General features: G+C 40.6%; 2 pseudogenes; one reads left to right on the forward strand and one right to left on the reverse strand.

The window, feature by feature from the left end:
- Positions 1 to 39,334: 39,334 nt before the first annotated feature.
- Positions 39,335 to 39,511, forward strand: LOC129507414 (U4 spliceosomal RNA; annotated as a pseudogene).
- A 90-nt stretch (positions 39,512 to 39,601) lies between these two features.
- On the reverse strand, positions 39,602 to 40,418 carry LOC129506975 (protein SET-like; annotated as a pseudogene).
- Positions 40,419 to 60,948: the final 20,530 nt, after the last annotated feature.

The raw sequence follows: 60,948 nt of genomic DNA on the forward strand, positions 1-60,948 counted from the left end.
GTTCAGGGCTCTCTGCCAATCTCACAGGTTCCAGCTCTGCAGCACAGATGTATGCCTCAACTTACCGGGTCAACTCAGCTCTGGAGGAACCAATCTTTCTCATAGTAACTGCTGATCTTAAAAGGAATCTGATACGAACGAGTCTGCTGAAGTGAGCTCTGTACTTCTGATGGAAAACCACATCTAACTGAGCGGTCGAGCCTGTCATAAGAGCCTTTGGAGGTTTGAAGTAGATGTTTTTAATCCTGCTGTGATAGAGTGAACTAGCCCATACATCTCTGCTTCTTTGGTGCATGATGGAAGCATAGAGGATATGTTATGATAAAAATCCCAATTATGCCTTCCACCATCTGTTAATAACATGTGCTTGTGGACACGTTGCCAGGAAATATCAAGAACAAAGGAATGAGAGGCTCTCATTCCAGAGAAATGGATCTCGGCTCCCACTGTGGCTCACTGGTTTGGTTACAGATGTGTCCACGTCCTCGACACCCAGCCCCATATAGCACAGAAGGCCATGGCCTTGGGGAAGACTAATCCAGGCCTGTTTGGAGGAGGACTCCGTGGCAAGCAACACTGATGTTTTTCTTAGAGTGTTTCGAAAATACAGTTAAAACAGAGAGAAACACCAACTAGCTTCCACTTTATATATGTATATGAGAGTTGCTCACTAATAAAGTTTTTTTTAAGATTTTATTTTATTTATTCATGATAGACACAGAGAGTGAGAGAGAGGCAGAGACAGAGGCAGAGGGAGAAGCAGGCCCCATGCATGGAGCCCAACGTGGGACTCGATCCCGGGTCCCCAGGATCACACCCCGGGCTGCAGGCAGCACTAAACTGCTACGCCACCAGGGCTGCCCACTAATAAAGATTTTTAAAAACCACAGTTCTTGAGAAGAAGGCATGCACATGCCATGTCTTGAATCTAGCTCTATGAAAAGATAAAAACCTACTAAATATCTTGGCTGGAACCATCTATCTGATCACATCAGGGGACTTTTTTCTTCAAAGATGATTGAGAATAGCTAGAAAAGACCTAAAACAATCTGTAGAAATAAGCAGTAACTTTGCATAAATAATTAGAACCCACATATAAAGCAATATATTGAATTATTGGTTTCTATTTCCATTTAACTGAACTAGTATCAGAGCTAACAACCAGCAAAAATCCTACTGTATTTTTAAAATTTTTCTATTTTACAATATGATCCTAAAAAAGATCTAGACTTTTAAGAGATGTGTCTAAAGTGCTACAAGATGGAAACTATTGCGTTCCAAGAAACTGAGAGTCTATAGTAGAGGACCCCAGACTTTCTTATGACACACAATCAGGGATCTTGTCACAAAGACCATATTCAGAAATGCTTTGTAGAAGTTAGAAATGTACCTGGGAAAGCAAAGGTTTTCCATGTATAAAATAAAATTGGAATCTTATTTCTGTTCCCAACATCCCGCTTTGATAATACCTTTGAGTTTTTAGTTAGGGACAAAGTTTTCTTCTAGCACCACCACTAAATGACGCTTTCCAACAGCCACTTTGCCAAAATTCACGTTCTTCCCCTCCAGCAAACATTCCTCCTCCAGAGTCTACTTGGCACTACTTCTCCTTTGTCAGTTGAGTTGCCTGCTGCCGCACATCTACCTTGAAAGCTGGCTCACACAGAATATTCAGAAATATGTGGATCATTTTGTAATGTAACCTACTTACTTTAGAGATGAAGAAACTGATGACCAAGAAGTTGAATCACCATCATGGGACTTAGCATATGGAAATAGAACTTCTGGTTCGTTCTTATTCTTATTCTAGTGTTCCTTCTGAGACAGTTGCTGCCTTTTTGCTATTCATTTGTCCTTTGCCTCTCTGCCTATTGCCACCTCCACTCCTAACAGAACACTGGCCCCATCACATTGTGATGGTTACTCTTCACCCCCATTCTCACAGGACTGAACAAGGAAGGAAGGGAAAGCCCTCCCCTTCCATTCTCTCTTCCTGTACCTCTTTCCTCAGTTGCCCCAGTACACAAAATAAAAAAGCACTAATACATAGGCATATCATTTCTTAATTTTCATATTATTATTATTTTTTAAAGATTTTATTTATTTATTCATGAAAGAGAGAGAGGCAAAGACACAGGCAGAAGGAGAAGCAGACCCCACACAGGGAGCCCGATGTGGGACTCGATCCTGGGACTCTAGGATCACACCCTGAGCCGAAGGCAGATGCTCAACCGCGGAGCCTTAATTTTCATATTAAATTAAAAAGTTAACCTCCATTTCCAGTAGAATAGTTGTACAATTATAATGAACAAGACAAAAATCACCTGTAAATCCACAACCCAAATATAACCACTGTGAACATATTTGATCTATTTTCTAATTTTTTCAATACATTGTCATATGCTTTAAAACTCTTAAGACTATACAAGAGATAAAGTTTGATTCTAGCTTTTCCCCTCACATCACTAAAAATTATTTAAAGCAAAATTGCAACGATTGCCTGCCAATATTTTGTCATAAACTCCATATGAAGAGGGTTGCTCACTACCAGCTAACCCTTAATATTGACCCTGTCTTAGGGCTGTGCTGGTAAACTTAGTTTCAGGGCAGGGGGCGGGGAAGCCCTCATTTGTAGCATTTGCCAAATTCCATGGTACAAATCTTCCTCCTATGACGGATTTCAAGCTACCAAAGATTAACCAACTGGCTCACAAGTTTCTGAAAATTTAACAATTGATCTTTAAACTGATACAAGCCAGTTTCACGCACCACTGACTGTGTCATATTTCTACCTTGAGGACGCCATACTTAAGTAGGGGAGTAAAGAGGCCCTTGATAAACAAGGAAATGGCTTTTACCCACACGGTGGCCTCAGTCTTAGCATATCTCCTAGCCCTTTAGCGTATCTTTACTTCAATCAGTGATGTATTTCTACTAAAGACCTCAGAGAAAGACTGGCAACTTAGAATGTCCTATAGTACTTCCCTTCACATTCCTTACCCTGGTCCCTCAAAAGCATTTTCACTAGGCTTCTGCTTCCTGCTTTCATTGCTTTACAATCCTAATGGTTTCCAACTAGGTAACTTTTATTCAGGTGTGGTTACATATGTTTTGAACGTGGAAGAAGATGGTTAATCTGAAGTTAAAAAAAAAAGAAGAAGAAGAAGAAACAACCAGTTAACAGTAACTAATCTTGTGGGTAAGTGAAATGAGCTTTTAAGTCATCTAGGGCTGACTGCTGACTTGTTCTTTAAAAAAAAAGTCTTGGGGATCCCTGAGTGGTTCAGCAGTTTAGCACCTGCCTTTGGTCCAAGGCATGATCCTGGAGACACGGGATGGAGTCCCACGTCAGGCTCCCCACAGGGAGCCTGCTTCTCCCTCTGCCTGTGTCTCTGCCTCTCTCTCTCTCTCTCTTTCTCTCTGTGTCTCTCATGAATAAATATAATCTTTAAAAAAATAAAAAAAATAAAAAATAAAAAAAGTCTTAAAACTGACATTAAAATAAAATACAGAGCATTTCTGAAAGCTTGATTACCTAGAATGGGATTCTATTGATCATGAGCTTCAGAATAAGTGTGCTGAATTTGAATTTGAAATATTTCATGTATTATTATTATAACTCTTGGTCTTCTCAGCCGAGTAAAACATTAAGTAAAAATTTCAGATTCTACCTGAATTCATCTGTTTCCCCATAAAGCTTAGGGCAATGCTTACATGTGGTGACAATTCTCAGAAAACATTTCTTGAATGAAAGAAGATTGGCATGGGGAATAAGGAGAGAGAAGATTGAATATTTGAGGGTTAGTGTCATAAATAAAACATAGGAAGCAAAATGACCGGACTTGAAATCCCAGTTCCCTATTTATCAACTGTATGACCTTGAATGAGTTATTTACTCTTTCTGAGCCTGTTTCCTCATCTAAATATTTGGATAATGTCTATTTTAGTAGGGATAGATTGTGAGATGTTTCAGTTATCAACTGCTAAGGAATAAACCCTTCAAGACTTACTGCCTTAAAAGAGCCATTTATTTCAATTTCAGTATTGTAGTTCAGGAATTGGGGGAGGGCTCAGCTGGGTAATTTGTCTCTTCCATGTGGCATCAGCTGAGTTGGCTGGGGCTGGAGGTCTGAGTGCACGGCTCAGAGGTAAACATGCACTCAAATGTATCAGTGCCTTAGTCCTTCCTGGCCTTTCCTTCTCATCCTCTAGGGTGGAAAGTAGGCAGACTTTTCCTATAAAAAGCCAGAGTAAACATCTTAGGCTTTGAGGGTCACACGATCTCTGTCACAACTATTCCACTCTGTTCTTTTAGCATGAAACCAGCTATAGACGACAAGGTAAATAAATGAACATGGCTGTGTTTCAATAAAACTTTATGACATTGAAATTTAAACTTCATGTGTACTTTTACATATCAAAAAATATTCTTTTGATTTTTTTTCCCCTGACCATTAAAAAATGTAAAAACCATTCTTAGCTCTAAGGCCGTACAAAAGAGGAGGTGGGCTAGATTTGGCCAATGGACCCTTTGTTGACCCCTTCTCTGGGGCCTCTACAGATACCTTGGGCTTGTCACAGCATGGTGGCCCCAAGGCAGTCACACATTTTAAATAGTGACTGATTTCCAACTATAAGGATTCTGAGAAGGAACTAGGCTCTTAAGGCCTGGGTCCTGAAACCAGTGTCATTTCTGCCATATTCTTTTGATCAAAGCAGTCATAGGATCCATGGAGATCGAAGGGGGTGGAGAAATCAAGTTCTCTTGATGGGGTAATGGCAAGGTCACAATGCAGAAGAGCATGTGGAAGGAAGGGAGATGTTATTGTGGCTACAGATACAATCTATCACATGAAGATCAGCAATAACAAAGTACCTTCCTCATGGTAGATGCTCCTGTGAATGATGACTCATATTATTATTAATAGTATCGCTGTTAGCTTTTAGAAAGGGACAATCACCATTAAGATTCATCCTGAGTTTCTTAGAGGAGAACAGTAGCAAAAATGGTCAAATATTAAGCTTTTTAAGAAACTCTCACTTGTATTTTCCTCATCTGTGTAAAGGGGCTTATAATTGCACTGTCTTTTTTTTAAGATTTTATTTTTAAGTAATCTCTACACTTAACGTGGGGCTTGAACTCACAACCCAAGACTAAGTCAAATACTCCACTGACTAAACCAGCCAGGCTCCCCCATAGCACTGGTCTTTTAGAGTGGTTTTGGGAAGTTAACGAAATGAAATCTGAGAAGTGCTTAAGTAGAACAGGCTTGGTATGAATACAATAATAGCTATTGCCATTATTACTGTTTTCTGTCATGGTTTGAAAATAATGGATCATTTTCAGTTACCTAGGTTTTTCTAGGACTTCTAAAACCTACACTCTGGGGACGCCTGAGTGGCTCAGCGGTTGTCTGGATCCGGGATCGGGTGTCACATGGGACTCCCTACATGGAGCCTGCTTCTCCCTCTGCCTATGTCTCTGCCTCTCTCTCTCTGTCTCTCATGAATAAATAAATAAAATCTTTAAAAAAAAACGAGCATGTTTTAGATGCATTTGACAGAAATAAAGCACTGGGCTAATATGAAATATTGATCACTATAGTAGCAATGGCACAAGAAGAGAAACAATAAATAAGAAAAGCAACTGATTGGGAATTGCAAATAGGGTGCAAACTAAAGCCTTTTGGGTTTTGTTGATTGGTATTGCTTTCAGTTAGTGAGTTTCTAAAATAAGGCAGCAACTAGATAAAGGGATCAGAACACAAATGAAAGCTCTAAACAACTGCAAATAAACTAGATTCCCAAGTAATAAATCTTGAATCTTGCTGTTTGATCACCCTTATCAGGCAGAGGCCTGAGAAAATAGAAGAGCTCTCCATCCTGCCCAGAAGGTCAAGGACACACTCAGCATCAGGAGCCCCACATTCGGAAGGGGAGGACCCTCTACTGAGAATGCAAAGAATGGCTTCTTGGTCTACATAAAACCTTGGCTTGAGGGGCTCTATTTCCACTGGATCACGGCAAGGCAGCATGTAGCAGTTTAAGAATTACACCCTTTGATGCTGGGCAGTCACGAAATAGAATCTTTGTTGACATGAGAAGACAGCCCCAATATGCTGTTACATGAGAAAAATAAGTGCAAAGCTATAAGTATAATGCATTCAATTTTTGTCAAACAGCATACACTAAATATACATGGAAAAAAACCCACAATGTAAGACCTTGCCAAACATAACAGAGCCTGTCTCAGCGTGGCAGGATTTCTGGTGACTTATATACCTGTTCCCTTTGAGTCTGTATTTGTTTTGTAAGTTTTCTGGCATATGTGTTACTTCTAAGATAGAAAACAGTTGTTTTAAGACTGAACTAGGGGAAGCCTGGGTGGCTCAGTGGTTTAGCATCGCCTTCAGCCCAGGGTGTGATCCTGGAGACCCGGGATCGAGTCCCACGTCAGGCTTCCTGCATTTGGAGCCTGTTTCTCCCTCTACCTGTCTCTCTCTCTCTCTCTCTCTCTCTCTCTCTGTGTGTGTGTGTCTCTCATGAAAAAATAAATAAAATATTTTTTTTAAAAAAAGGCCTGAACTAGAAGAGATAGAACAAAAAAGTGATACTGAAAGTAAATAAGGCATAATCTGACAGTGCTTGCCGAACAAATCGGTGTTCTCTCTCAGTACATAATATCTCAATTCAGCCACAATATTCTATATTAAAAAAAATTCATGTAAGTTTTTACAAGGCTCAATTAGGAGGTGTAATCAATAATGTGTAGCTATTAGGTACTGCTACATGTAATTAAATAATGAAAATTTATCAGGAGAAACACATACAAAATTGTAGTTTCCAACATACAGACTTAGAGCAAACTTGAGCCTTGTGGCTTACATCACGTAAGGTTCTTTTAAAAAATACCATCGTGTTGGAGACCATGACATCATCATCTCTGAATCATGGGTCTATTTGACCCTGTTTGTGGTGAAGTGAGGGTGGGGGCAGGAGGCAGGAAATCAGTTAGACGAAGCAATATACGTGTTATCATTTCAGAGGGGAAAAAAACCCATTGTAGAATTGAATTCCTCCGCTTCCCTTAGGTTGTGTTCCCTTAGGTTTATGTTGTGTACAAAACCCTCTTCCACAGGGCGGTTGCTCTGTCCTTGATCTCTTTATCTCTAATACCTGGTGCACTGTGTATGGTGTGACCCGGAAACACTCGTGCGGTGAAGAAGGCCAAAGTCTTGCTTACAGGTAGTGAATGTACTACAAGTAATCCCAACATCCCTTCATAGAAATACTACTTTCAGTTAGAGTTGTGCCAATACACAGCACACTTAATTACTACTATCAGAGTGACCCGTTTATCTCTTGTTGATAAGAAATAATCATCATTTCCTTACATGTGTTCTGGGCTTGCTTAGTCACTAACCAGTCATCAGTCACAGGTTATACAAGTCAAGAAACAAAACGAGCTGCTGGCTCACACTGTAAGTTCTTTAACGATACCTGTGTGTAGAGTATTTTCATTTTGTCCCCTTCACCTTATAGAAAATCCCCGTTTGGCCAACCATGAAACTGAGAAAATCTTTTGGTTTAGCCTTACATTCGTTGACTTTATGGGAAAAGGAATGGCCGTGTGTCTAATAGATCTGCGTGTCAGTTGGGAGTACAAATTCTCAGAAGGCATGATTTTGATCTCCTCGTATTTTATTTTCGTTTGAACCTCCTATGTTGCCTCGCCTGTATGGTTACTTAATAAGGGCTGTTCTGAATGCCTGATGGGACTGCTGAAAGCCTTTGATGAGTGAAACTCTTTTGTCCTTACAGAGTTTCTCCATGTCAAACTGTTTTGGAGCACTCTGTAAATTGGGAACTTGGCTTGTGACTGCCAATTCCCCATGGATCCTCAAGAATGAGGGACTGGCCCTGTTGTTCCCATATTAAAAGCAAATCCAGGAAGGAAGAACCCTTCACGTGCACGTGTCTGTTTACCTCATTCCAGATGGGGAAGTACACTGATCACTTGGGGTCCCTTCCAGCTCCACTGGGGTTTGGTATTAATTCCTTTGTGCATTGACTGAGCAAATATTTGTTAAGTGCTGACAATGTACAGAGCTCTGTGCTAGGTTCTTTGGGGATATAAGGTTATAAAAGACATACCTCTAACCCCCAATAAATGTGTATTATGTGCCAGTTTGCAATCTAGTTAGGACAAGCAGATTCTCTTCCAAATAAATAATACATAAAGGAGCACTTCCATTCCAAAGCAGTGGCTTACATGTTTCAAGAAATATTTGAGACTGCTTAACTTCCATGTGACTTAAAAAAAAAAAAAAAGTACCATCTGCAAGATGCCATACGGAAAATGATGTGAAAATTGTTCATCCCTGTGTACAAGTTAAAGTTCCTGCTCATCTTCACTAAGATACTAGGTATCTGGGAATCTGGGGCCAGGGTTTTTAAAAGGAAGCTTGACCGATATGGTCAGGACGACGTGGTTTCTACGGTATATTAGTAATTCATCACAGTCATTTGAGAAATAACCCTGCTACCTGGGAACTCACAGACAAAGCCCCAGACTTAGATTTCCTTAACCAGTAGGATATCTCAGTTCCTTCTTTGTTTCTCAATTCCTTACCCTTCTGCTTAGGCTGCCACACTATTAGTTCTCTGATGTTTTTGGCAACACTGTCTCATTTCCTTCAGAAATCATTACAGGCTATTAAATATCTCTTCCAGAAACTCCTCCAATGCATATGTCATCAAGGCAGGAGAAGTACTTTTGCAGAGGATATTCAGGAAGGGGAGCTCCCTGAGCCAACCTCCAGACCCTACAGACAAGAGAGGAGATCTAGTCCTCCCACAAACCCAAATAACGGTGCTAGTAATCCTCACCCAATTGTTCCTATCATCTGTTTTTGGTTTTGTTCTGTTTTCTAACCTCTTAATTGGGTGAGGCCACAATGTATGGCAGACAGTATAAAATGAATGAATGACTTTCCTAACTTCTCTCAAAGCATCCCCCTCCCACATCTCCTAACCACCTGCCCATCTACTAGTAGAGGCAGCAGAGGCAAAATTCTAAGGGTGGTCATTTTTTACCTTGGCATCCCCTTTCTCTGTCACTGCTGCTTATCATTTGGTAAAATCATTCAATGGGCAGTATCTATTTCTCCTCATTTATCTTCTTTTTTATAGACTTCTCTTTTTTTAGAGCAGTTTTCGAGTCACAGCAATATTGAGCATAAAGTACAGAGATTTCCTATACACCCCAAACCTGCCACCATATACGCACAGCCTCCCCACCTTCGACATCTAGAGGTTACGTTTGTTACAATTGATGAACACACACTGACCCATCATTATCACCTAAAGTCCATAATTTACATTAGGGTTCACTCTCGGTGGTGTACATCCTATAGGTTTTGACAAATGTGTAATGACATGCTTCTGTACCCGCCATTGTAGTATTATATGAAATAGTTTCACTGCCCTACAAATCTTCTGTGCTCTATGTATTCATCTTTCTCTCCTCCCTAACTCTTGCCAACAACTGATGCTTATATGGTCTCTAAAATGTTCCCTTTCCCAGCACATCACGTAGTTGGAAATATACAATATATAGCCTTTTTAGATGGATTTCTTTCACTTAATAATATGCATTTGGGGTTTCCCATGTCTCTTCATGGCTTGATAACTCATTTCATTTTTTTAAAGATGTATTTATTTGAGAGAGAGAGAGAGAGAGAATGAGCAGGAAGAGTGGCAGAAGGAGAAGGAGAAGCAAATGGCCCACTGAGCAGGGAGCCTGATGTGGGATTCGATCCCAGGACCCCAGGGTCACGACCTGAGCCGAAGGCAGACACTCAATCACTGACCCACCCAGGTGTCCCAATGCAGAAATATTTTAACACAAAAGCCTTCCCAGTGCCCTAGGAGCCATAATTACTCAGTTTTCATTGATGTTATCCAGTGAGGCATGGTGATCATACATCCTGACTTATCTAGAATATGTTTATACCTATAGTCCCAGGAAAAGCTATTAATTGTGCCCCCTTTCACTCTCCAAGATAGCCCTGTTCAGATGATTAATTATAAATACATCCCATCTGAAATATCCAGGATCTATAATCCCAATGTGAGCCCTTCTTGACTGCCCTCTGGCTGGGGGTGTCTGGAGTACCTGGTAACTATTGGGGTACAGCCAAGGATCCTGGCCATTCATCTGCTTTATATTCATATGCGAGCTCCTGAGGAAGTGGAGACTCAGAAACTTTCCCAGAAAACCTTGGCTATATATTTTCTACAGCACTGAAGTATAGGCAAAAGAGGAAAATGGTCCATCAGAGTATTTTGCTTGTGTTTATTTGACTTAATGAGTCTTCATCAAGGCCTAGTTTCATCAATGCTGGTTTCTTTCCTTCTGCAATAGCAGTAAATTCATCACGGTAACTCAACACAGTGTGAACGGACAATTACTGTGTAATTTTAACAGCTGCCTAAATCAGCACTATTAGAATATATTTTCATCTAGTTTACATCAGGAGAGTATACCATAGGTCATGGTCAGGACAGGCATAAAGCAAGTGGTTCCAAAAACCCTGCCTATTAATTTCAGGTATACTTAGTAGTAGTAATAGCCCTCCTTCCGGAGCTAGTGCACATAATCAGACAAGACCACTCACAAATGCTCTTAAGCATTAGCTTTAGTCTTTTTCAACAAGAGTTATTATTTAGCTATTATTCTTAAACTCAGGACGGTTACCACAACTGAACATAAGCCCCAACTTCCTGGCAGCCAGAGCAAAGAATTAAAAATCAGTGGTTCATCTGCATTTACTTCCTTAAAAGAAGCCTATCTGTTCATGAGGAGAGAGAGATTTGTTTTCCAACTCGAATCATCCCACATGAATTTAACAAAGGAGTATTTTCCACAAGGGACATTGAAAGGCAAAATGAGTGCCAAAAGCATGCAAAAGCCTAGAGGTGACAGCTAAGGAGGACTCAACGGTGACAGCCAGGCACTGTGGTAAAGACCTTTAGCTCATTTAATATTTACAACTTAAGAGTTTAAGGTAGGATTCAAATGCAGGGAGTCTGGCCATAGAGCCCATATCCTCAGATTGCTACAAGGGGCTCACAGTGACCTACAGAATTCAAATGTGTGGCTTCCTGGTGACGTGACTTGCCGGAGTATGAGTTTATTGATGTTACACAAATGAATTGTTTGCGCATACTGAAAAAAGCTGCTGAGAAGACACTTGTCTTCTAGAAGAAGCCTTCTAGATGCTCAAGAAGGCGGGCATCACACAGTTCCCGTTGCACTTAAAAAAGATACTTCCTTAAATCTAATGTGAATGAGATAGATATGTCAGGATTATGTTTCCTTTAAAAAGCAAGGGTTTAGGGGTGCCTGGGTGGCTCAGTCAGTGGAGTGTGTGACTCTTGATTGCAGCTCAGGGTCATGATCTCAGGGTTGTGGATCAAGCTCCCATGTAGGCTCAGGGCTCAGCACTCAATGGGGAGTCTGCTTGAGATTCTCTCTCTCCCTCTCCCCCTGCTTGCATGTGTGTGTTCTCTCTCTCTCTCTCTCTCTCTCTCCCTCTCTCTCACTCTCTCTCAAATAGATAAATACATCTTTAAAAAAACACAAGGGTTTAAACATTAATGGCACAGGAAGGAACAGATACTACCCCACATAGCTGGGTCCTTTCCCACTCTGGAGAGAGAGCTCATTTTAGTTCTCCTTTAGCTATGGTAGAGGGAGGGCGTGCCAGGCAAAGTGAAATTTCAGGACACAAAGCTGATAGAAGAAGTAAAAGAGGTTCCTGAACAATCAGAATGGATCTTAAAGGGCATCTGGGTGGCGCAGTCGGTTAAGTGACGAGATGCCTGGTTTCGACTTGGGTCCTAATCTCAGATTTGGGGGATCAAGCCCTGAGTCAGGCTCCATGCTTAGCATAGAGTCTGCTTGTGACTTTTCTCTCCCTCTGCCCCTCCCCTGTCCCCCTCAAAAATAAATAATTTTTTTAAAAAAAATGAATTTTAAAAAATTGGTGAGAAGCCCTGCCATGATGGTTGGAGACCTGATATGTGTGGGAATTAAGCTACAGGAGTCCGAGGATGGGGAATAACCATCTTCTTTGTGGATGTTTCCATTGCTGTTGAATGCTAAGCCTAAGAGAGGAAAGCTAAGGTAGGAAGGGCAGTTCCCCTCCTTAAATACACCCCCTGGCCCCTTCCTCTGCTTGGAGAGCTTGGAAAAAATGTATTCACATTTTGCAGAACCACTTTTCTGTTTATCCCCCAAATTAGCTGTGAATTTTTTTCCTGCCAACTTTAAGTCTTCCTAGGCTCCTCGGTTCCGCTTGTCTTCTTGGATTAGATTCTCCTCAAGGCCAGGACCCCTGGAATCTCAGCTCCATTTCTGAGGTAATTCTACAGGAAGGCAAGTTTGGCAGGTCGGTTCTTCATACACGCTGTGGCAGTTGGGGGGTGAGGAGGAGAGAGAGAGAGAGAACACAATTCTATGAGCCCTGGAAATCCAACTGGAATTTCTGCTAGTTACATTTTTGAAACTTATTCGTTATCCAGACCTATGATAGACTCCAACGAAGAATAGTTCATACAATATACTTTGGAAAACTACCAAAACACAGAAACTCTCCTAGTCAGCCAGGACTCCATGGTGTTTCCCTAGGACTTTGGTGGATTTTTCAGGAGGTCGGTAATTTAAGAACCAAAGAGGTTAAGTATGGGACGTGTGCACTGAAGTTCTCTCTCACTTCCCTAAGCCTCAGTATAAAGCCTTGGGCTGGCAGAGGAATAGTGGTAGCAAGCCTGGCAGGGTGTTGGCAAGGACACAAAAGACTCCCAAGGAGACCTTTAATTTCTAAACAATGAATGGTCACAGGATTACACCAGGCTTTGCAAGGGAAAGAAATGGGAGTGCGAAATCCAGCCTGTCCTAAGTGAGCCCAGCTCAGGGGAGGCACCCAGGTTGGGTCTCACCTGTCATCAGGGTAGGGGCTGATCAGTGGGCAACGCCAGAGAGGACTTGGCGAGGAGGTTATGGAAGCTTCCCGTGGCCTCTGCATTCAGGCCCAGCATAGTCACCAAGGCAGATGGCGCACATGAGATCTTGGTGACATTTGCTCAGGTGAAAAGTGCAGGGTGTGGCGTTATCAACACTTTGTTTGACTGGGCAGTCATAATTCTTCTGAGGTCACAGAATCTTGAGTGTCAGATAGCTTGGCTGGGAAAGGCAAGGGGATACAGCTGCCCCATGTTTGGGAATGTCTGTCAGGGTCACCTTAGCTGCAGTGTAAATATAGTATCAGGAAAATGTTCACTTGTACTCATTGTGCAATTGGTTGACTATCGAAAGCACAATTATTCTGAGTAAACATTAAATCCTCACCACTAACCTAGGGTAGTTCTCTGACCATTTTTTTTTCACCTTTGTTGCTTGCAGAGTTGTTTTTTAGATAAAAAATCTTTTTACAATAAAACTTGGTATATATACAATTAACTGCCCCTTTTTTGGGGTGTATAATTCTATAAATTTTAACAAATGTATAAAGTCATGTAACCATCACCACAATCAGGATGTCCCTCATTCCAAAAACATCCTTGATTCCTCCTCTTTGGAGTCAAACCCTCCACCCCAGGCTCTGGCAACTCCATACTATAGTTTTGGCTTTTCCAGAGTGTCCTATAAATCGAATTATATATCATGTAAACTTTTAGTTCTGGCTTCTTTCACTTGTCTAATGCATTTATTTTTTTTTATTTTTATTTTTTTATTTATGTATGACAGTCACAGAGAGAGAGAGAGAGAGAGGCAGAGACACAGGCAGAGGGAGAAGCAGGCTCCATGCACCGGGAGCCCGACGTGGGATTCGATCCCGGGTCTCCAGGATCGCGCCCTGGGCCAAAGGCAGGCGCCAAACCGCTGCGCCACCCAGGGATCCCCGTGTAATGCATTTAAAAACCATTGATGTTGGTTTCCAGTTGTTGGTGATTCTAAATGATGCTTCCATAAACATTTGGATTATAGGTTTTTCTGTGAACTTGAGTTTTCTTCTCTCTAGAGTCAATACCTAGGAGCGGGACTCCTAGTCCTGTGGTTTGTATCTGTTTATTTTATGAGAAATTGTCAAACTGGGCACCTGGGTGACTCAGTTAAGCTCTTGATTTAGGCTCAGGTCATGACCTCAGGATTGTGAGATTGAGCCCTGCATTGAGCCCCAAGTCGGGCTCTGTGCTGGGCTTGGAGCCTGCTTAAGATTCTCTCTCCCTCTGTCTCTGGCCCTCCCCCAACCCCTCCATTGTCTCTCTCTTCAAAAAAAAAAAAGGAGAGAGAGAGAGAGAGAGAGGAAGGAAGGAAGGAAGGAAGGAAGGAAGGAAGGAAGGAAGGAAGGAAGAAATTGCCAAACCGTTTTCTAGAGTAGCTACATCATTTCACATTCCTACCTACAATGTGTGAAAGTGCCAGTTGGCCCACCTCCTTGTCAACCCTCGGAAGGATCAATTTTATTTTTACTTTTAGCCATCCTAAAAGTGTATAGTAGTATCTTATTGTGGCTTTAATGTACATTTCCCTAATAACTAATATACTTGAGCATTTTTTTCACGTACTTATTTGCTATCTACGTATTTTCTTCAATTAAATATCTATTCAAATCGTTTGCTTTGTTTTATTGGGTTATTTGTTTTCTTATTGTTTTTTAAGAATTCCTTTTTATGGGCACCTGGGTGGCTCAGTTGAATGTCTGACTTTTGCTTTTAGCGCAGATCATGATTTCAGGTTTGTGGAATCAAGTCCCATGTCAGGCTCTGTGCTCAGAGGAGAGTCTGCTTGAGATTCTCTCTCTCTCTCCCTCTGCCCCTTGCCTGCTCATGCTTTCTCTCTCTCTCTCTCTCTCTCTCTGTCTGTCTAAAAATAATCTTTAAAAAAAGAACTGTTTATATATTCTGAGTACAAATTCTCTGATAGACATGTGATTTCTGAAAATTTTGTCCCAGTCCATAACATGTGCTTTCATTCTCTTTAGTGCATCATCTACAGAGCAAAGTTTTAAATGTTCTTGAAGACCAAGACATCAATGTTTTGTGTGTGTGTGCAGGGTCATTCTTTGGTGTTTCTTTTTAGGAACTCCTTGCCTAACCCAAGGTCATGAAGATTTTCTCACATTTTCTTCTAAAAGTTGTATGGTTTACCTCTTTACATTTCTATCCATAATCCATTTTGAGTTAAAAAAATTTTTTTTAGGGATCCCTGGGTGGCGCAGCGATTTAGCGCCTGCCTTTGGCCCAGGGCGCGATCCTGGAGACCTGGGATCGAATCCCACATCGGGCTCCTGGTGCATGGAGCCTGCTTCTCCCTTTGCCTATGTCTCTGCCTCTCTCTCTCTCTCTCTCTCTCTCTCTCTCTGTGTGTGTGTGTGTGTGACTATCATAAATAAATAAAAATTAAAAAATTTATTTAGAACTTTTCAGAAGGGGTTACTTGTTAACTGAAACCAGCATATCCATTTACATCTGGTCCCCGGTACATATATGAGCTCAGAGCTACAAGATATCTTTATCAGGGGCATTTTCAGTATTCCTGTTCTTTAATCAGTCAACAAATATTTATTAACCATGGCATTTTTCTTTTATTAGTGCCTTCTGAAGCAATTTAGAACGCCCCTGGGTCGACATCCTGTACTCCTAGTTCACATCTCTGAATTTCATTGTCCTCACAATTATTCCCATGGAACCAAAACTATTTTCATTAGCAGCCCACTGACAGATATACATTCAAGAAGTTTGGAGTCCAAAGGCAAAAGCAACTCTCTTACATATCTCCCCAGTAAAATTCCATTTATTGTTCTCCTTAACAAAAAAAGAACTCAGCCACACAAAGTGAAGAACAAATGGAGGTAATTGGTGGGATAATTCAAACTTCCATAGTTCTGTGATCTGCTCCATCTTGACTACGTGGATGTTAGTGTTTTACATCAAGCTGAAAGGAGCTTGGAGGTCCCCTCATCCCAGTACTTCACCCAACCACTTAATCAAGCCAACGCATATCGCTGAGAACCTCCTATGAGCCAGAGGCCCAGCACATGCCAGATGAGAAAATCAAAGCCCAGCCAAGTGCAGGGAGCTGCCCATAGCTAGAGCTTGTCCAGGGGGCACTAAATCATGATTCTCACATCACTGACCACCACAACCCCCTCAATGTTGCTGCACATCCTCCGCAGGTCATAACTCACTGATGCTTCTCTCCTGGATCCCATCCCAGCACTGTCCTCGAATGATAGGACATGTGTGTCTTTTGGTTTCTGGGAGTGGACTGCAGCTCAGGGATGTGGGTTTTGGGAAACAGACTATGTTTGGGAAATGAGTTTAAAGAGAAGTTTTGAGAAGGAGTGCTGCGGCTTGGGAGATGAGGTAACTAGAAAGAAAAGGCCAGGGGCTGTGGTTTGGAAAAGAGAGTTTTAAGAAGGGAAAGTATGATTTAGGGTTTTTGTTTTTTGTTGGTTTTTTTTTTTTTTTTTTTTTGAGAGAGAGAAAGGTCTACAGTTATTGAGAGGGAGATAAGGGAGAGAGGGCTGTGGTTTGGGGCAAGGGGTTAAGAGAAGAGTTAGGAGAAAGAAGAATAGTTTTAAGGAGTCATCTGTGGATTCAGGCCAAGATTTACTTATCTTAGACTCAAGTTCATATATTAGGTACATTTCAAAATTGTACCTAAAACATCAACAGTACAGTTTTAAGGGTTATGCTCTGAGAGGTTTTTTTTTTTTTAAACAATAACTTGGAATATTTCCTTCTTTGAAATAAGTGTTTAGGTAACATTCTCATGCATTAATGATGGCTTAAGGATGCCAAAAGTTTTGAGTTTTTTCTCTTTCAACTGAAGCAGGATGGAAATCCTGCCTCTTTGAAGATAGCCACGAAGGGCAAAGCAGCCTGCATGCTATGAGAATGAGGATTCCCACCTGTAAACGACAGCCTACCCTGGCACAGACAGGTGGCAGCCTGTGCCTTGTTCATACATGGAATGAGGAAGAAATACCTGAGCTTAGGTTAAGAAACTATCTAGTAGGAGCTCAGAAATAGATTCACTCCAGAGCCTGCAAAAAGAACAAGCTAGCCAAGTTGGTCCCTAAAAAGTTTATCTTAAAAAAATAAAAATAAAAATAAATAAAAAATATAAAAAGTTTATCTAGATCCATGAGGTCTGAGCCAGAGGGAAGCCCTAGGAAGACTGCCAGGTTCCTTAATAGAGAAGAAAATACTTGGGAATTCAGTCACTCAAGTTTATATCAACCTAAGATTCCTATGTTGAAATCCTAACCCCCAGTGCGGTGGTGTTAGGAGGCAAGGCCTTTGGGTGTGATTTAGGTCATGAGGGTGGGGCTCTCATGAATGGGGTTAGTGCCCAGCAAGTCCCCACGGAGCTCTCTAGTTCTCTTTCTGCCATATGAGGACACACTGAGAAGACAGACATCTAAAACCTTAAAGACAGCCAGCCTTCACCAGAACCCACCATGCTGGCACCCTGATCTTAGAACCTCCAGTCTCCAGAACTATGAAAAACAAATTTCTGTTGTTTATAAGCCACTCAGTCTAAGGTTTTTTTTTTTTAAAGCATCCCTAATTGACTAAGACAGATGCCTATGGATAAACAAATGTTCATAGCAGCTTTATTCATAATAGCCAGAATGTAGAAAAAACCCAAATGTCTACCAATTAATAAATGAATCAACAAAATGTTATAACTGCATAGTGGGATGCTATTTGACCATAGAAAGAAAGGAAGTTCTGATGTCTGCTACCAACTGAATGAACTTTGAAAATATTATGCTAAGTGAAAGACACCAGACGCAAAAAAGCCACATATTACATGATTCCATTGATATAAAATGTTGAAGATAGACAAATCCAGAGAGACAGAAAGTAAATTAGTAGTTGTCAGCAACTGGGGGAAGAGGAGAGACTGCTAGTGAGTATGGAGTTTCTTTTTGGGGGTGATGAAAATGTCCTGGAATTAGATACTGGTGTTGGTTGTACAGCTTAGAGCATAGACTAAAAACCACTGCATTGCACGCTGTTCAAAAATGAAAGCTCTCCATTGCCGTTGCTCAGGGTGGTCCATCCACTTATTTCCCTGTTGCCTTCTCTGCTTGTCAGAATTCTCAACCCCTGGGGGCACCTGGGTGGCTCAGTCAGTTAGGCATCTGCCTTTGGCTCAGGTCCTGATCCTGGGATCGAGCCCCACATCGGGCTCCCTGCTCAGCAGGGGAGTCTGCTTCTTCTTTTCCCTCTTCCCCTCTTCTCACTCACTCTCTCTCTCAAATAAATAAAATCTTAAAAAGAAAAAAACACTCTTGACCCTTTTGAAGCTACCCACCCCAGAAAACATTTCCTACCTTTAAGAAGGACCGTCTCTATGCTAGCTTTCTGTTGACACTTCTCTCTCACATCCCTCAGCTTACTCTCTGCAGTGTTATAGGTTTGTGTACTTTCGTAAGCTTTGTCTTGCCTTGCCCTCTAAACCACTTCTACCTCCACGCTAGCCCAGTGCCTGGCACATGATAGGAACTGAATAGAAGTGGGCTCAGATGGGCATACCAAGCCACTCTTCTAACTCACCTGTCTACCATACCTGGTTATAGGGGGATCCTTGCTTCTTGCTTTAACCTCTTACAACTTCCATCCTTAAAGAAGCAGGGTGAAGCGTCCCAGCACCCAACATACCCTTCACTCAAGGCCTCCTGCAGCCTCTAGGACCGCACAAAAACCCCTTTGATAGATGCTCATGTCCTACAGGTAACTCTGAAAATGGTGAGGTCTGTTTTAGTCTGTTACTTGAGAACTAACATTAGGCCATGACACCAAGCAGCATAGCAGGACTCCTCTTTCTTCACCTCCCTCCCTCACGGCTACTGGCCTCCACTGTAGCTGATGCACTTAAAGATGAGAGAAAGCTGCGAGGCTTATAGGAATGGGGGAAGGGGTGGGCTTGGGGTAGAAGCTGCCAAGCGCCTGCAGCCAGCTCAGCTTGCCAAGCCTATTAGAGATGTCCGTAGACAGGAAGGCACCTCTGCTACAAGCACAGTATCTGTGTATCTGTACTCCACAGACAAGAACATTTCATCAGCCTAGTTTACTTTTCTCCTTTATTGGTTCTAACTTGGATTAAAAGGCTACGCCAAAAGGCCTGTAAATAATTTTAGCACAATTTATAAAGTTTGAATTTATATTACCCTCATTATTGAAGCAAATTATTGCAAACTGAACCAGATATTGAGTGCTAAAGAACATTCTATTTAAAAGAAGTGTATGGTGAATCCATTTGTAAAATGAGTGGTCACTTCCCAGCTTATTTGTACATATGTTTGGGGTTTTCGAGCATTGGATTTCCTTCCAAGGTGGTAAAACTTTTCTTAATAGATATGAGGCCGTCTTTGAAAAATAGCTTATTTCTTATTACAGAAGAAACAGATGGTCGTATATCACATGTGTTTTTAGAACCTAAAAGAAAATGCTCATGAGAACTTATGATGCCTCACTCATGGTAGCTACTCATAAAAAATAAAATGATAAAAAAAATAAAATGAAAAAGAACTCTCATTTTCCCACTGTCTAGAGGTAACCACCATTAACTTTGTGGTATCTATCTTTCTAGTCTTTTTCTGTGCATATTTTGAGCACACTGCTGTTTTATAAGCTGCTGTTTTCACTTAACAGGGCGTGGTGAACATTTTCCAGATCCCTCTCTAGTTGCAAGGTACTCCCTGGTTCAGCTGGGTCAGATCTACCCGTATCTCGAATGCTGACCTGCAGCCTCCTAGCTAGGGGAGGGCAGGGACCATTCTGAAGGCAGCCCCTCCCGATGGAGCTGGCATTGCGCTGCCTCCACACGTTTCTGTGCCATCCCAAAGTATTTAGGCTGAGAGAGCAAAAGTCCAAAGCCCCTCAGAAGGACCTGCTGGAGCAGGGCTGTAAGAAGAGTACCTGGCAGCCGATGTGTCATCTGTCACCTGTCATGCTCTACTGCTGGGTGACATAGCTTTTTTTTTTTTTTTTTTTTTTTTTTTTGTCTTTTTCTGGCCTCAGAAGTTTCTTTTCGGTCTCTGGCCTTAGGAGGAACTGATGGCAGCTCGATTGGGTTTCTGCCAACCATGAGGAAAGAAAAAACCCTACTCGAATGGTCCCTTATCACTGGGCCTAAGCTCTGCAGATAAAGTGGTTTCCTCCCGCATTACGTGTCATGGATTATTACAGAGTCACAGTGTTTCCACCGAACTCTGTGACTGAGGGAGGACAGTGCTTTCCCAGGAGCATTAAGTCTGCTTCAGGGTCCTGCGAGGGGACTCAGAGCCTGTGGTATGCTGAGCAGCCAGCTGGGCTCAGTCTTTGATGATATTACGGTATTTATGTGCATGCCATGTGCACAGGGGGGTGCAACTCAAAGCTGGCCTTCCAGGCTGGGGTTCAAAAACAGTTTATATTCCTAGCTAAAGGTACCAAAAGGAAACTACAATAGGTAGATGGAGCCAGTCCATTACTTGAGTATATTGAGGTTTAGGATTTCCTTAGGTTTGGGAATGCAATATCTTATGAGAGTGAAAATGTCTCGGTTACTGCCATTTACTAGGTGATTATGGGCAAGTTCCTTAACTCCCCTATTACTCAGGTTCCTCATCTATATGTGGCGAATAAATGCAATACAATAAAGACATCAAAGGGGATGTCATCCAATTCGCATTATGCAATGTGTACAAGCACTTAGCCCCGGGCCCAGTTCAGCATAACCACCCCGTGAACGTTACCTATTTTTATCGAAGTTGAGCTTCCTGTCTTGTGTCAAGGTAAGTGATGAGTATCCTATCACGACCTGCCATTTAACCTCAGGGTTTATATCTTCTAGATAAAAACATGTAGACAACACTCATGTGAACCAGGGAATCATCCCAAAGATACATTGCCCTCATAGTACCTCCGTTTTTTAGGAAATGGGATGGGAGACAAAGACTCGTTTCTGTGACAGAAAGTACTCTTGCTAAAAAGAAAAGGAAAGATTGATGAGGTAATTGAGATCAATGCAATTTTATTTGTAAACCGTCTCAGTATTTATTTTTGACTTATTATTATTTATTTGAGAGAGAGAGAAAGAGAGCGCACAGACGGAGGGAGGGGCAGAGGAGAGGGAGAAGCAGGCTCCTCGCTGAGCACAGCACACAGACCAATGCAGAACTTGAACCCAGGACCCTGGGATCCTGACCTGAGCCAAAGGCAGATGCTTAACCAACTGAGCCACTCAGGCGCCCCTAAACTGACCCAGTTTAGTAGTTTGACAAGAAAGATGCTTGGTTCTGAGGCTTCGGCAAAATATAAGAACAACCTGTGGTTTCACCAGTCCCACCCCTTATTACCCCAGTAACTCAAACTAGTTTGCCCCAAAGCTACTGCCATCACCAGAGAACCTGGCAAATAGTCGTCGCTGCCATGTACCTCCTGTTCCATGTACCCTCTAGCACACATGCCTAATGTTGCCTGCCCACCCGACACCCTGGTCCTATCAGCCCTGTACATGCTCATTTTGCCTGGGATCCTCATGAACTCAACAGCTGGCTTGGACTCAATGTTACTGTGACTTGGCAACTTCCCATTAGTAGATCCAAACTCCCCGAATAGTCAAGGACATGGGTCTTCAGACTCAAAGGTTTTGGAGTTCCCAGAAGCAGCCTGAGAGCTGTGGCTCATATTCATTCAGTTCTCATTTTCCCTCTTCCTGGATCACAAAGACACCCCCCACCCCATCCCTTCCCTTCCTCCTTTCCTTCTTTTCTTCCTAACTTCTTTCCTAACTCCTATTCCTTCCTCCCTGCCTTTCTTATTTCCTATTTTCCTTCTCTCCTTTAGGTTTAACCTAAACCTTTCTTGATGTTATTTAGGTTCATAGGATTAACCCATGCTGCGAGTTTTGTGAGATCCTTACCCAGTCTATATACATCAGTCCTTCATCTCTATGCTCAGGATTTTCTCTTAATCATTCACTATTGATTGCTTTTGCAGACACGCTGTGCATGTTCTACTTTACACAATGTTAACTACAATGTAGATTTCTTCTTACTTTAGAAGACGAGTCACACTTATCAGAGAGCTAACCGTTGGAATCGTTACTTGTGCCTAATGACAGATGAGGGAAATATCTTATTTCATATCCATTGCATAGCAATAATTATATCTGCTTGAAAATACTTCAATTGACACCTGAGGAAAAAAGTTTAGCAGTGGAACCATACTCAACAGCTATGACAATTGTGTGCTAGATATATCTTAGCTCTATTTTTATTTCATCACTTGAAAGTATACAAATCAGGGATCCCTGGGTGGCGCAGCGGTTTGGCGCCTGCCTTTGGCCCAGGGCGCGATCCTGGAGACCCAGGATCGAATCCCACGTCGGGCTCCCGGTGCATGGAGCCTGCTTCTCCCTCTGCCTGTGTCTCTGCCTCTCTCTTTCTCTGTGTGACTATCATAAATAAAATAAAAAAAAAAATTGAAAGTATACAAATCAGAGATAACTTTTATGATTTTCTTCACTTTAAGATTTTATTTATTTATTTACTTACTTATTTAGAGGGCACACATGGGGATGCAGGGCAGAGGAAGACGGAGATAGAGAATCTCAAGCAGACTCTCTGCTGAGCGTGGAGCCAGACACAGGGCTTGATCTCACAACCCTGAGAGCTTGACCTGAGCTGAAATCGAGTCCGACCCTTACCTGACTGAACCACTCAGGCATCCCAGATTTTATAATTTTCTAAAATCTATCAATGATAAGGTAAATTTCAGACTGTCTGTATTTTCTCTTTTTTTTAAGTTTTTATTATAATCTAGTTAGTTAAAATAGAGTCTTATTAGCGTCAATAGAGTGATTCAACAATTGCATACATCACCTGGTGCTCATCACCTGGTGCACACATCACAACAAATGCCCTCCACAATCCCCATCAGTCATTTAATCCATCCTCCCCCACCACCCTCCCCACCACCAGCCCTAATCTCATTGGGCTCTTTAGCTCACCAAAACTTTTTCTCATCAAAGCCAGAGGCTCAACGATGCTTGAACTGTACTTATATTTTAAATCCTAAGGCCAATTGTTAATATAAACTTTTCATCATCCTTTTAATATGATGAGCTCTATCAATAGAGTCAGTTAGACAAAGAGCTGAAGAATCAATTAAATAGAGAAATGTTTAATTATGAATGATCAAGGCAATTGAGACCCCAGAAACCCTCTTTGCTTGAACTTGAAAAAGAGCCATTGCCTCCAGGAGAGCTCTGCTCTCCCCTGCTTACACCCAGGGCACAGGTTCTTTGGTGACTGCAGCACACTACCTGCCCAGGTAACCTGCATGACTATGCCCTGCACAATGATGTATAAAAATGAGCTGCTTACACCCAGGGCACAGGTTCTTTGGTGACTGCAGCACACTACCTGCCCAGGTAACCTGCATGACTATGCCCTGCACAATGATGTATAAAAATGAGCTTAACCTACAAAGCTATGGATCTGTAGTGTCCTCTAGCCAACTAATACATATTTCTAGGCCCAAGCCCAGAAATGAGTATTCTGACCAGATGATAATCACAAGTATTCTCAAAATAAAAAGGGGGGTAGGAAATATGGTAGGATCATGAGTTAGCCAAATTCATGAGGATATCTGAAAGAGTAAAGCCAAAAATAAGCCACCTCAATAAAGATGATGAAGGTGAAGTATAGGTATAGGTCTACTTTTAGGTACATTTGATTATGTCTTATGTTGGTTTCATGGGACCTCTGTTTTTGACTCTTTCTTTAAAAAATGTTCATGGAGCCATAAATTGATAAAGTCTTCTCACAATATGGTTTGGGAAGTCACTATCAGAAATCTTGAGTGACGCCTGGGTGGCTCAGCGGTTGAGGGTCTGCCTTCGGCTCAGGGTGTGATCCCGGGGCCCTGGGATCAAGTCCAGCATCGGGCTCTCTGCAGGTAACCTGCTTCTCCCTCTGCCTATGTCTCTGCCTCTCTCTCTCTCTCCCTCTGTGTCTTTCATGAATAAATAAAATCTTAAAAAAGAAAAAAGAAAGAAATCTGAATGTGCAAATATTTGAGCCAGCAATTTCATTCTAGGAATGGATCCTGAAGAAATATACACACATACCCATGAAGACTATAGGACAGCAGCAATGTCTCCAATAGCAAAAAATTGAAACCATTTTACAGTTCTCATAAATAATGCAGAAAAAAATAAGTTCATAATATTTTATCTCTTTGGATTATATCTTTAAGGAAAATTCTAAATAGCAACATTATCAAGTTAAACAAGAATTTAAACATTTTATGGCTCATATATGCATTGCAATTTTTTTTTCCAAAGAATAGCTAAAAAAAAAAAAAAAAGAATAGTTCTAATGTTGTTGCTCCAAGAGGTGTTGTTGGTTTGACTCTATTCTCAGTAGCACTGGGTATTAATTTTTTAAACTATTTTGGGAAAAGTAGAACAATATACTCCTTGAATGAATTATACTTTTGAAAGTTTCTCTTTTATTAATTATTAATTGCATTTGGTGAATTAACTGTTCAGGTCCTTTGTCCATTTATTTGTCTAACAATATTTTTTACTAGTAATAATAGTTGACTCCTGAGTGTTTGTCAAGAGGCACTGTTCAAAGTACTACGCAGATATATCACATTTTAACTTTACAAAACTCCATATTACTGTTGTCACCATTTTACAGATGAAGAAACTGAGCCCCAGATATGTGTACATCGTAAGAAGTCTAATTTCAGAGCTGAGGCTTTTGCTATTATCATACTCTGTGGCTTCATATGAATGTGTCAAATAGTTAAGATATCATCTTTCATCTGTCATACTTGTTAAAAGTATTTTCTCAGTGCGTCATATTTTTCGTTATATTTTTTACATTCTTGCATTCTTATGTGCAGAACATATTAATGTCCTTATGAATTCAATTCACTTTTATCTCTGTCATTTCTTCTATCATTTCTAAGCTTATAAAGATATCCCTAAAAAAAAAGATATCCCTGCTCCAGAAATGTGAGAAATTTTCAAATTGATATTTCCTTTCAGTGTGTGTGTGTAAAATATATGAATATACATATGCATTTGTATTTGCGTATATAAATGTACATAAACATTAACGATATACAAATTCTTTAATCCACATAGACATTATCATGGCATACGATATGAGGCATTTGGAACCTTTTTCTAATCCTGACACTGTGGCTGAGCAGAGAATCTCTCTGCCAGTGTCCAGATGAGATACTAAGCTACTAGGATTTTAATCTTCAACTTACCTTTGCTCTAATTGATATGATTAAGCCAAGATTATTTAACCCAAGCCCCAATGAGTCATTCCAAACCTTTGAATCATCCTGACAGACTTGACAAATCTTCCGCTGAATTACTGCCTTGGAGAATTCTTTGCATGACTAGTTGAACATTGAATGTCTGCAAGTCTTATGATTTATAGTCCTTCATCATCGAGGCACATGCCTGACCCAATAGTTACACCCATTGTATTTCCAAAGAGAAGAAATATCTTAGGTATTAAATTGGTAGGTCCCAGTTGGTTCTAAAGTATAGGTCAGTAGAGCAGTGCATATAGTATGCTCCCATTTAGGGGGTGATGGGAGTAGGAATATGTATCCTTCACATATAGAAAAAGGTATACATTAAGATATGAATATGGGTGTAGACACATAGTATAGAATCATAGAAGGCTACATAAGAACACTGGTGAGACCCAGGGGGCTAGGAGTGATGAGGAGTGGAGGAGAGTTTTCACTACTTATTATCTTACTGTGACTTTTGAATTTTGTTTTGTGTGCCTGTATTATCTACTCACAATGAATTTTTATATTAAAAATAATTAAAAGTTGGGACGCCTGGGTGGCTCAGCGGTTGAGTGCCTGCCTTTGGCTCAGAGCGTGATTCCGGATTCCCAGGTTCGAGTCCCACATCGGGCTCCTTGCCTGGAGTCTGCTTCTCCTTCTGCCTGTGTCTCTGCCTCTCTCTCTGTCTCTCATGAATAAATAAATAAAATCTTTTAAAAAATAATTAAAAGTTAAGTTCAGGAATTTAAGTGGTGATTCAGTAACATTTTCGAGTCACCTTATGAAAATATAAATGCAGGGTTGATAATAGAAGGGGTTACTAATTCCAAGGTGGTTTGGTAACAGTATGCATTATCCAAAATTTCAGGTTTTGCGATGTGCAGGCCACACTCCCTTTGCTCTCATCTGAATCCAGTACCCCACTTTGGTTATAGGGAACTACATTTCCCAGCGTCCCTCCAGTCTAAAAGTGGGAGCAGCTTCCTATTGTTGCTAATCTCTGGAATCCCTCTCCTTTCTAGCTTCCATGTTTGCCTCCTCGGGTCTTCCATTTCCTAGGTAACCAATTCTTTGTATCAAATTTCCTCTGTTGGAAAAACCTGGAATGGCTCTGCTTTTCTGGTCAGACAGCCTGACTGATACACTTCACAGGCACACATTTTCTGTTTCTTGCTTGGAAATATCCTTGCCCACGAATAAGAAAGACACCTCAGGGGCCTCTCATATATTATATGATCTTAGATTCAGATTGCAGAACTCCAAACACACTGAGCATTTGGTTATTTCTTTGCACATCACCCCTATATTCCATAACTACCATTCTGCATCACTGCCCAATGCTGTAAATGGTTTTTTAAAGGATGCTATTTGGAGATACATACTTAGGAATAATTGCCTTTGCATTCTTCTCAGAGTCAGAACACTTAGGACATGAAAAGTGGAAACCTCTCTGGTGAGACTCTTCAGGACACTGGCCTGGGGCTGTATCAGGCAGTAGCTGAATTGTGAAAAAGTCAGAAACACAGCTTCTCTCTGACAGAGATTTTAGGGGGAAATGGACTGTGTGGTGCTCAAATATGGACTTTCCATTTCTTGGCTTGCTTTGTTTCCAGCAGTTCTACTCTTAGAAATCAAAATCTCATTTCATTTGTTCCTCAAGAAAGATAATTGTTCTTGACCAGACCAGTGGCCTTTATCTAAAGACCATGGGCCTATCTCTTGTCAACCGCAGGGTACTTGCTAAAATTTAGCCTAAGCCTAACTGATACAGATCAATTATAGGTTTGTGAAGGTTTGCTAACACGTTTTAATTTGCTTAGGGTTTAATTCATCTAAAATGATTGGGTTTTCTCAATTCATAAGTTATCCAAATCATTTTCTGGCCTGGTGTGAGCATTATCGTCCTTCATAATCACAGGCAGTGCCTGACTCAAGGCTTCTGACTTATGCATGACCCTTACATCAGCTCTTCTGCACTTGGTGGGACCCCGCCCTTCCTCACCACCCCTGCACCTGTCACTTCTTTCCTCCATCTGCTACAGGTGAGAATGTACCTTCCTTCTTCCCTCACAATCCTCTTCCCTGAAGTTGACCCAATCCTTCTACCCCCTAACCACAGCAATATGAAGTTAACCTGAACCCCTGCACCCCAGCCCACTTCAGCTGTAGAATCTGTCCCCATCCCCATCTCTCCACTTTTGGCCTTTGGGCCAGACCCACCCAACCTTTCACTAACCCTGTTGATGTTCCACACATGGCCCCATCCTGCAACCCCTAAGGCCCTGCCCCAATAACGTGCCTTTAGTCCTGACTCTGCACATGATCCCTGATGCAGGAACAAACAACCTCAACTATTAAACATCTCCTCCCCAGGCATTCACCTTGTAAGGGTCCGGGTATCTGTCCCTCTTGTCCTTTACCTGTTCCCCATTAATCTTCACCCTCTTTGTCAAATCTCCCATCTCTCAATTGTTACTCCTGACCTGACCCTGTCATCGATGTAGACACAGATTTACTAAAGTGGTAATGAAGCTTAAATTTTAGACGTCCTTGCACAGGTCCCTTCCAAGGTCTCATGTCTTGTTTTGCATTCATAATGGCGTGTTCCTCCTAAAGAAGGCCCCACACGTGTTAAAACTTCAGGCCACAAAACCCGGGTCTGCTCCTACTTAGGTGATAATTTCCTTATTATCTTGGAATCAGGGGAATGTTTCCACTCCCATCACAATGCTGCTTCTAGGAAATATGTGCTTCTAGAACCACAAATTGAACTTTGAATGCCCTCAACCTTAGACACATTGTTAAACTTAGTGGTTAGTTTTAATTATAAGACTGGTGTTTTGTTTCAGCTCTTTTTTAGGTTAAATAGGTTTTTGCTGATTGGCTTTGGAAACCAACCACTGAACAAGTGACTTGTAAACAAACTTCTGGAATGTAAGCCATTTCTAAATTGTAGGCTTCAGGGACTTACCATTAACAAAAACCCATAAACCACGACATACACACAGTATTTTACGTGTGGAAACCTATGTATAAATACTGACATTTTTGTCATATGAAAAAAATTACCCGGTGAAGTCGATCAAAAAATGTGGCAAAATTTGTAACATTCAACGAGTCATGATGTGTAATTACAACCAGTCACGTATATTTTCTGAGGCAGGTTCAATTTGAAATGTTTTGTTCTGTGATCACCCTGTATGACTCTCTAGTTCATCATTTTATACCCAGAAACTGGTATAGTACCTAGCACACAGTAGGTACTCAAGCAATACTTGCAAAATGAATGATTGTATAATACTGTTTTGCAGACCATGTGCCCTACTTTTGATTTTAAGATTATGGTCACTGACTATAATGAACATATACGAGCAATTTAACTTTTTTCTTTTTACTATTTTTAGATATACATTGGCAATTTTTAAATATACATTCTGTCAATTTATTGAATTTTCCAAATCTCACTTGCAAAATAAAAAGGCTTGGACCTCAATGAAAGATACAACATATACATTACTGTCTCTCCCATCAGTGAATCAATTCTTTACCAAATAATTACACAACATCTTCCAGAATATTGTGTTTATTTTCTTAGTAATGTGAAAGAATGCTTTTATATCAGTTTTGGCATGCAAATAGCTTTATTTTTAAGGAATCAGTATACTTGGAGCATCCTAACCTCCCACATAGTTCTTCTAAATTCTACAAATATGTTACACACACTCCAATTTTTAGTCTAAGAACTCATTAACTTTCAGTGAGGCTATGGATCCCCTCCAGCAAGTAGATTAACAAGGTGAGTTTGATGAAGAAAAATTTTCATGTAAATTATCTCAATCCTTCAAAGAATCCAAAAGTATTAATTATAATTGAATAATGATCAGGAATGCCTTTTATTTTGGATTCCTGGACTGCGCCATTGTTATAAATTGGTAGCAGCTTCTCCACTGCCTCTTTCCCCTTCCCCTTCTATCCCTTCACCCCAAGAGAAGTTAATAGTCAACTGTTGCTATTGGGGGAACATGTCTGGGGAAAAAAAACAGGAAGATTTTTTTTAAAATTCTTGGTTCTAGGAACATTTATAGCTTTGGAGCAAGTTTTGGTATTGCACTATTCATTTCTCCATCAGAATACCAGTCATTAGAATAAAGACAAGTTCTGATACCATTTGTCCTTTTTTCCTCACCCCACCTCTCACCCACCCAAAAACCCTCCAGAAGAAATATTTTTTCCTGTTCTCTCTCTTTTTGCCATGAGGATTTTTCATCCCAAATCATACAAGAGCACACCAAGAAATCTCTTGATCCTGAATTGCAACATACACATGTGTCCACTTCCCATCCTGATTTTTAAGATAATCCCTTCCACCTTTATTCCTCATCTTTGACCAACAAGTGAGAAATACAGCCTACTCCCTTTACCACACAAAGTATGACTCATGTCTTTCATGGCTGGGAATTTACCCAGAACAGACGTAGAATGTGATAAATCTTATAGATTATTATTTTTATAAGTACATGAGTGGTCTCCACATAAGCTAGGGAAGTTGCTGGAAGTCTGGAGAAGTTTTCAGAATACCTGAAGGCCAGAGTCCACTTGGTAGTTCTTTGAAGAAGAAAATTCCAGACATTTCAAAAGAGCAGATCATTCAGACAACTGGCGTTCCATTTGCAAACCAGCTTCTATCCTCCCTACCCACCCCTTCCAGAACATCCCCGTCAGAGGGTCGTTAGAAAGCTGTTTGAAATAGTGGTGGTTTTTCAAAAAATACCAGGTTCTCCCACTTCAAAGAACAGCCAGCAGAGAGTTATTGCTCCTTCCTGAGGCGTTCTCCTGGACAGAAGTCTAAGAGGGCCTTCCCATATTTCCCTATTATGCCCAGGCAGAGAGGGGAAGATTTTTTTCCTTCCTAGTTCTCTAAACTAGCCTGAAGAGAATTCTTCATGAAGAGCACTTTAAAGCTAGATTTCAGAAGATCTACTTGTCCCTCTGATGAGCCAAGAAGAAAACTTGCCTACAAAGGAAATCCAAGAGCCTGAAGAGGAAGACATTGGCTATGACATTGCATTAGACCCCTGACTGGTCAATAACTTTACCATGTGCTTAATTCCCCTCGAAGCAGTCATCAGACCCTTGGCAATGGGTGGTCACTACCTATAATCAAAGTGTTTTATTTTTAGCTATTGTCTCCAGTGGCTTGCTCACATTGCCCCTCAAAGAGATGAGATTCCAATGTCCTCATTGTAGTGGATATTTGTTCTCTTTCACCTCATACCCAGACTTTCCTGACTTGTCTGCCCAGAGGCAAGGCCAGTGGTGCTTTCATGGGACCAATCCTGTGGTGTGTTATTTTAAAGATTCTTGATCAGTTTTTGCTTTTCTATTAGGTTCTTAAAGTTTTCCATTGGTATTTTGATTGAAATAAGTCCTATAAACTATTGGGAAAATTTGTTAGCTTTAAAATTTTGTTTCCATACAAAAACATGCCTTTCCATTTATTAAAGTATTAAATTCCTGAATAAATCTTTCTAATTTTCTTCATGTAAGTTCTGTACAATTTTGTAATTGTAAATAGTTTTTTCATTGTATTTTTTCTAGTTGATTACTGTTCTTACAGAGGAGTTATTTTTAATTCTATATTTGTGTAACTAACCACCTCATTGAATGTTGTTAATTTTCAGTAATTTCTCAGTTCTGTTACAATTTGTGGTTCAAGATTATACCAACTACGAATAATTTTTTAAAAAATTATGGTTTTAGAGGAGGCAAAGTCTGAATTCTGGGGGAAGTGGCAGCAGTGAATTTAGTGTTTAAGAAAACAGAGCACAGGTAATGAAATAGCTCATTTTCTCTTTCCCCCCAGGGGCCTATGGCAGCCTCTCCAGGACCTTGATACCTAGGTACTGGAGGAAGGAGCAGTTCCATCTAGTTCCATGGAGATGGCCATGAAATGTTGCTCACTTATTTCTAACAATTTGGGGTCTTTAATTAGCAGGCCATTCTCATAGAATAGAACTCAGCAAGAGGCTGGGAACCAGAGCTCTAAATGCTAAATTCTTTCTGCCTAAGGCTTGCTAGGGTACCTGATAAATTCTTGACCCCGTTCATAAACCTTGTTTTCAGCAAAGTCAAATGGAACAGCCTTAACACTATTGAATATTTGACTATATTAACTACCTTGCCTTTGAAAGCAACTCTCCACTTAGGGCAGGAGCCTCCATTCTGCAACCCAGGAGAGGCAACAACAGTCTCTATAACCCAAGTTAGGAAACCAAGAGGAAATGGTCAGTGGACTCAGAACACCCTCTTTCTCATTCTTTTTAGCCTTTCTTGAATAACTGAGCATAAGCTACACCTCTTCTCAGAAACTATTCTGAGATGCAGGAGGCCCATTCTTTCCCCTCCCCCAAAAGCTACATGATCTCCACACTATTTCCTGTAAGAACCACTCAGCTTGCTCTTAAGAGCAAGGTAGAGATAGTCAACATCATTACTCACCAGAGAATGCAAATCAAAACCATGATGAGGTACTATTTCACACCCACTAGGATGGCTGTAATAGAAAAGGCAAATAATAACAAGTATTGGTGGGGATGTGGAGAAATTGAAATTCTCATGTATAGTGGTCCGAATTTAAAAGGGTGCAGTCGCTGTGGAAAACAGTCTGGTAGCTCCTCAGAAGATTAAACACACAGTTGCAAATGACCCAGCAGTTCTTTTCTTAGGTACCCAAGAGAAATATGCCACACAAAAGCTTGTACATGAATGTTCATAGCAAAGTTATTTCCTAATAGCCAAAAGATGGGAAAAGCCCAACTATCCATCAACTGATGAATGGATGAGTAAAATGTATATATATATAGATAGATACAGATATAGATATATATGGATATATATATATATATATATATATATCCATACAAGGGGAAATTATTCAACCATAAAAAAAGGAATGAAGTGCTGGTACACGTACAACACAGTTAAAACTTGAAAACATTAGCATATACTAAGTGAGAAAAAAGCCAGCCACAAAAGACCATATAATGTGTAATCCCATTTATATGAGATGTCCAGAATAAGCAAGTCCATAGAAACAGAAAATAGATTAATGGTTACGAGGGGCTGAGGAGGAGGCAAATGACTGCTGACAGGTATAGGTTTTCCTTTTGTAGTGATGAAAATTTTCGGAATTAGATAGTAATGATTATGATTGCACAACTCTGTTAATATACTGAAAACTATTGAATTGTAACATTTTAATGTGTGGATTTGACAGTACAGAAATTGTAGCTCAATAAATCTATAAGAAAGAGAGAGAAGAATGAAAGGAAAGAAAGAAGAAAGAAAGAAAGAAAGAAAGAAAGAAAGAAAGAAAGAAAGAACGAACAAGCTAGGGAAGAAGAAAGGAAGTGAAGCAGCCTGGTTGGGGTAAAGACTGAGTTAGGTGTAAGCTCGCCCTCTCCATATCTCTTTCCCCAATAGGCCCCTCCCAGGGTTCCTCTTCCTCTTTCTACTTCGTCAAATTTGCCCCCAGAAAATGAGGCCTTTACAGCCAGTCATGACCTCCACCCTCCTTATAATTCATGAGCTGACCTCAGCCACATACACTTGGCACAGCCTCAACACAGCTGCTCAGCCTCCTTGTTAGGGAAGGTATCTACCTACCAGAGCCCTGCCTTGAGCCCTTTTCTTGCAAGATCCTGTCCAGATGCCTCTGTGCTGGTGGTTTTGCTCCTGTACTAATCCATGGTTACACGGCCCCACCCCTCTGTGAGCATACTGGGAGAAGCTAGCTGGCCTACGTGCACCCAACATCTCCAGCTGCGTCCTGCTCAGCCCAGGTAAATTCAGGGTGGCTCCTGCTTAAACTTCAAAAGAATTTCTCCTAAAAGCCAAGTGCTTGGTATACGTAATTCCACCTAATCTTCACAATAGCCCTCTAAGGAAATTATATTATCCCCATTTTTTTTAAGAAGAAGAAACAGATTTAAAGCTTAACAGACTTAATCAAAGTCACATAGATTGGAGCAAGATTCAAACACTGAACTGTCGAAGCCAGCACTCTTTCTGCTGCCCTGGATAATACATATGAGACAATAATACCATATGCCAAGCAGTGTTCTAAACATATTAACAATATTATTTCTTTGACTCTCACAATCCCATGATATAGGTACTAGCATCTCATTAATAGATGAGGTTCAGAGAGATTAACTCTTTTAGATAATATTTATCACTCACTGAATGCCTGGGAGATTGGGAAGATTTTTGCTTTTTCATAAAGGTGAAAGATGCAAACAGTGCTGTCCTTTTTCTCTTTCTCTTGCCTTTAATTAACTGTTTTGAGACTATAAAAAGAAAGGCAAAAAAAAAAATCACAAATATTTTCCCAAACATCATCAGCCTACTAAGTAATAAACTACCTTTGGATCTTTTATTACATAAGAAAATTGAAATCTTACTTGTATAATCAATCCACTGTCACTAGATTTTCTGTTACTTGTACCTAAACATGTTCTTAACTCCTACAGGAAGGCCCTATTACTACCTTCTTACAGATAAAGGGGTACAGAGGGAGGAAGTCTTTTTCCAAAGTCACATAAATAATAAATGACTGTGGCCAACTGATAATTGTCCCCCCTATTCCTCTTTTAACAACTTAATTACCCAAGTTATAGCTGGGCACAAGGGTGCTCAGAAATGGTCACATTTCCCAGGCTTCCTTGTGGCTTTGTGGGCCAAATGACTTTATTTTGGTTAATGCAATGTGAGTGGAAGGAAGGAATGTGATCAACTTCCTGGTCATGCCCTCCAGTTCCTCTTTCCTTCTTCCCACTGGTGGTAATGGTGAACCATCTTCAATTACATGGACCAGGGTAACACCTCAAGAGACAGCAGAGCAACAAGATAGAAGGAGCCTACGTTCTTGAATGACCTCATGGATTAAGATTGCTCTACATCCTGGGATCACCTACCAACTTGGGCTTTTAAATGAGAGAGAAATAAACTATCTCAGTTAAGTCATTATTATAAACAATACTGTGGCCAACCAATTTGCAAACATAGGTCTCATTCCAAATTGGGGTGATTTCCACTACAATTCAAGTATCGAATTCAGAGATTGTGAACTCAAATGCCTATAGATGCTAGGTGGATGACAAATTAGTGATGAAGACTGGGCTGCAGAGCATATATGCGGTTACCCAGTTCTAGATCCCTTTTCTCCTGATAGACTATATTTCCTGGCTTTCCTTATAATTATCTGGGACCACGTGACTGAGGTCTGGCCAGCATAATGTGAATAGCAGGAATGAATGCTGCATCCAGTCCTGGCCCCCAAAAAAGTTTCTCACTCAGTAATATACTATTTCTTTTCCCTCAACTGAAGTAGAAAAGATGCCCCAGGAAGTCTTAGGAGCCAAGCAATGCATATGTCAGAGCCACAGGATAGAAAAATCCCTGGGTAACCACTTAGAGAAGAGCTGCATAAATTACATTGACATGTAAATTTTGACACGAGTAAGAAACAAAGTTTTTCCAAGTAGATTCATTACATGCTCAGGTCTCAGGTCTATTGTTATCACAGCATAAGGTAGTTTATCTTCACTAATTCCCCTGTAGGAATGCAGGCCCAGTATTGCCAGATCTTTTGTTTTTGTTTTTTGTTTTGTTTTGTTTTGTTTGTTTTAAAGAAGACAGAATTGCTGAATGTTATGAAAAAAAACATCTCATTTTCAGTGTTAGCCAATACTGTGAAGGTCAGACATGACCAAGATCCAGATCTATCCCAAGGACTACCAGTTTACCACCTCTGCCCCAGTGTTATAGTGTACCCCGATCCTGGGACTTTAGCCAGCTTCTTCTACTGGTTCCAGGCTTCAGTGGCCCCTTAAAATCCAATTAAGGTTCTAAGACTTTCCCCAATTTGTTATGCAGGCTTATTAAACTTGAAGCCAATGGTTTTTGGTGTATAATTGTGAAAGGCAGGAAATGACCTATTACCTAAAGCTGTTCTCTCATTTGATACAAGTAATCTTGACAAGCATTTGTCTGGAGCTCCAGTGTTTCTCTCTCATTCACATGTTCTTAAAGTGAAGACCTAATAATGCCTACATGTCCAACTACATTCATCAAAATGAAACTATTTATAAACTTTTCTCTACTTAGCCACCTGCCCAAATTCTTTCCAACTCAAGGCTTATCTCAAAGATTATCTCCTCTATGGGGTCTTTTCCTTCCAACCAAAGGAGCATGGTCCCTTCCTAAGTTGTGAACTCCTGAAGAGACCAGATCATTTTCCTTTTCACAGTATCAGTTTCTGGAATGACACTTAGCTCATAATAAGTGCTCAATACAAGAACTCAATATATGTGTTAGTGTTTTGTGACTATCGTTATATATTTTATAATTGTTTTGTTTTACTTCACATGCACCTAAATCAATGGGTTCCTCGTAATTGTGTTTTGCATCCTGTGGCAAGATGCTGTCAGGAAGTACTGAAACTAAGAACATTGCAATAATTGAATTCAAAAACGTCAAATATCTTAGCTATTTATAAGGGTAGACTCTGGAGCCAGACTGCCTGAGCTCCTATACCACACTTAGTACCCATAACTAGCCATACAACTTTGGGCAAATTAACTTGTCTGCTTCTTGGTTTCCTTAACTGTAAAATGGGAGTAATAATAATAGTACTATTGTATTGGTTTGCTAGGGTTGCTATTACAAAATGCCACAAACTGGGTTTCTTAAACAATGGAAATTTATCATCTGACAGTTCTAGAGGCTAAAATCTAAAATCAAGGTGTCCGCAGCATTTGTTTTTCCTGAAGGATATGAAGAAGAGATCTGTTCTAAGCATCTCTCCTTGGCTTGTAGAGAACTGTCTTTTCCCTGTGTCTCTTCACATGGCCTTCTCTCAATGCGTGTCTGTCTTTGTGTCCAAATCTCCCCTTTTTATAAGGTCATCAGTCATTTGGGATTAGGGCTCATCCTAATGACTTCGGTTTAACTTGATTACATTTATAAAGACTCTATCTCCAAATAAGGTCACCTTCAAGATATTGGGGGTTAGGACTCCAGCATACCTTTTTGGGGAAGAGAACACAATTCGACCCATAACTATATTGCCTACTCAGATTTTTATGAGGATGAAATGAATTAGTACATGTAAAACATTTAAGAACAGTGCCTGTTATCCTGCAAGTTTTTAAAAACACTAGATGACATTGGTATACTTCTTAAAGTCTCATACCAAGGTGACCCTTAAAAATAAGTCACAGGAAATTACACTGTTCAGTATCGTTGTTTTGGGGCAGTGGTTGAAGAGAAGTGGTGATGGTTTCAGTCCTTGTTCTCAGGATATAGCAAAATGAAGCAAGTGTGAGTTTCTGACATTAATAATACAATAGAAGGTATGGCAAAAAAAAAATAGCAAGTTATTGCACTCACCATAAGCTTGAAAATGACTCAGTTTGAGGGGTATGCCATACATTGAGAGGTACGCCACCATTAGAATTTATCCTGCAATTTATTATTAGGTATTGTTAATGCATTTTTAGCAACAACCACAAAATTTTTTTTTTAACAACCACAAAATTAAAAGTACAATAAAAGATTATAGCTTGACTTTTGGAATTCTGGAATTTGACTTCTTTTAAACAAGGGATTGGTTTCAAAGTCTTCTTAGATATCCTAGAGTTAGGATTTTCAACTCAGTCTAGAGGCAAGTTGATGGTTGTGTGACTCAACCACTGAAATATAGTCCAATAAACCATTCAAGTCACAAAATTTATAAACATAAGTATTTCCTAATAATGCCCAGGGATGCAAATCCCTGATTTATAAGGATCCCTACAACAAAAAAAAAGTCTCTCTGGTGAGATAATATTTACCATTCTTTTTAACAAAAGGGGAAAGAAAAAGCCAGTTCTCAATGTTTTGTTCTCATTCTCTTGAGAATCTATCAACATTTTATTTTTAGTTTGTCTCCTAAATCATTCATGAGTGCAGTTCTGTGGTGATACGGTTTATACATTCCTTTCAGTCCTGACGGCATTTTAAATTCTGGCCTCTGAGTAAAAATTTCAGCGCAGGTCCCGTTGCATTTGTTGATTTTACAAATGAATAGATCTTCAGTAGGGAGATGTCGGTGTCCTGTCAAAAGCCCTCTTCAAAGCAGAGGCTGCTTGGGTGGTATGGGTGATCTGAATATCGCCTGTTTAAATGGGCGGTCAGTGATGCGCATACCATCCAACCACATGTGTGGCTTATTTCTGAATTATTATACCAGGTCAGCAAACCTACCTCATAAGTATGTACCACCGTAACCCTCAAAGTTCAGATATACTATTTCATTATATTCAATCTGCAAATCCAGACTTTTCTCCAAAGTCCTGCTTCCATCATTTGTGAGCTTTGAGAAGGCCAAGAGGGTATAGCTGAGGCCTCTTTTCTCTGCTCCCATCTGCTTCCCTACATCCTCCCAACATTCTCTTCCCTTCTCCCTGCCCCTCTCTTCTTCATCACCTATTTGGTTCAGGTATGTTGAGCCTGAAGATTGCAGGATTTCATCTTTCTGTTTTAGGTATAGCCATCGGCCTTGTGGTTAAAATTGGTTTTTTATTTTATTTTGTTTTGTTTGGGTTTTTTTCCCCTGCTACTTTTCATAGGGTAAATGAAGATTCAGAAGAAAGCTTTATATATACTTTAAAAATTAATTATTTTCTTACTATGAAAGTAATCATGGTCATTGTAAAAAAATTCAGAAATACAGATGTATTTTTAAATTTTTAAAATTTTTGTGTGTATACATATTTAGTTTTAACAAAACCACTTGTAAACTTTTTTTTTTAAAGATTTCATTTATTTATTCATGAGAGACGCACAGAGAGAGGCAGAGACATAGGCAGAGGGAGAAGCAGGCTCCCTACGGGGAACCCAATGTGGGAATCGATTCCAGGAACCCAGAATCACAACCTTGGCCAAAGGCAGACTCTCAACCACTGAGCCACCCAGGTGTCCCAACCTGTACACTTTCAGTGTTTAAACCTGAGCATCAAGGACGCCTGGGTGGCTCAGCAGTTGAGCTCCTGCCTTTCGCCCAAAGTGTGATCCTGAGGTCCTAGGATCGAGTCCTACATCGGGCTCCCTGCATGGAGCCTGCTTCTCTCTGCCTGTCTCTCTGCCTCTCTCACTTTCTCTCTGTCTCTCATTAATAAAATCTTTAAAAAAAAAGAAAAATAATATAAAACTGAGCATATTTCTTTTCCAGTGAAATAAAAAAGAAAGTTTAAAAATAAAAAGAACAAAATTACAATAGAGAATGTCAATTTCAAATAAATTTCTATAGGTTTTCCTGATTCTTCCAGCCCTTGTCAGGACTCAAGTCATCATTAGGAGAGAATTTTATTTTAAAAGTGTCATCTTAAATTGCAAGGATCTCCACTAAACATCACATTTTTAAACATGACAAAGGAGAAACGGTGTTGTCAAAATGCCCAGTTAACCCACACAAACATCTCAAACCTAACTTCTGAACTTTGCTGAACTTCTGTAACTCCATTTCTTTAAGTTTGCTGAACTTCTGTAACTCCATTTCTTTAGGTTTTTTTTTTTGTTTTGTTTTGTTTTTGTTTTTTGTTTTTTTTTTAACAAGAGAAAGTAGCCAGATACATATTGGTCAATGGTAAATGCTAACCATCCATATTCACATAGAGACACAGTGTAATCTCTGAGCCCAATATACAGAGAGAGGAGGGAAAAGGCTACAAGTCTGTGCACTACTACACAGGGGCCTAGCACCCTCCAGCTTCCAGGGAGAAAGATTCTAAGGGAGAAGATTTTTTTTTTCCTCACAGGACACAGTGGTGTTGTTCCCATAAAGTTTTTGTTGACACAGGAAGGGATAAAGATGAATTTGGAACAGAAATGGAGCTTTGCACAGTGTCAGTATCATAGCCAATGAGGTTTATCCGAGGCGTGATTATTGCTAATTGGAACAGAAATGGGCAGAGATTCTTTTCCACTTTATTTTGCTCAGGGTAATTCCTCCTCCCCAAATATGTTGAGAACCATAGTATAAAGGGAAAGAAAAGAGCCTTCAAAAAAACCAGCAAATGAACACAAGGGGGAATAAAAGACTGCAACTTGCTCCCAGAGAAAATTAAAAAAAGAAAGGTCAGAATCCATCAGTGTTCCATCAGTCAGCTTCTCTTTCATCCTCTCCTTCCTCCCTCTCCTCATCATCTTCATCTCCTTCTTCATCAATATCTTCCAATCCTTCTTCTTCATCATCATCATCTTCTTCTCCTTCCCCTTCATCATCCATATCGGGAACTAAGTAGTATTATAATGGATTTGGCCAAATATCATCTTTGATGACCTCTCCTAACTCACCTGCACCTGCATCAGAGTGGTCAGTAAACCAGGGGAAGAAGCTCTTTGGTTCCTCAAGCTGTATCTTCCTGCTGGCTTTACTCTGTGTTTGACTTGAACATTTTGTCAAGTCTTTTTCAGAATTCCATTTGATTTCAGTGGACTTTGAAGATGGGTCACCACTCTCAATGAGAGGAAATTCTTTGGACAGATCTTTATTTTCAAAGTAAAGATTTTCATCAAAATAAAAATCTGGTCTGTAACCTGATTCAATATCTTCAAATTCTATCACCGCAACTCTTGTCAAATAATGCAGCATGTCTTCATCCTCCACCCCAAGCAGCAGACACTTGTGGATGGTTGACAAATGCTCTTACCCCAAATTTGGGATTTTGGCAATCAATTCTGACGTCTTCTGAAAAAACTGGTTGGTGGCATGTATTATATTTCTGTTCTACGTTCAAAATCTCTTCACTGGCTTGTTAAGTCGATCTATTTCATTTTGTACTTTATCTATATATTTAATTGCTTAATTGCTTCTTGCTTTCTCCCTTTGGAAAGTGCTGAGAGGTCATTGCCTCCAGCTTGGGGACAGGAGGCAGTCTCAGTTTCTTCTTTTGAGCAGGAGAAAAGAGTGGCATTTGGGGGCCATGTTGTGAGGGAAGTCAATGAAACAAGGGCAGACACATGTCTGGAAGAGGCTTTGATTACTACAGACATGTATTTTTTATTTTTTTAAGTTTTATTTATTTAAGTCACCTCTACACCTACCATGGGGCTTGAATTCATGACCCTGAGATCAAGAGTTGCATGCTTTTGTGACTGAGCCAAAAAGGGACCCCAGATATATTTTTTTAACAAGGAAAGATAATACCCCAGAAGCTGAAACCCAGAATTAAGCATGGTTAACATTTTGATGCATAGTTTGTCAACTTGCATATGTTTTTTTAAATCTCTGAATTACCATGTAGTCAGATCACCCAACTACTCTATCTAAAAGAAAGGCAGATGCTGAGAGGTCCAACTACCAGGTTAATGACCTCCTCCATTACCCTTCATGTCCAGGAACACTCTAAGGGACCATATCAATCAGTTTCCAAACTCTTGCAAGATTTCTTTCCTGGTTGCTAAGTCTCCCCATTTGTCTCCAGTCTAACATTATTCCAGTATTGACCACTTGGCCTCAGATTATCAACTGACAGGCCAAATATAAATATACAGTAAAAAGGAAAGGACCTCCCAAATTTTTGAAAGGAGAAAAGTAACTTTTACTATGGCTAACTCAGTGCAGCAGCTGGTCTAGTTCAGTGAGAAAGTACATACACTGAACATGTGGACTCCGTATTTTGAAAACTCAGCTCATGCTGAAGAAATTTACATCTACCAGGAGAAAAAATAACGTCTTTTGGTAGATTTTACAAATGACATTTTCAAGTAAAACTGTAAGTCCATGATATGTTCAGACTCAATGACCATGTAATATACACAAACTTGCACATTTTAAGAACATTTACTAGAAAATTATATCTTAACTATAAGTAGTATCCTCAGAGAGAATTTTAAAAATAATTAAGGTTATAATTTAAGAACTAAATATGATTTATAAAATGGCATGGTTCAAAAATTTAAGAAGTTCTTAGAACTTAAAAATATGATAATTTAAGCAGAAATTTGATAAACAGATGGAAGGATAAAGTCAAAGAATTTGCTAAGAAAAAAAAATTCAGGTAGATTGAAAATATAAAAGAAAAGCTAAATTGTAAGCTGTAAATCCAAGAGGCTAATGTCCAATGACTAGAATCTCCAGAGGGAACAGACAAAATGATAGGAAAATATAAACAAAAAATAATAAAGAGAATTTTTTGGCTGAAAGACATGAGTCTCTAGACTGAAGAGAGAGAGAGAAGAAACAAATGCTGTAATGCCGGACACAATGAATTAAAAATGAACCACAGTCACAGAATGGTGAAATTTTAGAATGTCAAATATTTTTTAAGGCTTTTATTTAAATTCCAGTTAGTTAACATATAATGTAATATTAGCTTCAGATGTAAAATCTAGTGACTCAACACTTCTATACAACGCCTAGTGCTCATCACAAGTGCACTCTAATCCTCATCACCTATTTCACCCATCCCCTCATCCAACTCCCCTCTAATAACCATCAATTTGTTCTCTGTAGTTAAGAGTCTATTTCTTGGTTTGCCCCCTCTCTCACCCCCTCTTTTTTCCTCCTCTACCCATTGGTTTTATTTCTTAAATTCCACATATGAGTGAAATTATTTAGTATTTGTCTTTCTCTGACTTATTTTGCTTAGCATAATTTGCTCTAGCTTTACCCACATTGTTGCAAATGGCAAGATTTCATTCTTTTTATGGCTGAGTAATATTTCAGTGTGTGTGTGTGTGTGTGTGTGTGTGTGTGTGTGTGTGTGTGTGAGTATACCACCTCTTCATTATCCATCAATGGTCGGACACTTGGGCTGTTTCCATATTTTAGCTATTGTAGGTAATGCTGCCATAATATACACTGGGGTTCATGTATCCCTTTGAATTAGTATTTTTGTATCTTTTGGGTGATATTTAGTAGTACAATTGCTAGATTGTAGGGTAGCTCTATTTTTAACTTTTTTGAGGAACCTCCATGCTGCTTTCTAGAGTGACTGCACCAGTTTGCATCCCCACCAAGAAATTCCATGCTCAAGAATTGGAAGAACAAGTATTGTTAAAATGTCTATACTAACCAAAGCTATCTACACATTTAGTGAAATCCTTAAAAGAATAACAAAGATTTTTTAAAATCCAAAAATTTTCAGAGGAAAAAACCCAAATTGTTTTCTTTTTTAAAAAATAAAATTGGCATCAAACTTCTCTTTAGCAACACCAAATGCTATAAGACAGTGGAGATGTGCCTTCAAAGTTCTGAGAGAAAATGATTTTAAGTGAAAAATTCAATATTAAATCAAATTATTAATTAAATTTGAGAGTAGAATAAAGACATTCTAAGTCATGGGAGGACTCAGTAAGTTTACCTACCATATCCCCTTTCTATAGAAATGATTCGAGAATGTATTCAAGCAGGGATGCCTGGGTGGCTCAGGGTGTGATCCTGAAGTTCCGGGATTGAGTCCCACATCTGGTTCCCTGTGAAAAGATTGTTTCTCCCTCTGTCTCTGCCTCTCTCTGTGTCTCTCATGAGTGATTAAATAAAATCTTTAAAAAAGAGAGAGAGATAGAGAGGGAGAATGTATTCAAGCAAAATAAGAGAAAAAAAAACGTAAAGAAATATGGAATTCAAGAAACAAGCCAATCAGGAGAAAATGGAAGTAAGACCTAGGGTAGCAACTTTTCACCAAATGTAGAGCACAGAGGTCCAGTTTGGAGCTGGTGGAGCAAGAGCTCCAGAAAGTAGGTGTCTAGAAAGGAAATGTATATGACCAGAAAGAATTCTGAGATTTGATACTATCTTGAAGAAGTTGGAAAATGAAGTGGTAAAAAAATGCAGCAATGCAGGAAATGAGTGAGGAAAAGGAGACAAATAGAAATTCCAAGAAACACACAAGACGATGTATAAAAGATGTGTAATTGTAGTGTACTAGGCGGCTGACCTGTGAACAATCTTTACGTAGAAAAAATGTTGTAAATGCTCTTGACCAATTTGCAGCTTTTGGAATCAACCCACAGGCCAGACAAAAGGAAGACTTAGGTCTGGTGGCAAAACAAGATTCATGTTTTCTTTCTTGACACCATAAATTGAAATGAAGCATTCGATTGTGCTTAGAAGGAAATGAGATGAAAGAAAAGATAAGGGCATTCATGGGTTCACCTCACAAGGTGAAGAGTCAAGGGGTACTGTCAATGGTTGCGGGAATTATAAAGACATATTTACACATATAATATACCTAACACATAACAGGTATGTAAAATACATAACAAACAATAAATAACAAAATATGTAAATAGTAAACAATATGTCACAAATATATTCTCCTAGAGATATGGTAACTGCTAAAAGGGAATAGACAGGGAGAGGGTCAGGCTGTGACCTGCTGCCTGTGAAGGGAGAGGGGGAAGGAATCCTTGGGTAGGAAGGGCCCCAGAACCCCACACAGTTCTGAGAAAGCAAAGCCGGGCTGGTGGGGAGGGTGTGCGCAGAGGTTGTCCCAGAGGGGGATCCTTCATTAGGCAGGGTGGACCAGCGTGGGTACCCTGGCACCTCAGCAGTGTCCGGTCAATGGCTGGCAGCAGCCTAGAAGGGTGGGCTCAGGTGAGTGCCATAGGCTCCAAAGATGTGGCAGCTGGGCTTGCCATTCCTCAGGCACCCACAGCAGCTTCTTAAAGGCACATCTGTATGCATCTCCATGGCTGCCACGGTAGGCACTGATTTGATGTTTACATTGTTCAAAAGTTTATTAAAGGACAAATAATCTTCTAATCAGCAGGTGACATGAATAAACATTCGGGGTGACCCAGTCTCTTTTTTTTTTTCTGTTTTTTCTTTTTCAACAATTCTCTACATTACTCAGTGCTCATCATGGTAAGTGCTCTCTGACTTCCCTTCACCTATTCCCCTCACATCCCCCACCCCCTGCCCTCTGACAACCACCAGTTTGTTCTCTGTATTTAAGAGTCTGGTTTTTTGGTTTGTCACTTTTTTTCTCTGTTGGGTTTTTCTTTGCACAGTCTTTTATAAAGTTCATCAGCCACCTAGTTGGTACTATTCATTTTGCATTCCTTTTTTTTGTTCAAAGGTGTTGCATGGAGTTGGATAAATTTTTTTTTAAGATTTATTTATTTATTTGAGAGAGAGAGAGAGAGCATGAGCAGGGAAGAGGGCAGAGGGAGAGGGAGAAGCAGGGAACCCAATTTGGAGCTGGATCCCAGGACCCTGGGATCATGACCTGAGCCAAAGGTAGACGCTTAACTGCCTGAGCTACCCAGCCACTCTTTTTTTTTTTTTCCTTAATTTAAAAGGGTCACAGTGAAACACTGATGAGGCAGCCATTGTTTCCAAAAAATATCCATTTGGTCAAGGAATCAGAGTCAATGAAGAAATAGAATAGAAGAATGGAGTCAGCAAAGAGGAGCATCTCTTGAGGATCTATGGATTCTGATGAAACAGTCTCAGGAATCACATACAACCACGTAGAATAGATTGAGCCTTCTAACTCTGTGACTCTCGCAGCTCCAAAATTCCCAATGACCTCACACTTAAGACTAACAAATAATAAAGAAATTCTGTTTAGAGTACAAAGCAATTGAAAAAGTTTACATGTACATTTTTTGCAGTTCAGAGGTCAAGACGTATATCCAACATCTTACGTCCTGAATCATACAATTTCGGGGTCCTGGCCAAAAAAAAAGATACAAAATTTATGAGAATAAAATGGTCATGACCATGCGATGCCACCCTGCACAAAGGAAGGTATGAGCATGTTGCAGGGCAGGAGCAGAGTGGGAAGAGATGGCAATCTTAAGCAATTGTAATTAAAGTTGCTTACTTTTGCAAATTTTGTATAAATACATGACCATATGAACACATTGCTAGCACCCCTCCCAGGGTCTTGGAAAGGGCCCTACTGTTTATGCTTCATCAGCATCTTAGTCAATTCACATCTCTATGCAGCCCTATTTGAAGAGGAACAGAGAATAAAGGAGTGTAGATTTTCTTAAGAAGTTTGTGGATATAAATATGAGTTGTTGGGCAGGGAGGGGCCCTTCACACACATGTTAGTACTGAAAATAAAAAGAATGTGTGCAGAGATGACTGGTCGTTGGTATAAATCATCTTCCATGTGTCTGGCACCCCCAGGCACTGATCACTCCCTGCCAGGCTCTGGCTCCAAACCCATGACACTCTCACGGGTCTTCTGCACACTCAGGGAACGGTTGCATCTGATTTCCCTGGGAACCTGTCACTCGGAGCAGGGAGCTGAATGACAAGAATGAGCAAGGCACATTATTGGGTTTTGTTATTAAAGAAAATGAATTTGGCTTGTTGAAAGCATGGCATATAGTGTATGGCCACAACTTCTTTTTAAACAAAACAAAACAAAAAAATCGAGAGAAGAACATGCAAATCCTAACAATAGTTCTCTTTGGGTGTTAAAACCGTGGGTAATATATTTTAACTTACCCACTACATTTTCTTTAACAAGCATGTATTGTCTTTAAAATGAAAAATAAACTTTAAAAAGCATTCAGAGGGGTGCCTGGGTGGCTCAGTTGGTTAAGCGTCCGACTCTTGATTTCAGCTCTGGTCATGATCTTGGGGTCGTGGGATAGAGCCCCCCATCCAGCTCCACACTGGGCATGGAATGGAGCCTGTTTAAGATTCTCCCTCTCCTTGTCCCTCTACCCTTCCTCCCACTCCTCCCCCCACTCCCACTGCTCACAGGTGCATGCTCTCTCTTCCTCTCTCTAAAAATAGATAAATAGGGGTGCCTGGGTGGCTCAGCGGTTTGGTGCCTGCCTTTGTTGACCCAGAGCATGATCCTGGAGTCCCAGGATCGAGTCCCATATCAGGCTCCCTGCATGGAGGCTGCTTCTCCCTCTGCCTGTGTCTCTGCCTCTCTCTCTGTGTCTCTCATGAATAAATAAAATCTTAAAAAAAATAGATAAATAAGTAGTGTTTAGAAAAAATGCATTAACTACATATATATGCATATATGATATATGTATAAATTAATGCATTAGCTATGCAGGCAACCAAGGAGACTTAAAGCTTCCCAAGACTCCCAGTAAGAGTATTTCACATGGTAGACATTATGAGCATGATATGAGAATCAGAAAATCAATGAATCTCAGGTTTGGCAGCACCCTTGTATTCATTATCTACTGCTGCATAACAAATTACTCCAAAACTTAGCAGCCTAACCCAACAAACCTTTATTATTTCACACAGTTCCCGTGGCTTAGGAATCTGGTCATGACTTAGCTGACTGGTTCTGGCTCAGAGTGTCTGTCGAGGTTGCAGTCAAGCTGTCTGGCAGAGGCTGCAGTCATCTGAAGGCTTCTGTGGCACTGGAGGATCTGCCTCAAGATGGCTCGTTCATATGGCTGTTGGCAGGGAGCCTCACTACCTTACCACACGATGATTCACAGGGCTGCCTGACTGTCCTCACAACACAACAGCTGGTATCTCCTGGAGGGAATGATCAAAGACACAAAGAGAGAGATTGAGAGGCAGAAGCCAGAATGTCTTCTATGATTTAGCCCAGGAAAGGACATACCATCACTTTTGTCATATTCTTTGGTCACACGGGCCAATCCTGATGTGGTGGACTGTAGGAGGCAGCTACCCAGGGCACAAGGCAGGGATCATGAGGGGCCCTCAACGACCTATCCCCATGGCATCGTTGGGAAACTAAAATTTTGCCATACATTGAGATATATTGAGATTGTTAGTCAAAATAACCTAAGCCTTTGAAGGAAATAGGTATTTGAACCCTATTTTGTATTGTGATGATCAGGAACAGCTTCTCTGAAAACTTACTATGTTACTGGTCATGAGTATAAGTGACTTTTTAAAATGTCAGTTGGCTTCACTTCTTGGAACATTACAGAAATTTTTTCTCCACTCTCTTCAGAGAAGATCGAGCAGGACAAAGTAGAATTTGGGGAGGGGGCAGGGTTTGTTTACAAATCTTAGCATTTTGATTGCATGGTTGTCAATATTTCTATAGGCAAAACAAAACAAACACTCTTTAGTGATTGTTTTCAGACTGGCTAGATGTCTAACTGATTAAAAAAAAATACACCTCCCCCTCAATTCTGTAATACTCTCCACAGATTCCAATATATGCAAAAGGCAGGTCATGAAACCAACACGGAAGCTATATTGTTAAAAAACAACAAGCAGAATGGAAGGTCTGTCTGACTTGGGATTTTCTTTTCAAATGAACTAATTTATTTAGATGAAAAAACCTTGTAAATATCATCAAAATTAAGCTCACTTTAATACATTTAATGAATTGCCTTTGATAATAAGATTAAAATTATGTGAAATGAGAAATGTCTTGAAATTTGAGACCTAGAACTATAGAAACATGGGGCAGTGCATCACTTCCTCAGAGCTACTCCTCATCAGAAAGGGGATGGGAGTTGGTCAGTATTTGCCATTACCCGTAGACTCTTCAAGACCAGGAATTCTGGGATCCCTGGGTGGCGCAGCGGTTTGGCGCTTGCCTTTGGCCCAGGGCGCGATCCTGGAGACCCGGGATCGAGTCCCACGTCAGGCTCCCGGTGCATGGAACCTGCTTCTCCCTCTGCCTGTGTCTCTGCCTCTCTCTCTCTCACTGTGTGACTATCATAAATAAATAAAAATTTAAAAAAAAAAAAAAGACCAGGAATTCTCTTGCATTCATTGCAAATCCCAAATGCCCAGTAGAATGCTAGGCACAGAGAGAAGGTCATGAAATATTTGCTGCATGAAGAAGGAAGAGAAAAAGCAATAAATGTGTGAGGGAAATGAAACAACTACAAAGGCCATTCTCATCCTATTTCCCAGTTTTTCCTTTGTCCTCTAAGTGCCCAACTTCCCCTGACTTCAAAGAGAGTCCCCAGGAAGAGAGCTGAACTCAGCCTTGGCATCAGTAAATCACCAGATCACCAAAGGCTCCTGACTTGTCATTTTACCACATCCAATTAATCCCCAATTCTGATATTTTAAATTCTAGCCCATAATACTAAAGGAAAATGAATCTGCCCCAGTTCTTGTTTGTGGCATCTGTTTTCAACACCATCCCATAGATTTCTCTGCATTTACTCTCTCCCCGGGTGTAAGAATGGAACACGGATTCTGGAGAGGATGGATTCTATCTCTTGCCTTTCTGTCCAGCTGGAAAGCTACTTACTAGTTCTTTGTCTTCTTTTATAACAGATTTTCTCCCAGGAACCTTCGCTGTTGCTGTTAAACTTCCCAGCAAGTTCAAAGGCACTCTCATCCCCACCAGATCTGCCGGTTAACTTACAGCTGCTACACGGTATACTGCCTTTGATAATTTAGGCCTTCCCAGAGTCAGGTTGTTTTCTAGCTCAGGATAAAACAAGGTTTTATCAAGCTGTCAAATCCTTGGATTTTGGCATAGCTTCCAAAAGGGTGTTGGAATATTCCCAAAGGATGAACCCTCTGGAACTAAGAAATCACTGAGGGGAGAGGAATGCAGGCAGGTCTGACAGGATCTGCAGCTTTCTCCTGATTTATTGCACCCTGCTTGATAGGGACTAAAGGCTCCTTCTGGTGAGTTCCATAAAGATGAGACACTCTCTGTGGATCGAGGATTTCACCACATGCGGTTGGGTCATGCTTATCAAAACTCAGGTGTGCTCATCACTGAATCAGTAACCTCATTATCCACTTGGTTTCAAACTGTTTATCCCAGCACGTACATACTGTACCCCTCCAATATTTTTTTTTCTTTTAGGGCTGAGATTTTATCAGCTGACAGCTTTTGATAAGCTATTCAAAGTTTAAAGTACTTAAAAAAAAATCCCAGGGGACTACATCTCCAAGTACAGGGTGGTCCAGGATAAATCAGATCTACGAAAAAGATAAGGGCTATGGCTGGTCTTTTTGTTGTTGTTGGAAAAGTAATTGTCCCAAATTAAAAAAAAAAAAAAAAAAGCAAGAAGAATACAAGAAATAATTCCAGGATAGTCTTTGGTGTGTTTCCTTTTAGTCTTATTATTTTCTTTTTTTAGTCTTCTTTAAAAAAACATAAAATTTTGATTTTTTTTTCTGCTTGATCTATTACCACAAGATCTTATTTTTTAAGATTTTATTTACTTGAGAGAAAGAGAATGCATGAGTGGAGAGGAAAGGCTGAGAGAAAAAGAGAAGCAGGCTCTCCTGCAGAACAGGGAGCCCAATGCAGGGCTCTATCCCAGGACCGCTGGGATCACGACCTGAGCTGAAGGCAGATGCTTAACCTACTGAGCCACCCAGGTGCCCCTGTGATCACAAGATTTTACACCCATTTTGTTACAGAGTCTACTTCATAACTATGGCTTTTAGGGGTAGCTTTGACAGGGCCAGGTTTTAGTGAACAAAATTAGGCTGGGAATTAAAAAAAAAAAGAAAAAGAAAAATTGAGGTCATCACATATTTTTCATTATATTATTTTCCATTACCATAGTTCATCATTGAATTATTTCTTATACGTATTTCAGAGTATTGCTGTTCTAAGCAATACTCAATTATACATCAGATGTGTTTAAGGGAAATCCTGAACTTGTTTTAAAGTTTATTTGTTCCACCAGGTAGCAATGATACTTTTCATCTTTTTTCCTTAAAAATTAAAGAACCCAGTCACATCAAAGAAAATGAACTTCCAGAATTGAGTTTCATGGGAACTCAGTTAGTCTGAATGTGTTTCCCAAGGTATAATCATGCTTTGCCAGTCCTAATACAGGGTGGGAAGATCTTAGGGGAATCTAATGAATGGACACAATGCAGAGAGCCTATCCCAGGTCCTCACCCTTCAAAATTCAAATGCAGTATTCCACTTGGTCCTTTTTAAAGTTTAATAAGAAGAATAAGGTAATATGTTGGAAGATATTGGAAACTGAGCAAAGATGAAAGGAGCAGTGTCCTATGTTTGTGTTTCTTTTACATTTGATATCTTCCCATATTAGAGAGAGAAAGAAAATATGCAAGAATATGAAGGGCAATGTTTTTAATAAAACCTTGGCTGCTTTTCTGTAAGAATTAATGCAAACAATTTTATCTCTTTGGGGGTCATTTTCAAAGCAAGAGGAAGAAGTAAATTGTCAGGCTCCCATAAGGTACTTGGAAAATACATTCTTTTTGTGCTTTAGCTCAGCTAGGGGAAAAAAACCCAACCGAGCAAGAAGGCAAGATTTCACTCAGATTTGCTTCATGTTGAAGGAAGGAAGGAAGGAATGGAGGGAGGGAGGGGGGCAGGGGGAGAAAAACCCTCTCCAACTCCATGTCCTGTATCCTAGCATTTGCAGTACACTTGTAAAAGAGACTTTAAGATTTGTTCTTTAACTATACAAATTTGAATGATGGTTTTGTTTTGTTTTTTAATGAGAGGCAAAAATTATTATATTTCTATTTTCCTGACATGAAATGGGAACCTAAGTGAGCACAGAGACCCTGCTGTCAAGCTGGCTCCCACCTGAGCTCCCAGGGAAAGAAATCCTTTGCAAAGGACTGTATTTTATGGTCCTATCCTCAACAGTTCAGCTGTGATTCATTCAAAGATGCATTTCTGCCTCCCATGTTCAAATAACCAGCAAAATGTCTTGCCCCTCAGAGGAGCACCTTTGGAAAAACAAGAAAACGGATGTACCCGGGCCACGTTCTATCCTAGAACAGCTACGAGGCGAGCTGCCACAGAAACAGAAATAGGGCACATCTGACAGGTTCTGGGTTTTCTTTTGAAAACAGGATATAGACCAGGCTTTCTGAAAGGGCCCCTGATTTCGCAAAATTTTCTCTGCCCCTGGTTGATTGAGTGAAACAGAGCCAACTCCTAGCTTGGATTGGAAATCATGTGAAACTTATTTATGCCATTTTTTTATTTTCTCTCTTTAACTCCCCATCAGACGTTGAGCAGAGGTTGTGTCTGAGTCTGGAGCTGGTTTACATTCATACTGGAAGTCAAACTCAATATGGGGTAAGAATCCAGGTCAACTGAAGTAAACTCTTTGTGAACAAAATAACCACTGTATGTCCTCCCTCAAAGCTTACCAGCGCCTGAGTAGTTCCCATAAATCCAGGCTGCACTGAAACGGTTTGCTCCGAGCCTTCCACCAGTAGCTTGCATCCACATGCATCAGATTCAGCTGTCTCTTAAATCTGCAAAATGTTATCTGTCTCACTGTGCACAAACTACTGTCCCAAACTGTATTCAATCCAGATGGGCGGCTTCGCCACTTCCTGACTTCCCTGCTATTACAAGTATGAATATTTTGAAACCAGGCAACTAGGAGACAGCCCAACTGAATGAGAGGCATATAATATTTGGGGAAAGCTTTCTAGGGGGTCTCCCAGAAGATGAGGATATTATGCCCCCCCCCTTGACCACGGGATGGCTGAAATTTTCAACCTCCCAGCATGTGCATCAGATCACCTTTGCAAGAGGACATACCCTGGACATTTCCATACCCAGGGTCATAAACAATTCTCAGTGAAACAGTTTGATCTCCGTGTCTTTCCCTCTCACTCTCAAAAGCAAATTAGTGTATTAATTTGATAGCACAGAAATAAGCCATATCACAGGAATAAGCCATATCACAGGAATAAACTCTAATTTTTTAAAATAAAATAAATTTTAAAATAAAATAAAATTTAAAATAAAATAAAATTTGCAGGGGCACCTGGATGGCTCAGTGTTTGAGAGTCTGCCTTTGGCTCAGGTCATGATCCTGGGGTCCTGGGATCAAGTCCTACATCAGGCTCCCTGTAGGGAGCCTGCTTCTCCCTCTGCCTGTGTCTCTGCTTCTCTCTCTGTGTGTGTCTCATGAATAAATAAATAAAATCTCTTAAACTAATTCGCAAACGCTGGTAACAACAATTAACTATGACAGCTGATCAGACACGTTGGCATTTCAGTCCTAATCTACGCAGGCAACTACCATTCCCATAAACCTCAGCACTCCTCAATCGCATGGTGGCCATTGGTTTAGGTACCTACACAACCATAGGGGCTAGGACCAAGTCTTGGCCATCACTTTATATGAACCAATATCCAGGCTATAGCAAGGATTCAATAACAGGTATGAGAGGCAAGTTAAAGGTACATTTATGCCTTGAACCAGAAAACTGGTGTGAGGGGTGGTCCTTAAACAGAAAATCTGGAAGACAGGGATGTGAAACTTGCTTTGTATTTATTAAACTTTTTTTACCCTGTGTTTTATATTTATGCAAGTAGAAGAGACACTTATTGAATGAATAAACAAGCAGATGAATGAATAAGGTACATCCAGGAGCACAAGGTTGACGCCCGAATATTTTTGGCTGTACCAACTTAACAGCAGTGTTTTCCTGACCCTGAGTTTCGAATCCTTTTAGTGACTCATGTTAAGTTGTGTGCCAGGTCAAGAGAGTGCTGACACTCCAACTGACTCAGTGTGTCCAGACATTTTTAGCCTCAGAAGAGACAAAGAACTGTCACAAAGGCTAGACTTTATTGGTTCAGTTTTGGCACATTCAGCAGAAATGCAAATGCTCCCTTGCTTTTCTCGGTATTATCTGTTGCATCTTGCCTGTAAAGAGCAACGCTGATTACTTCTCTAAGATGAAGCTCTAAGCCAGGCTGAAGGAAAAACTGGAATTCTTCAGAAACAAAACAAATATTTGTCTCATGTCCATAGCTTCGTGTCTCCTCTTAGCCCCAGAGAGGCATATTAATACAGTGAATCTAAGAGCACTGGCTTCGGGGCCAGGCAGCACTTTCCTAACTGTTGCAGGCCTCATAATCCCCAGTTGTATATAAATTGGGAGCAATGGTTTCTATCTCACAAGGCTGCCATTAGGCCTAAATTAGCTAATATATTTAAAATCCCTGGAACATGGGCTCAAAAAGTGGTAGTTATTTGTATCCTAAAATAGTCTCACGGCCCGTTTCATCCTTCAAATTGGCTGGGAAGCAACACAAGTCTTTGCTTGGAGACAAGCTTTGAGGATTACCTCCGATACACAACTACACTCTGAGTTTACGCATGTTTTGCTCCCTCCTATAATGAATACATTCTGGGTGTGATGTTTTTGGCATGTCACGTCCTTTGCCTACAGTGTAAAGATTAGCAATAAGCCTGCTACTTCCAAAATTCACCATGTCATCTGTCTGCTTATCCTAATCCCCCATCAGTCATCTTCGCTAGCATCACTTTCTAGCCAACCCAGGTCAAGATTATATAGTTTGAGAGCTGCCCCAGTGCTGTTGGAAATTTGTCAGCCCTGTCATTTAAAGGGTGTTAGAAAGACATTGGTGCCATCATCAAACTTTGTAGCACTCTGTCATGCCAAAAGAATTTTTATGAGTTGGGGTTTTTTGGGGCAGGTGGGTGTTGGTTTTGGAGTTGGGGTATGAGGCTGCAGAGGTCAGACTCTCTGAAACCATAACCTCCAAATTCCTGAAGGTTTGGCAAGTTTGCCCAGAGGTGTAAGAGCCCTGCTAGCTCGTCTGGCCACGGCTGTTGTCCGACCATCCCATGACCGGCTGGGCCCGCCAGGGGCCCTGCCTTTCCCAGCATGGAAGTGTGCAGCTCTCCCCACACTCCCTGCCCCAACAATGCCAAGAGCCAGAAACAAGGGCCGGGAGTGTTAGCAGCCCCGCTTGAGTGGCAGCTTAGAGGGCCTTCATTGTGCCTGGTGCTCCGAGAGCAGATTGTTATTCTGCAGGCATGAATCAGAGCCTGGGCAGAAGGCGCCACACTCCTGCCCCAGCGATGCCTTGCTGCTGCTGGGAAGGAGAGGGGGCTGCTGTCGGACAGAACTTTTGTGGGCCACGTTCCAAGAATTGTCCCTAGAGGGCCCATCAACAAGGGGGAAACATTTGTTTTCCGAATTTAGAACACCCTTAAATTCCATTAGTCTATTATGTCCCCCCATCTTCCCCACCACCCCTGCTGCAAAATAGCATCATTTCATTAACCCCACTCAAGTATGATTATTTTCTCACTACCTCCATTTATCATTTCTTTATGCAATGGATGCATAAAGTTTTATCAAATAAAGAGCTAAATTGGAAACAATTCTCTCCATTGTCTGTTCAGCTGTCATTCAGATAGTGCTCCCTGCTAGGTTAGCTGCTATAGATTTAGCCCAGTTGCTGGAAGAATGAAGACCATCTGTTTTCACAGACCTTTTCCTAGACTAGATGCTTGTGAGGCATCAGTCCGTGCAATGACTCCCTCTTTGCTCCAGGTACGGAAGACGCAGCTCTCTGCGCTTTCTCATTGGCATGAACTCATAAATGACCACTGCTAAAAAGTCTCCTCGATTTCTCCACCAAAAGAGATGTGCTTGAACCAGGGTCGCACGATTTGGGTGGTGGGATGCTTTGTAGCAATCAGAGACTGTCTGTATCTGGGCAAGTTGAATGATGGGAAGTGGTAACCAAGATATGCAAAGACCATTTGGGGGAAATTTTTGTAAAGGATCCAACATGCACATACCATCTCCTCTACCTCACCCTTTCTCCTCCCCCTCACCCTGACCCTCCAAAAGTGGAATTCATCAGCTTTGAAGGCATGAGAAACGTCAAGTGTGGGATTGTCTAGGGTGGAGTCTCCAATGTTTTCTACCCTCCTCCTCCTCCCGCTCACTGCCCCCCCGCCCCCATTCTTAGCCTGGAGTGTCAAAGACACCGAAGATATTGAAACTCTTCCCCTACTGACTCAGCCTCACCACCGTGGGTGGGGATGGCAGGGAAGTGTGCATGAATTTCTCTAAGTCATTTTTCTGGTTCAAGCAAAAGGCAAAGGAAATGAAGGAATCTGATGCACAGAGCACAGACTATGAATCTCCTCTAAGACGTGTGCCCACAAGTAGGCTATCATTACTTGAGTGCGAGTATAATTAAAAATCTTTCAGCACTCCAGTCATACTTCCTGTCACAAGGACAGGATGACACACTGATCTAGGTTTAACGCTGCTGGCAATGAAGATAGAGAGGGCATCATGTGGACATACTCCCTCGTGCACGTATGTATGCATTGGCATAAATGATCATCCCTCAACCATTCTTGAAAAATAGTACATTTTATTCATATTGTTTTTATAAGAAGCAGAATTCAGGTATATAGTAACCTTTCACTCATGTCACAATAAACATTTTTGGAATACATAAAAGAGGATATGCATTGTCGAATGAATGGACAGATGGATGGATGGTTCCTAGAACTCCCTAAATCCACCCATATACACATTTTACTTACTTTTTAATCTTTATCTTTTTTAAGTAAGCTCTACATCCATCATGGGGCTTGAACTCACGACCCCAAGATCAAAACTTGCATATTCTACCAACTGAGTCAGCCAGGTGCTCCCCTAAATCTACTCTTAAGCTCACGTACTTCACTTTTATCTTAACTCATGTACTTTATTGGCCCAATATTAGAGTAACACTGAAAAATCTGCCTCAGTCAAAGGGAGTGTAATCACAAGTTGGTAGTAGATTTTTCTTTTTTTCCCCTACTCCGTATAAGGAAAATTAACATGAAGATTGGGGAAAAGAAACCGTTTGCTTCATGTAGCTTTTGCTTGGGAAATCTGATGTCTGTTTTTTTTTTTAATTTTTTTAAATTATTTATTTATGATAGTCACACACAGAGAGAGAGAGGCAGAGACAAGGCAGAGACATAGGCAGAGGGAGAAGCAGGCTCCATGCACCGGGAGCCCGACGTGGGATTCGATCCCGGGTCTCCAGGATCGCGCCCTGGGCCAAAGGCAGGCGCCAAACCGCTGCGCCACCCAGGGATCCCCCTGATGTCTGTTTCTGATGGTCTTCTCTCCAAAATAAGTTGGATAGATGTGTATTCTTTTGAGAGAACTCATGCACCAGAGCTGTAATGCCTGAGCTTGAAAAAGGAAGCTTATATCACAGGTAAGAAGTTGATGGAAGAACGTTGGTTAGAGACACCACACAGCTCTAAAGGCACTTCCTTCCTCTACCAGATGGAATCCAAATCTAGACCAACGTGCTTTTTGTTCGGAATGTCGTCTCTTCAAAATATCAAAATAAGACCTCAAAATCTAGTGTTAAAAACAAGTGAACTAATCAAAGGTAGGATTTGTTTATCTGCTTCTAAAGGAAGGCATAATAATGATTCCTTCCTCAGAAGGAAAAAGACCATTTACTTACCTCTTCTACGTTACCCATTTGTTGATGCCCAAATGTGTTATTCTGGAAGCAATGACTCCTACGGTTCTGTAATGTTCACTGAGGATTCGGTATTTTACGAGTTGGGAATAGCATGCTAAAAGCATGGTCCCCACCTTGAAGGAATTCACCTAATCAGGAAGAAAAAATATAGTTTGCTGGCTAGATGCGTGATTAATTATAATGATTCACAGTTTCTATTCTGAGCTCTGCCATTCTACCCTGGGTAGCCCTGGGCAAATTGTTTAAATTTCCCCATGCCTTGGTTTTCTCATCTGTAAAATAGAACTAAGACTACCAGTCTTCCTCGGCTGTTCAATGAGAATTAATTAACGTTTGAGATCCTCAGATGAAAGACTCTCTGAATGTGTATAGGGCTATTACACAAATAATAAAACTGCTTTTATGCACAGCTGGGCATGATTCACTTGAGAAGAGACAAATTCTTGTAAGCTCTATATCCTGTCAAGGCCAGAATGTATATCTGCCCCTTGATGGTGTAAACCTTAGACTCTGTCCAACAGAAATATAACTTCACCCACATATGTAATTTTACGTTTTCTAGTTGCCAAATTAAAAAATAAATATAAATAAATAATAAATAAATAAATAAATAAATAAATAAAAAACAGGTAAAATAGTTCTAATAATATACTTGATTTAGCTCAATATACCTCAAAATGTTATTTCAACCTGTCATAAATATAAGCAAGTATTAATGAGCATTTTATGTTCTTTTTTTTAAAACTAAGGAACTGAAATCTGGTATATGTTTTATACTCAAAGAATATCCTGATTTTGACTAGCCAAGTGTCCAGTGTTCCTTAGCCACTTGTGGCTGGTGGCGCTTGTATGAGAGTTCAAGTCTAGAAGTTCTCAAAGCTCCAGGTTTTAAGTGTCATCCATCGGTCCATGTGCCTCTGGTTACTCTTAGGTGGATAGGTCAGCACAAATATGCTCCACTCTTCTCCTCTGTACTGTTGGGCTTTAGAGAGGATGCTTCTAGAAAGTCCCTGCTTCTAGTAGCTCTTAAGAGATTAGCAAGATGGTAATGGAAGACGCTCTAAAGAAAAAAATAAATCTTTCCACTTCTCTCATCCTCACAGAGGAGTGTCTTGACACATTTGGGGCAAGTTCCCTGTATTTCTTACCGTGATTGCCAGCACACACTCGGCATCCCCCAGAGAATACAAAGACTCACAGCATCACCCCCTGAGACTTCACTTAAGAGCACTCAGTCAACTTTAAATGATTCCCAGTGATGTTGATGAGAGTTTGCAATAAAATAAACAAAAATCTGTTTTGTTTTTTTTCATCTCGTTGGAGGGAAATTGTCATTGTTGGATTGGTTGGTTGGTTGGTTGATTGTTCTTTAAACAGAAGAGCATCAAACTATTAAGGGCCTGAACTATTGTTGATTTTAACCCTTAAATTCAGTTGCTTTAGAAAAATCCTAACTCAAAAACTTAATGATTTTTCAAATCAATTTGAAATAGATAAGCCACCATGTCATCTTACATAATGGTTTGCACAGTACCAAATGCTCATGAAAAATATGCCTCATGTGGACACATTGGCCATTTCACTCTCCCCACTGATCTTTGGGAAACCCTTTTTTCCTGGCAATCTTGGTAATCTCCCCGATGCATATTGAGACCATCCTGCTTCCACCTAAATTCCAGTCTTGATTTACCCCATGAATCTGCCTCATATCCCACACTAAGCACATTCTCTGTGACCCTCTTCAAAGTGGTGCATGGTCTTGAGTCATGCCAAGCTGACCTCGGGTCATTAAATGTTTATTAAACATCTCCTGTGGGCAAAACAGGGCCTTGCAGAGCAATGTACCATAAGTATGAAGGACCTGGGCTCCAGATGCCTCCATCTCAAAGCAGTAAGAGGAAATGTGCATTTTTAGAGTGAAAGGAGGGCCTACCTATGGGAGAAATGCAGCAAACCCTTCATACAAGAGTATTTTAGGTAGTTCAGGATGCTATAACAAAATAGATAGCATAGCTTATGCAACAAAACTATTTCTCACAGTTCTGGAAGCCAGAAGTCCCAGACCAAGATCCAGCAGTACCGGTTTCTACTGAGAGCTCTCTTCTCGGCTTGTAGACAGCTGCCTTCTTGCTGTGTGCTCACGTGGCCTTTCCTTGGTGTACGCAGAGTGAGAGAGCAAGCTCTCTGGTGTCTCTTCTTATAAGGGCACTAATCCCATCAGGACAGTGCCCCATCCTCAAGACCTTGTCTAATCGTAATCACCTCTTCAAGCCCTTTCTCTAAATACCACCACGCTTTGGGGTTAAGACTTCAATATGTGAATTTGTGGGTGGGGAGGGACATAAACATTCAGTCCTTCGCACAGGGTCTCAGACTAAAGAGACCCTACCCGGCTGGGTTGATCAGCAAATATTTAATGATGCAAGTTGCATCTGAGGTAGCTATTAAGGTGCCCTCCCTTCTGGATACTAACAGAAGTCATGCATCAAAGGCCAAATAGATGAAAAGAAGTTTGTACATGAGGGCAGCTATTTCTAATCAATATGCCTGTTACTCTGACACTCTGCTCATGTGGCCTTTATTTCCCTTTCCTGAACTCCAGCCTGCATATCTCTCTGCCTTCTGGACATCTCCACCTTTAGGACCCACGAGTGTCTAAAACTCAGAATCTCCAAAACAGAATTTGTTATCTTCTATCACCCAGCTTGTCCTTACTCCTGTCTTCCCAAACTTCTTTGGCGCCAACACCTTCCACTCAGCCATTCAAGCTAGAGATCAAGAGATCTCCTTCCTCACCTCTGAATCTAATCAACTACAAGTCCTATCGAATCCACTCCTTGTCTTTCTCATCCCCTTCCCCTCCTCACAATTTCCACTGCCTATACCCCAGTTCTGAGCATTGTTATCTCTCTGAAAGATTATTATTTTTTACTGTTACCATTACTGCTACTGCTACTACTCCTTAGCAGGTATTGAGAGTTTTCCATAGGGCAGTGTCCACCCTGAGCACTTTATAGGTATTGTTGCCTTTAATCTTCACAGCTATTATAATTTGCATTTTACAGATGAGGAAACCAGGTCAACAAAGAGGCTAAGGAACTTGCCCAAAGACACAGGTGCTAAGTGGGAGAAACAGGTGCTGATTCCCAGCAGTCTGAATCCAGAAGTTGCTCTCATCATGACCCTGGAGTTATTCTGATTTCTTGGCAGGGGGCTCCCTCCTTCCGGACTACTCACTTCCAATTCTTCCTCTGTACTATTGCCATAAAAATCTGTCTAAAATGCAATCTGATGTTCTCATTTCCTGACTTCAAATTCTTCAACCTCAGCTTCCATTTCCTATAGGATAAAACTCTGTGGGACACAGGGCCATAAAACCCTCCAGATCAGAGAAAGGCAGGGCCTTTTGAATCCTTTTGCTTCCCTACCTCACTCTTTTTAATCTAGCACTTCTAAATACTGGTCTCAGAACATGTCATTCCATTTCATGCCTTCAAGATGACACATGTGCTGTTCTCTCTTCACAGAATATTTTTCTTCAGTAAGGCACCACATTCCTTCCCATTCAAACGTGTGTGCATGCATCATACCCTAGCTTGAATGAAGCTTCCCCTCAAAGAAGCAAGCCAGTTAGCTAAAAAGTGATTTGCTGAAAGTGAATTCCTGAATGCTTACTTTGTCAAGTGACCAGATTACCAAATTTATCAAAAACTTTAAACCACTTAGAAAGTTTACAACAGGGCAGCCCAGGTGGCTCAGCAGTTTAGCACTGCCTTCAGCCCAGAGAGTGATCCTGGAGTCCCAGGATTGAGTCCCACATCGGGCTCCCTGCATGGAGCCTACTTCTCCCTCTGCCTGTGTCTCTGCCTCTCTCTCTCTCTCTGTCTGTCTCTCATGAATAAATAAATAAAATCTAGAAAGAAAGAAAGAAAGAAAGAAAGAAAGAAAGAAAGAAAGCAAGCTCACAACAATTCATCTTGGATGGGATGGTTTCTATAGCCTTTTTAAGATATCTGTGAGGTTACAGTTGACCAGGTTAATTAATTGATCTCAGGATCCTGACCTACAGATTTTCCCTCCTTTCTCTCTGTGACTTCTGTACCCATGTCTACACTTGACTGATTTACTTATCACCCATGTAGTAATCATTTCATATATCTGAGATCTGTAGGATATCATGAACTCCATAACAGGCTGGCTGTGTATTTTTAATCCTTATCCCTATACCTGGTGGAATGTGAAGTATGGTAAAGCTTCAATAAATACATTACGCTAAATCTTACCTAATAAATAAATGAGCCCTTTTACATACTAC

The sequence above is a fragment of the Nyctereutes procyonoides genome, unplaced genomic scaffold (genome assembly GCF_905146905.1).
Source record: "Nyctereutes procyonoides isolate TBG_1078 unplaced genomic scaffold, NYPRO_anot_genome, whole genome shotgun sequence".
Lineage (NCBI taxonomy): Eukaryota > Metazoa > Chordata > Mammalia > Carnivora > Canidae > Nyctereutes > Nyctereutes procyonoides.